Source organism: Bubalus kerabau, chromosome 7 (assembly GCF_029407905.1).
Source record: "Bubalus kerabau isolate K-KA32 ecotype Philippines breed swamp buffalo chromosome 7, PCC_UOA_SB_1v2, whole genome shotgun sequence".
Lineage (NCBI taxonomy): Eukaryota > Metazoa > Chordata > Mammalia > Artiodactyla > Bovidae > Bubalus > Bubalus kerabau.
In genome coordinates this window covers 110,020,808-110,092,896 of record NC_073630.1, presented here as the reverse complement: position 1 = coordinate 110,092,896, position 72,089 = coordinate 110,020,808, and the positions used below count along the sequence as shown (strand labels likewise).

Below are 72,089 nucleotides of genomic sequence, written 5' to 3'. Positions count from 1 at the left end.
TTTTATCTAGGTAAAGTTATTTGTGTTGCTCTCAGTTTTCTACAAACTACCTTCTATTTTCAGAATTATAAAGCAACCTAATCAAAGACAGAAGATTACAACATGATTTTTTTGTTTGTTTGCTTTGTTCAGCCACTAAGTTGTGTCCAATTCTTTGTGACCCCATGGACTACAGGACACCAGGCTTCCCTGTCCTTCACTGTCTCCCTGAGTTTGCTTAAATTCATGTCCATTTTGTTGATGATGCTATCTGACCATCTTATCCACTTATCATTTCCTTTGGCCTTCAATCTTTCCCAGCATCAAGATCTTTTCCAGTGAGTTAGTTCTTCACATCGGGGGGCCAAAATATTGGAGCTTCAGCTTCAGCATCAGTCCTTTCAATGAATATTCATGGTTGATTTCCTTTAGGATTGACTGGTTTGACTTCCTTGCAGGCCAAGGAATGCTCAGGAGTCTTCTCCAGCACAATTCAAAAGCATCAGTTCTTTCATGCTCAACCTTCTTTATGGTACAACTTTCACACCTGTACACAACCTGATAGAATCAGATAATCCCTAGATGACCCATCATTTCATGGTAAGGATATTCATTAATCTCTTTAGTTCATTCTAAAGAATTAAATTGCTGATTTCACTCATCTCCCCAACATACTTCATTCAACCTTCTCTCAGTCATTTCTAGCTGTTGTTTGTCCAAAACATCTCCTCAAACAAGCATCTCTTTCTTGCTTCCCAGGACTTACACATGCTCTTCCCCTGCCCTTGATACTCTTCCTTCTCCTCTGACCTATCTTCCCCTACCTAACTCTACTACTCATCTCTTTCCTTCCTAGTGTCATTTCCCAATTCTCTTCCTCAGGTAAGCCTATTCAATCTCCTGAGTAAGAGAGGGCCCCCCACCCCCGCCATCACACCACATTCCTAACATTGTCTAATGCTAGACGCTTGCTTGTTTTATCTCTGTAAGCTTAACGTAGACAGAGGCAAGGTCTCAATTTATTTCCTGGTTGAGTAAAATAAGAAAAGAAAACAAACCAAAAAAAATAAGAAACAAATGAATTAAGCTTTCACATTCTCATGTGTAATCAGGGAAAAGATCCCTGCTCTGCCCTCTCTAAAGATCAGGGTAGAGTGACTACCCTGATGGTTAAGAATTCAGGCAAAGAACAACTCCAGGCTAACATTTTCCTATGAATGAACGATTTTGATTGGCTTTACAGTGCTTCTAAGGTGGCTCAGTGGTAAAGAATCTACCTGCAATGCAAGAGAGGTGAGTTTGATCCCTGCATCAGGAAGATCCCCTGGAAGAGAAAATGGCAACCCACTCCAGTGCAGGAGACATGGCTTTGATCCCTGATCAGAGAACTGAGATCCCACCTTCCATGGGGCAATTAAAACTGTCAGTTAAGTTCAGTTCAGTTCATTCGCTCAGTCATATCCGACTCTTTGCGACGCCATGATTTGCAGCACGCCAGGCCTCCCTGTCCATCACCAACTCCAGGAGTTCACTCAAACTCACATCCATTGAGTCAGTGATGCCATCCAGCCATCTCATCCTCTGTCATCTCCTTTTCCTCCTGCCTCCAATCCCTCCCAGCATCAGGGTCTTTTCCAATGAGTCAACTCTTCGAATGAGGTGGCCAAAGTACTGGAGTTTCAGCTTTAGCATCATTCCTTCCAAAGAACACCCAGGACTGATCTCCTTCAGAATGGACTGGTTGGATCTCCTTGCAGTCCAAGGAACTCTCAAGAGTCTTCTCCAACACCACAGTTCAAAAGCATCAATTCTTCGGCACTCAGCTTTCTTCACAGTCCAACTCTCACATCCATACATGACTACTGGAAAACCATAGCCTTGACTGTACACCACAACAAAAGATCATTCTGTAACTAAAATAAATGTTTAAAAATATCAGGATAAACATGAACTGAGACCTATAGACAATGACAAATGAGCCTGGCAAATAAAAGGCTCTTGTTTTGTTTCTCACTGTAAAAAAATTTCTTGAGCAAGTTCCATCTATGACAGCCTTCTTTGCTCATGAGATAAGGTTCCAAACAGTCAGTGATAACAATCATAATAGAAATAATATTTAGAAGTTGATTTAAAACAAAATTGATCCATAGGAAAAAAAAAATGGACATTTCAGGGAGCATTAGAAAAAGTAAAAGTTAAAATAAAAAACACAAACATGAGGTCGGGCTATATTTGTGAGCAAGGCTGTCAGTTAATTCGGTAAATATGTATTTCCTATTGAGAATTCTTTTGGAGTATTTAGGGAGGAGCTTGATAATGAGTTGTTTATTATGATCTAAAAGCACATGCAAAATGCAGTCACCTAATTAAGGAAGAATAAATAATAGCCCATCATCAGAGCCTCCCATCTACCTGAACCCCAATCCCACATCCAGCCTTGCCTGAGACACTTGAAAGCTATCAATTTACTGCATGAACCATATGACGCTCATACGGAAGTCAGAGCTACTGACTCTTTAAAGTGTACTAATTATCCCACAATTTTGAAAGTGAGACCATATGGAAGCTGTTTTCCTTGTGTTTCTGATTCAAAGACAAAAGACATGAAACTGAACAAGGATTTTCTATATTCTATGTTGCTTGCAAATGCTACTCAAAGTTCACCAAATTCACAAAATAAAAAATGCCTAATCTCCTCCTGGTCAAAGGCTGTCTGGAATTCAAGTCCTTTTCTCAAGTCTTTTTATTTCAAGTGTCTTTTCTCCATCTGAGCTGTGACTACTCCTACCAAGATGAGCACAGCTAAATTAAAAATGAACTCCTCTGACCGTTCAATTAGTTGTTGAGTCAACACAGTGTGAGCAGCTGGTGAGACGCTTTAATTTGTCTTCCCAAATCCAACAGATGCGCTGGTGCTCTAAGGCCAAGCAGCTAATGACACAGAGCCTGTCTTCAGTGGACATGGCAGTGAGAATCCCAGGCAGGGAAGAGAAAACTTTGAAGGATGAGGAGAGACCATATCAGACAAGAGGGCTCTTCCTTATTTTATCCCTATAGCAGAACTCAGTCTCTGGCTTCAGATGGAACCAGCTTAGGATCTGGGACCGAAGTCAGCTCTATTAAATGAGCCTGTCATTTGTAGAAGCACCTAAATCTAAGACTAATACTGAGTTACTTTGAAAACTGAACCATTCATATGATTCAGCAACCTCACTCTTGGGTATAAATCTGGAAAAAATAAAAACTCTAATTTGTAAAGTTAGTATACCCCACTCCTGGGCACATATCCAGATAAAACTATAATTCAAAAAGTTAGTGTCTGTAGCAGCACTATCTCCAGTGATGAAGACACGGAAACAATCCAAGTTCACATCAACAGATGATTGGCTTAAGAAAACGTGTTTTTACATGTGGCTTCCCTGGAAACTCAGATGGTAAAGAATCCACCTGCAATACAGAGACCCAGGTTTGATCCCTGGGTCGGGAAGATCCCCTGGAGAAGGGAATGTCTACCCACTCCAGTATTCTTGCCTGGAGAATTCCATGGACAGAGGAGCCTGACAGGCTACAGTCCAAGGACTTGCAAAGAGTCAGACATGACTGAAAGACTTTCACGTACTCACTCACTCATACATATCCATGTGTGTGTATATACATACCACATACATATATATAATGGAATATCACTCAATCATAAAAAATGAATGGAATCTTGTCATTTTTAGCAACATGAGTGGACCTAGAGAATATTATACTTGGTGAAGTAAGTTAGAACAAAGAAAAATATCAAATGAACTTATTTACAACACAGAAACATACTCATAGACATAGAAAACAAACTGACAGTTATCAAAGGGGATAGTGGTGGGGGAGGGGGAGGGAGATAAGTTACGAGTTTACGTTTAGTGGATGCAAACTACTATATGTAAAACAGATAAACAACAAACTCCTATTGTATAGTGTAGGAAATTATATTCAATACTTTATAACAAACCATAATTGAAAAGAATATGAAGAATATATATGTAGATATATATATATATATATATGTATAGATAGACAGATATAGATATAGTCAAATATATGCATATATGCATATATGCATCCTGGAGGAGGGCATGGCAACCCCTCCAGTATCCTTGCCTTGAGAACACCATGGACAGAGGGGCCTGGTGGGCTATAGTCCATAGGGTTGCAAAGAGTCAGACACTACTGAAGCAACTTAGCACAGCACAGTATATATGACCACTTTTGCTGTACATCTAAAACTAACACAATATTGTCAATCAACTCTACTTCAGTAAACAACAAGCAAACAAAAAGTGAGCCAGGCTATAGGAGCATAGAGTTGAGATTATTCAGAAATGTGCTGTGCTTAGTCATTCAGTCATGTCTGACTCTTTGCAACACTATGGACTGTAGCCTACCAGGCTCCTCTGTCCATGGGGATTCTCCAGGCAAGAATGCTAGAGTGGGTTGCCATGCCCTCCTCCAGGGGACCTTCCCAACCCAGGGATTGAACCCAGGTCTCCCACATTGCAGGTGGATTCTTTACAATAAGAGCCTCTTGATGAAAGTGAAAGAGGAGAGTGAAAAAGTTAGCTTAAAACTCAACATTCAGAAAATGAATATCGTGGCATCTGGTCCCATCACTTCATGGCAAATAGATGGGAAAACAGTGGAAACAGTGACAGACTTTATTTTGGGGGGCTCCAAAATCACTGAAGATGGTGGCTGCAGCCATGAAATTAAAAGACACTTGCTCTTTGGAAGAAAAGATACTTGCTCTTATGACCAACCTAGACAGCATATTAAAAAGTAGAGACAATTACTTTGCCTACAAAGGTCCATCTAGTTAAAGCTATGGTTTTTCCAGTGGTCATGTATGGATGTGAGAGTTGGACTATAAAGAAAGCTGAGCATCAAAGAATTGATGCTTTTGAACTGTGGTGTTGGAGAAGACTCTTGAGAGTCCCTCTCTCAAGGAGATCCAACCAGTCCATCTTAAGGGAAATCATTTCTGAATATTCATTGGAAGGGCTGACGCTGAAGCTGAAACTTCAGTACTTTGGCCACCTGATGCAGAGAGATGACTCATTGGAAAAGACCGTGATGCTGGAAAAGATTGAGGGCGGAAGAAGAAGGGGATGACAGAGGATGAGATGGTTGGCTGGCATCACCGACTCAATGGACATGAGTTTGAGTAAACTCTGGGAGTTGATGATGGATAGGGAGGCCTGGTGTGCTGCAATCCATAGGGTCAAAAAGAGTTGGACATGACTGAATTACTGAACTGAACTGAGATGTTTAGGTACTAACTATTACATTATTAACAGAATTTTTATTCTTTTGCCTTTATGCGTGAACTTTGTCCTCACTAGCATACACTTGCCTGGAGGCAAAAATGAGAGCTTGTCCCAGACAGAATGCAAAGAGAAGGAACAAGGCAAGGCGATATGTGAGCTTTATCATGCAAAAACAGTATTGGGCACTAAAGTGAGGGCCCTGCAAGCCAGGCAAGGGTCTTGAGAGTAAGTTTCCAAATCTTTATTTCTCCTTTGGTCTATGAACAAGACTGTCTACAGGCTCCATTGTCGTCGTGTTCTCTAGCAATGCAAAGAGAGATATCCTTTCACTTCTAGCAGCAAGGGTGGGAAGCCAGCCATTTCATGAGAAACAGAAAAGATGTGAGTACAGTGTACAGTGGAATTGTGTCCCCACAAAAGATAAGCTGAGGTTCTCACCTCCGGTGATAACATGTGAACTTGCCTTTATGTTGAAATAGTCTCTACAGATTAATCCAGTTAAGATGATGTCATAATCCCATATGACTGGGTCTTTATAAATAAACAGCCATATGAAGACACAAACACAGAAGAATGCCATGTGAACACACACAGACACAGGGAAGACGCCATGACGGTGGAAGCAGAGACTAATGTGATTTATCTACAAGCCCATGATTGCTCACCAGCAGCAAAAGCTAAAAGAGACAAGGAAGGAGTTTCCCAGAAGGAGGACAGCTCTGATGACACCTTGGTTTTGGATTTTGGACCTCCAGAACTATGAGGCAATTCATCTCTGTTGCTTTGTGCAACCCAATTTATGGTAACTTTTTAGCAGAGCCCCAGGAAATTAAAATCCCATGGATGGAGGAGCCTTGCAGGCTGCAGTCCATGAGGTCGCTGAGGTCGGACACGACTGAGCGACTTCACTTTCACTTTTCACTTTTGTGCATTGGGGAAGGAAATGGCAACCCACTCCAGTGTTCTTGCCTGGAGAATCCCAGGGATGGGGGAGCCTGGTGGGCTGTTGTCTATGGGGTCGCACAGAGTCGGACACGACTGAATTGACTTAGCAGCAGCAGCAGGAAATTAACACAAGTACTATGGATGACAAAAAAAAGGATGAAAGGAAGAAAGCAAGAAGTGAATATCTGTGTCCTTATTTCCCACTCTGGGCTTCTGCCTGAAGGATGTAGGGAAATCAGGTAACCAGGGCAGGAGTAGAGGGCCTCTCACCAAACTTCCCTGAGAACTTGGAAGAGGGCTACATCAAAAGTCATGGGGTTCTCCAGGCAAGAATACTGGAGAGGGTGTCCATTTCCTTCTCCATTGGACCACGTTTTGTCAGAGCTCTTCACTATGACCTGTCTTGGATGGCCCTACATGGCAAGGCTCGTAACTTCACTGAGTTGCTTATACAAGCCCTTTTGCCACAACAAGGCTGTGTTCCAATTGATGATTTTGAACTGTGATGCTGGAGAAGACCCTTGAGAGTCCCTTGGACTCCAAGGACATCAAACCAGTCAATCCTAAAAGAAACTAACCCTGAATATTCATTGGATGACTGATGCTGAAGTTGAAGCTCCAGTTTTTGGCCACCTTAGGTGAAGTCCAAAATCAAGGTGTCAGCAGAGCAGTGCTCCTGGAGACTCCATCTGGTGTTTGTGAGCCAACTCATTGGAAAAGACCGTGATGCTGGAAAAGATGGAAGTCAAAAGAAGAATCAGGAGGCAGAAGATGAGATAGACAGTACCACCAGCTCAATGGATGTGAATTTGAGCAAACTCCAGGAGACAGTGAAGGAGAGAGGAGCCTAGAGTGCTGCAGTCCATGGGGTTGCAAAGAGTTGGACACGACTTACCGACTGAACAACAACAATGCCTAACAGGTGCCTTGTAACAGAGACTTCACAGGTGGTGCATCGGGAAAGAATCTGCCTGCTGATGTAGGAGACTCAGGCTGGAAGAGACTCAGGCCTGGCAAGAGAAACCTGGTGGTACAGTGTGTCTGATAGGGGAACCCAAGAGGCTTAACTTTCCCAAGGCTACTGTTGGTGTCTCTGTCTCATTCCTAACATCCAGAAAATGCTGGAAGCAATAGTACTTCATGTTAGAATCCCACATTTGTGGTCTTATTTACCTCCTCTTCCCGGTCTTATAGATTTGTTTTGAATAGGTTGGAATTCAACTTCTGATTTTCCAGTGAGATAACCTTTTATTGGTTAAACAATGATTGCTCTTTATCGTGACAACATTGCAATTGACAGAAGCAGGTATATAAACTGCATTTGTGGTATCAAGCCTGGGTGACTGAACGAATAGTCAAATCGTGAACAAAAATCGGTATGCCAGAAAAAGCAATCATTGTTTAATCACTCTGCAATTGCATACCGATTTTCGTTCACGATATGACTATTCGTTCAGTCACCCAGGCTTGATACCACAAATCCAGTTTATGTGCCTGCCTCTGTCGATTGCAGTGTTGTCATGATAGTTCCTCAATGTGTTAAATACGCTATCAACCCTTCTGAGATCAGCTTCTTGTCTGCTTTATTCATTCAAGAAATAAATAAAATTAATGCTTAGTAAGCAGGAGTCATCTTTCTAGGTATTTGAGGTTTAAAAATGAGTGCAATGGAAATGATATCAGCTTCCATAGAGCTTTTACAGTCTATTAACAAGACTAGAGGGAGAAGGCAATGGCACCCCACTCCAGTACTCTTGCCTGTAAAATCCCATGGATGAAGGAGCCTGGTACGCTGCAGTCCATGGGGTCACAAAGAGTCGGACACGACTGAGTGACTTCACTTTCACTTTCCACTTTCATGTGTTGGAGAAGGAAATGGCAACCCACTTCAGTGTTCTTGCCTGGAGAATCCCAGGGATGGGGGAGCCTGGTAGGCTGCCGTCTATGGGGTCGCACAGAGTTGGACACAACTAAAGCAACTTAGCAGCAGCAACAAGACTAGAAATAAATGAAATGATTATCCAGCTAGATTTCTATCTGAAACTGTCATAAATGCTGTGAAAAGAAACTGCAGGGTTCTGTAAGAGACTGTAATAGGGCAAGTGACCTAGTCTGGGCAGTAGCCAGGAAAACCTTGCCTGAGGAAGTGACATTTGATACCAGATCCTATGAGGGAGCAGGAGTTACCTGGGTATGGGTAGGTGGTAAGAGAGTGGGAGCTCATGGTAGAAAGCTTATGTAACTGACTGCAACTGCTAAGTCACTTCAGTCGTGTCCAACTCTGTGTGACCCCATAGACGGCAGCCCACCAGGCTCCCCCGTCCCTGGGATTCTCCAGGCAAGAACACTGGAGTGGGTTGCCATTTCCTTCTCCAAACCATGAAGTGAAAAGTGAAAGTGAAGTCACTCAGTCGTATCCGACTCTTAGCGACCCCATGGACTGCAGCCTACCAGGCTCCTCCATCCATGGGATTTTCCAGGCAAGAGTACTGGAGTGGGGTACATATGTAACTGAACTTACTTACAAAACCAAAACAGACCCACAGACCCTGAAAACAAACTCATGGTTACTGAAGGGGAAATGTGGGGGAGGGGATGAATTAGGATTTTGAGATTAACATATACCCACTATTTACATAGGTAATCAATAAGGACCAACTGTATAGCACAGGGAACTCTACTCAGTATTCAGTAATAACCTACAAGGGAAAAGAATCTGAAAAAAGAAGGGATATATATGTATGTATAACTGAGTCACTTGCTGTACATCTGAAATTAACACAACATTTTTAATCGATTACAATCCAATATAAAATAAAAATTAAATTAAAAAAAAGAAACTTATATAAAGCCTGAAGGAAGAATGAGCATGGGAGGAACCTGAAAACAGACAACAGGATATCAGGGGAGAAGGCTATAAGACTAACAGAAAATGACTCTGGAAGGTCCACTGGGTGGTTCCATCTGGAAGACCACAGCCTCCAATCATCTGACTTCACTGTCAGGTTCCTTTGCTGACTTCACTTCACAAGAGATGGGAAGGGTCAGCATTGGAGATGATCTCATCTCCATCCAGTGATCCTCAGCTTGGCTGTGTGTGGGCATCACCTGAGGCACTGTCTGATAGCCTGGTGCTGGGTCTCAACCCAGAGTCCCATGCAATGCATTTGGTTACACTCTGGGCATTTCAGTTTTTCAGTTAGTAAACTTTCTTCAGGTGATTCTAGTAATCAGTCAAGACTGAAAACCAGCATGATACCTGGATGGTTAGCTACATGATGGCAAGGCTCTTCTTTTTTTCCCATCTCTTAACATCCCTCACCCCTGCCCCCATATTTAGAATAGTATCTGATGTAATGCTTAATTAAGAAAGGAATGGAGGAGGGAAGGAGCCAAGGAAGGGAGGGAGGGAAATGAATGAACGTTTCAAAATATATGCCCCTCTGTTTCCATTTATACTTCTATCTCTAAGTAAAATAGTTTGCCCTTGCATCTAGTTTGATATAAAGCCTACTGTCTTGTAGCTATGGCTTCCCAGGTGGCACAGTGGTAGAGAATCTGCCTGCCAGTGCAGAAGACACAAGAAATGTGAGTTCGATCCCTGGGTCAGGAAGATCCCCTAGAGAAAGGAAATGGCAGCCCACTCCAATATAACTGCCTGGAAAATTCTATGGACAGAGGAGCCTGGGGGGCTACAGTCCATGGCTGTAAAGAGTCAGACACGATGGAATGAGCACGCATGAACACTGTAGTTACAGGATCTCTCTCTCCTTCTGTTTCTCTCTGTTTCTATCTCTGTCTCTGTCTCTCTATCTACCACCCCCTAGGGGTTGGATGTGCTCATGGTTACCCACCTGAATATAACTCACAGCTTCCTTGGCAGATTGTCTGAATCTTGTGACAATCCATTGACCAATAGAATGTCATCTGAAATTACATATGCAAGTTAAAGTTAAGTCCTCAGAGACAAACCAGGTTGCATTTCACCTTCCCTTTTCCCCTTTGAAGGGTAGAACATAGACACAGAGTTTGTGAGCCAGTTTCAACACTACAAATGAAAGCAGCACACCTTGGGAGGATAAAGCAATAAGATAATACGATGTTTGTCATAGTTTTGGCCATATACATTTGTCAAATGTTTGGCCATATAGAAAAACAGTCACATAAAAACTAGCTTCCCTCCAGACAAGGAAAATAAATGTTATTGTCCATATCATTCAGGAGATAAAGAGATGAATGTATATTTTATTTAATAGCCAGCCAGCAAAAGTAGCATTAGGAAAAAAAGCAATGTTTATATAATAATTCAATGTAGGTTTCCCTGTAATAGTTGAACATCAATTCTTTGGGAAGCTTATGCATTGGAGACCAATTTAGCATGCAAAATATTATATTTTTATTATAGAATCTTATACTACTTCATGATCATACGCCAAATCATATTTGATATCAATTGAGCAAAAGATGAGTGATGCCAGTGGTAAAGAATCTGCCTGCCAATCCAAGACATGCAAGAGAGGCAGGTCCCTAGGTTGGGAAGAAGATCCCATGGGGGATGAAATGGTAATCCATTCCAGTATTCATGCCTGGCAAATCTCATGGACAGAGGAGCCTGGCAGGTTACAGTCCATGTGGCCGCAAAGAGTTGAACGTGACTAAGCAGGCACACAAAAACATACACACACTCAAGAGCAAAAGATGAAAATGGATGTTGCACACTTCATGGGTGTTCACTCTACATCTTAAAAGGAGTAAGCTATGGCAGAGCATTTGTTATAACATTGAGGTCCTTGTTTTCCTCCTGTGCATTTACCCTCCAACAACCTAATGCTTCGTTTCACCAAATGTTCATGAACTTCAGGTAACAGATGGATACAGAAAATGCTTTAGCTGCTCTAAAAAGGAGTTCTGGAGTTATTCTCAGGATATAGTTTTTTTTCTTTAAATCAAGAGTATTTAAACTCTTTAAGAACAAAAAAAGAAAAGAAAAAATCAGGATATGTGAAAAAAGAGTGGGTAAGCATCATACCAGCTGGCACACTCAGGCCTTCCGTTGTTAAATAAGCTTGTGGGAATCCTTTTTGTCTCTAAAATGACAACCATTCCTGCTGGGTAAAATTAAATGTGTTAAGGCACCAAAGCCCACTGGGCCCTTCATGTGTCTGTACCTGCAAACTTTTGCTACATCCAGGTCAGTGAAGTGGGGAAAATGCAGCATAGCTTCACTTACTCAAAAGTAGCTTCCAACAGTTCACTTTACATTTCACCTGAAACACAAAGTCATTGACAGAATAATGCCTTCCACCTCCAAAGGTCTCCATGTTCTAATCCCCAAAACCTGTGTGCATGTTATATAACATGGCAGCAAGGGACTTTACAGATGTGATTAGATGAGGATTTTGAGATGAAGAGAGTTTAGTGCATTGGACAGGTGGGACCAGGATAATCACAGGTGTCCTTATAAGAGAAAGGAAAGAGTGTCAGGGTCAGGGAAAGAGATGTGACTATGGAAGCAGAGGTTGGAGGGATAGAGGCTGCAAGTCAAGGAATGTTGGCAACCACTAAAAACTGCAAAGAGTAACCATACTGCAACCTTGCTGACACCTGATTTTAAGCCAGTGAAAGCTATATCTGACTTCTTACAGCTAGAATTCTAAGACAACATTTTTGTGTTGTCTGAAGCTGCTATATGGTGATTTGTTAAACCAGCGATAGGAAATTGTCTTTTATGGAAAAACATATGAATAAAGCTATTATTTTAAGTATTTCATACAAGTAATTCTTTACTTGTTTGGAGACAAAAAAAATAAATTTTAGAATGTGGTTAAATAACATTATATTTGCTAATAAGTACTTCAAAGAAGTAACTACAAAAAAAAAATCACCTCTTGATGAGGGTTAAAGGGGATATAAAAATGGTGGCTTAAAACTCAACCTTCAAAAAAGTAAGAGCATGTCATTTGGTCCCATCACTTCATGGCAAATTGTTGTTGTTGAGTCGCTCAGCCATGTCCAACTCTGTGACCCCATGAACTGCTGTAACCCCATGAACTGCAGCTTGCCAGGCTTCCCTGACCTTAATCATCTCCAAGAACTTACTCAAATTTAAGTCCATTGAGTCGGTGATGCCATCCAACCATCTCATCCTCTGTCATCCCCTCCTCCTGCCTTCAATCTTTCCCAGATCAAGGTCTTTTCCAATGAGTCAGCTCTTCACATCAGGTGGCCAAAGTATTGGAGATTCAGCTTAAGCATCAGTCCTTCCAGTGAATATTCAGTGTTGATTTCCTTTATGATTGACTGGTTGATATCCTTGCAGTCCAAGGGACTCTCAAGAGTCTTCTCCAACACCATAGTTCGAAAGCATCAGTTCTTCAGTGCAGTGCTGAAGCTGAAGCTCCATACTTTGGCTACCTGATCTGAAGAGCTGATTCATTATAAAAGACTCTGATGCTGGGAAAGAGCAAAGGCAGGAGGAGAAGGGGATGACAGAGGATGAGATGGTTGGATGGCATCACCGACTCATTAATTGGACACGAGTTTAAGCACACTCTGGGAGATAGTGAAGGATAAGGAAGCCTGGAGTGCTGCAGTCCATGGGGTCACAAAGAGTCAGACATGATTTAATGATTGAAGAACAACAGTAAGAACTACATAAAATATGATGAAGTGGTTTATGAAAATAAAGTATTTTCAGTAAGGAATTTATGTGTTACATTTTATAAGATTAAGGTATGTAAGAAAGAAATTTGTCTTAGTTTCTCAATCAGCAATAATATTTTGTGTGCATGCATGCTCAGTCAGTCACTTCAGTCGTGTCTGACTCTTTGCCACCCTACGGACTGTAGCCCACCAGGCTCCTCTGTCCATGGTATTCTCCAGACAAGAATACTTGAGTGGGTTGCCATGACCTCCTCCAGAGGATCTTCCTGGCCCAGGGATAGAACCTGCATCTCTTATGTGTCCTGCATTGGCAGACAGGTTCTTTACCACTAGCGCCACCTGAGAACTCCAATAATATTTTACTTTCATGTAAAATTGAGATATGAATTATATATTTCTTTTATGTAAGTATTGGCAAGCTCAAAGAGGAATACTATGCATTCATAGTTTTTTTTTTTATTTTGCAGTAAATAATTAGTCTACATTTTTCTCCTCCACTCTATTGATCAACAGGGTCAAGAGCTGTTTTATTTTTTTCTTAAAAGGGAATTGTGAATTTCAGAAACTTTAACCATGGCCTCATCAATTTAGTTGTTTTGAAAAAACATTGAGTGTGTGAGAGATGTCAATAGAGTTTTACTTTCAAAAATAAAAAGACAAATTCAACTTGGTACTTGACCTTAAGCATATTGTTTTCTATTAGCAGTGAGAAGACATATGCATAAAAAACATTGTTGACAATTGAATATATATGGTTTGTAATACCAAGAGAATTTATGTGTATTTTAAAATGTTAATAATAAGCATTTGAAGAAGTGTCATATGCTACTTACGTTGATTACATTATTTTTAATCTTTTACTAGATTATTTCATTTTTTCCCATGGTAAACATCCTCCCCTAAAAATAGAAAGAATATAAAATTCTTGCAACATATTTTCTGTTTATTGGGTATCAAGATTGTTTCAAACAGTAAATATGATTCTGGTAACTTGCCATGAAATTCACTGGCATCAGTGTTCCTTTTCCTATCTATCTTTTTTCTTGTAAATGCAATTATTTTTTTCCCCTGAGAAACAGAAAAAATGTCAATGCATAAGTTTGCTGCCCTTCTGAAAATTTTAATCAGAACTCAGTGTTAAGTTGAATAAAATTGAACTAAAATATTCTCTATAACTTATAACAAGTGATTTGAACATACCTTCTTACATAAAGTCTGATTTTTTAATATGTTAAATAGATTCTCTATTACATAGGTTGGCTGGCAACTCATCAAACATTTACTAGAATTGTTATAATGACATTTTCATACAAAAGATCACATAATCAACCCAGGAGCTCTTGCCGTGTTTACCTGAAAGGAAGATGATGACTTTTTTCCAAGTAATTTAACTTTGAAACTTGGGGGATTGATGTTTCCTGGACAAAAGGGCTTATATTTCATACACTGGCATCATATCACAGTGAATAAAAGTGAGACAGGATGATTTTTTTAATTTTTAGCTTGATTAAGAATCACTGAGTATGTCTCAAGGCCCTAGTTATTGAAATGGTAATGGAGGTATTCTTCGTGCCTGAGAGGATATGATTGATGAATTTATGGAATTAGGGATCTAGAAGTAAGCACAATAGATTTAGATTGGAATATTTAAGAGAAACCATTCAGGAAAATAATGGAGGAAGATCAGGTCTGGGCTAGATATTGAATCTCTCTGTGTTTGGATCATCCAAATCTGGACTCCTGTTTTTTTGTAGGTCCAAGACTCATTGATTTCAAGTATCTTACTATGGTGAACATTAAAGAGATTATCTATAGGAGAATATTAGTGATGTAAATATCTGGGCCAGAAAGCAGTAGGAAAAATAAAGAAGGTTCACAGATACAATGACCAGTGCTTGAGCAGGAAACTGACCTTCTAAAGGAGTACAACTCAAGGTGAGGAAACCCATAGAGTCCTCCTGAAGGAGCACTGAACAGAAAGGGAAAATCAAGAAAATAAAAATGCTACTTTAAGCATGGAGCATTTAAAGATCAAGAAAGACTGTATCTTGAGGAACATGGGATAGAGGCATTGGAGCTCTTGGAATTCCAGGAAATACACATTTGAGAAACATCAACACCTTCACTTCAGCAATCCACCGGAGGTGTTTTGAGTCCCAGCTTTAACAAATGTGGGTCTGAGCAATAACCTTTCCCAGGAAGTAGATTTCACAGGCCTAAGAGAAGATAGCCTAGACAGTGTATTAAAAAGCAAAGACATCACTTTGCCAACAAAGGTCTGTCTAGTCAAAGCTATGGTTTTTCCAGTAGTCATGTATGGATGTGAGAGTTGGACCATAAAGAACACTGAGCACCAAATAGTTGATGCATTTGAACTGTGCTTCTGGAGAAGATTCTTGAGAGTCCCTTGGACTACAAGGAGATTAACCAGTCAAGCATAAAGGAAATCAACCCTGAATATTCACTGGAAGGGCCGATGCTGAAGCTCCAATACTTTAGCCACCTGATGGGAAGAGCAAACTCATTGGAAAAGACCCCGATGCTGGCAAAGATAGAAGGCAGGAGAAGAAGGGATGACAGAAGAGGAGGTGGTTGGATGGCATCACTGACTCAATGGACATGAGTTTTAGGAGACTCCAGGAGATGGTGAAGGACTAGGAAGCCTGGCATGCTGCAGTTCATGGGGTCACAAAGGAATCGGACATGACTGAGCAACTGAACAATAAAGAGAAGGTATGGGAAGTCATGACCACAAACTTATTGTCAGAGCTAGGAATGCTTGCTTAAGGGAGAATAGCCTTGTTGTCACTCAAAATAATCGCCAGTCCAGGTTCGATGCATGAAACAGGATGCTGGGGCTGGTGCACTGGGATGACCAGAGGGATGGTATGGGGAAGGAAGTGGGAAGGGGGTTCAGGATGGGGAACACGTGTATACCTGTGGCGGATTCATGTTGATATATGGCAAAACCAATACAATATTGTAAAGTAATTAGCCCCCAATTAAAATAAATAAATTTATATTAAAAATAATAAAACACACTTATACACATTAAAAAGAAAGAAGCTCACACAGAGCAGTTCTGGGTTTCAGAAACAAGAAACTCAAAGGGAAAATGGAAAATAAGATGCTTTGAATAAGTCAGTAAGAAATAAAAGGCATTTCAATCAAGCCTGTTGATAGGAGTTGGCACCATGTAAATTTCTAAACTTTGAAGAATAATTGCCAACACTTATCAAGTGCTTGCTCTGGGTTGATCACTGCTCTGTTTCACAGGGATTAGCTCATTTAATTCTCACAACATTCTGATAAAGTGAGAGGCATTTTTAATATTTTTTCTACAGATGGAGAAATTCAGACCCTGAGAGCAAGTAACTTGCCCGAAGTCACACAGAAAATAAGAGGAAGAGCTGAGATACAGGCCCACAGGGTCTGGCTTCAAAGACAGCACTCTAATTACCATATATAAGACAAGGAAGGAATGAGTCCACAACAGAGGAGGGAGTTTTCCTTCCCTGCTATGAGATGTGCAAGGTGTCATGTTAAAATCTATCAAGAGAAATCTTTCCCTAAGTAAGCTACATATTCTAGAAAACACATAAGTTGACATCTTCAAAGACTGAAAGGAAGGTGTTCTCTTCTGGGGGTGTATTATCAACCCTATATCTTATTCATCCTCTCCCAACCCTCTTCTCATCCCAAGGTGGTCATGGAGCATCATTCCAACCAATGAGATTCAAGCAGAAAAATTCTGGTTGCAACTTCCAAGAAAGCTCTCAATTGCCTAATAGAAAGTGAAACTCACCTAGTGTGGCTTTTCATGCATAGCCCTGTTTTCTTCTTCCTTACTGGAACTCAAGTGTGTTGTCCAGAGGGATAGCAGCTTTCCAGGGACCATAAGGAGAGCCACTAGCTTAGGATAGCTCTACAAGAGTAGAAGATTATGAGCCCTTGACAGCATCAGCCAGCATCTTCCCCAGCCCTAGACTGGACACCTGTGGATCTCTTGTAGGGAGACAAATAAACCACAATCACTTAAAAGGTAAAAAGAAAAAAAGAATCAGATAATTCTTTTGAGCAGTTTATACAGATCATTCTCTTCTTTATCTTTCAAGTCTATCAAAATGTTTAATAACCACCATACCCAAGGGAATAAATCCTTAATTCCAGTCACTTCTCAGTGGTCTCTTGAATTTTAGCTCCCTCCTGCTGTGTACATGTGTGATGGTGTTCATTTTTGTTTTGCTTTTTGGATCCCTGCTATTTGTGGGCATTTGCACTGTTGCCAGTTTTTACTATTATGAACATTTCCCAGCTACAGCACCCACCTTCTCATGGCTGCACTTGAGCTAAATATTACCTCCTTCCTCCTACTCTGGCCCCACTTATTTTAAAGGCTTCTATGACTCCATCTATAATCTATAAAAATATTTTTGATGAAAAGATACTCAATTTAAAATGATCACATTAATCACTCTTATTTGAGAAGGTGCAATGTATTAGATGACTTAAAAAAAAAAAAACTTTCCTACTACAAGCTTACGAAAAAAAGGTCTTATTTTGTTTCTATGTTTTTAAACTTTTTACTTTTTACTTTTTCTTGTATAGGTTTTGATTTGCCTGGAATTGGTTTTTTGTGGTGGAGTTAATTTCATCTTTGTTTGATTTGACCAATGTTGTGTCTATGACATTCAGTGAAAAATCTGTCTTTGCATCATTAATCTACACTACCATGTCTGCCATACTTAAAGCCTCTGAATCTATGTGGGTGTCTAAGTTTTCTGCCACGGTCTGTTTACTTATAATCCACAGTCCTTGTATCGGTAACCCAGAATCTTAAGTCCTTAAACTCCTTAAGTTTTATAATCAGGTGCAACAAGTAGTCATTTCATTCTCCTCTTGGAGAACCACCAATAGGCACAGCCTTTGCAATCCCCATATAATTTTCTAGAATCATCTCATTATGTTAAAACATAATTGTGATTTTGGTTTATATGACATAAGATATGTACACAGTGTAGACTCTTTATCCTTGTGCATAATACATGTTTTTGAAGTTTTCCTAGATCGAAAAGATATCCTATACTGCAGAACTGGGTGCCATCCCCGGGTTGGGAAGATCCCCTGGAGAAGGGAAAGGCTACCCACTCCAGTATTCTGGCCTGGAGAATTCCATGGACTCTATAGTCCATGGTGTCACAAAGAGTCAGCCACAGTTGAGTGATTTCCATTTCCACTTCAAAGACATCCTATGTCAGATCAGACAGCAAAGAATCTGCCTGCGACATGGGAGACCTGGGTTCAATCCTGAGTCGGGAAGATCCCCTGGAGGAGGGCATAGCAACCCATTCCAGTATTCTTGCCTGGAGAATCCCCATGCACAGAGGAGCCTGGTGGGCTACAGTCCATGGGGTCGCAAAGAGTCAGATATGACTAAGCGACTAAAACACACAGATCTTTAGAATATTTGAATACTGTTCTGTAACTTTCTCTTTAAAGGATTGGTATGAATTTTGTTGTGTTTATTGTTAGGTAATTATGCTTTTATACTATTGCAAGCTTTTTAATTTGACTTCAGTTTGTATTAATATATAAAAACAATTGATTTTTTTATAGATTTTGTATCCAGCAGCTGTGCTAAATTCTTCTTAATTCTAATATGGCAGCTATAGTTTCTTTTAATATTTGTAGCAATCTATTGCTGCATAATAAATTATCCCCCAAATCTAGCAGTCAAAAGCAATAATTATAATTTATTATTGTTCATGCTTTCAGTGGGTCAGTAATTCATATGGGGTACAGCAGAGAAAGATGTCTCTCCTCCACCTTGTTCCCAGATGGACACCAGGAGTTGGAAACATCTATTTCTGCTTTATTGACTATGACAAAGCCTTTGACTGTGTGGATCACAATAAACTGTGGAAAATTCTGAAAGAGATGGGAATACCAGACCACCTTACCTGCCTCTTGACAAACCTATATGCAGGTAAGGAAGCAACAGTTAGAACTGGACATGAAACAACAGACTTGTTCCAAATAGGAAAAGGAGTGCATCAAGCCTGTATATTGTCACCCTGCTTATTTAACTTATACGCAGAGTACATCATGAGAAACACTGGGCTTGCGGAAGCATAAGCTGAAATCAAGATTGCCAGGAGAAATATCAATAACCTCAGATATGCAGATGACACCACCCTTATGGCAGAAAGTGAAGAGGAACTCAAAAGCCTCTTGACGAAAGTAAAAGTGGAGAGTGAAAAAGTTGGCTTAAAGCTCAACATTCATAAAACGAAGATCATGGCATCTGGTCCCATCACTTCATGGGAAATAGATGGGGAAACAGGGGCAGACTTTATTTTGGGGGGCTCCAAAATCACTGCAGATGGTGATTGCAGCCATGAAATTAAAAGACGCTTACTCTTTGAAAGGAAAGTTATGACCAACCTAAATAGCATATTCAAAAGCAGAGACATTACTTTGCCAACAAAGGTCCATCTAGTCAAGGCTATGGTTTTTCCAGTGGTCATGTACGGATGTGAGAGTTGGACTGTGAAGAAAGCTGAGTGCCAAAGAATTGATGCTTTTGAACTGTGGTGTTGGAGAAGATGCTTGAGAGTCCCTTGGACTGCAAGGAGATCCAACCAGTCCATTCTAAAGGAGATCAGTCCTGGGTGTTCATTGGAAGGACTGATGCTAAAGCTGAAACTCCAATACTTCGGCCACCTCATGCAAAGAGTTGACTCATTGGAAAAGACCCTGATGCTCGGAAGGATTGGGGGCAGGAAGAGAAGGGGACAACAGAGGATGAGATGGCTGGATGGCATCACCAACTCGATGGACATGAGTTTGAGTGAACTCTAGGAGTTGGTGATGGACAGGGAGGTTTGGGGGCAGGAAGAGAAGGGGACAACAGAGGATGAGATGGCTGGATGGCATCACCAACTCGATGGACATGAGTTTGAGTGAACTCTAGGAGTTGGTGATGGACAGGGAGGCCTGGCGTGCTGCTATTCATGGGGTCGCAAAGAGTCGGACATGACTGAGCAACTGAACTGAACTGAATTGAACTGAAAGTCTTATTCCCTTCCCAGCAATTAATGCTGACTCTTAGTTAAGACCTTAGCTGAGGCTATCAGCTGAAACACCCACATGAGGTCTCTCCTCGTGTCTTGGACTTCCTCCCAATATGGTGTTTGGGCACCAAAATAAGTGTCCTGAGAGACAGAGAACCATAGCACTATTTCTCCTGGACTCTGTTGATCTGGGTAGTCATAAATCACCTCCCAGATTCAAGGAAAGGGAGCATAGATGCCACCTCTCTCTTGGAGGAGTGTCAATCCCTTGCTAAGCAGCTTTATATGCAGCATTGTTGGTGAGGCTGCATTGGCATATACAACTAGCAACAGTATTATATACATAGAGACATTACCTGCAAATTATGACTTTCTTTTACTTCTGCTTTATTGACTACACTAAAGCCTTTTTACTGTGTAGATCAGAACAAACAGTGGAAAATTCTCAAAGAGATTGGAATATCAGAGCACCTTATCTGCCTCTTGAGAAACCTGTATGCAGGTCAGGAAGCAATAGTTCGAACTGGACATGGAAAAATGGACTGGTTCAAAATTAGGAAAGAGGTCTGTCAAGGTTGTTTATTGTCACCCTGCTTTTTTAACTTATATCCAAAGTACATCATGCGAAATGAAGGGCTGGATGACACTCAAGTTGGAATCAAGATTGCTGGGAGAAATATCTATAACCTCAGATATGCAGATGACACCACTGTTATGGCAGAAAGTGAAGAGGAACTAAAGAGCCTCTTGATGAAGGTGAAAGAGGAGAGTGAAAAAGCTGACTTAAAACAATATTCAAAAAACTAAGATCATGGTATCTGGTCCCATCACTTCACGGAAAATAGATGGGGAAACAATGGACACAGTGACAGACTTTATTTTCTTGGGCTCCAAAATCACCATTGGTGGTGACTGCGGCCATGAAATTAAAAGACACTTGCTCCTTGGAAGAAAAGCTATGACAAACCTAGGCAGCATATTAAAAAGCAGAGACATCACTTGGCCAACAAAGGTCCATCTAGTCAAAGCTATGGCTTTTCCAGTAGTCGTGTATGGATGTGAGAGTTGGACTATACAGCAGGCTCAGTACCAAAGAATTGATGCTTTGAAATTGTAGTGAAGGAGGAGACTCTTGAGGATCCCTTGGACTGCAAGAAGATCCAAGCAGTCAATCCCAAAGGAAATCAACCCTGAATATTCATTGGAAAGAGATGCTGAAACTGAAGCTCCAATACTTTGGCCACTCAATGTAAAGAGCCAACTGATTGAAAAAGACTCTGATGCTTGGAAAGATTGAGGCAGGAGGAAAAGGGGACAACAGAGGGTACGATGGTTGGATGGCATCATCAACTCAAAGGACATAAATCTGAGCAAGCTCCAGGAAATAGTGAAGTACAGGGAAGTGTGGCATACTGCAATCTATGGGGTTGCAAAGAGTTATACTTGACTTAATGACTGAACAACAAGGAAAACTAGGCAAAGAACAACAATATTGCTTCTTACTATCCCAGTGAAATCTGAGTGAGCCCACCTAGTATGCTGGCCTCTCCTATGAGGAGTGGGAGGAATTATTCCCATATTTACTTTCCAAGCAGAAGTCATCCATGTGACAACCTATAGGGGTAGGATGGGATGCAAGGTAGGAGGTAGGTTCAAGAGAGAGGGAACATATGCTTACCTATAACTGATTCATGTTGATGTATGTCAGTAACCAACATAATACTGTAAAGCAATTATCCTCCAATTAAAAATAAATAAAAAAAATTTAAAAGCTAGTGCTTAATGCTATCTTTGACCTTCCCAACTGGTTCTATCTCCTGCCTCCTAAGACTTTGGAGAAGTTGTAGCAATGCAAGGAATTTTATTCAGTGAGTTTTTGGCAAAGGACAATGGCAGGGTTTTACTTTTGGATGAGGCAGATTCACAAAGGTCAACTCTCTTTGCTAAGGGAGTCGAGGAAACTTCGGGACACAGGTGCCAAATTCCACACAGAACTGATCCTGGAAATGAATATATTGAATCAAAAAATACCAGAGCTGATGGGAACTTAGGTTATTATCCACCTCTTCCAGAAAAACAGCCATGGCCTCTGGCAAAGTTGGACACTAGTTAAAACGGCAAAAGCAGATTCTAACCAGTACTATAGCATTGCAATAGGGGGAACGGTCCAGTATAGGCAAGAAGAATGCTCAGCAGAGCCTGGCTAAAATTTGTTCAGGAGAGAATCTTTTGCCACATCTAAGGATCAAACTCCTGGCCCAAGGTCACTCTTGGAAATAAGAGAAAGAAAATAAGGGAAGAAACTGGAGCAAGACCTTAATTTCCCGACTTGCACTAGCTGGTAACATTTTCTGGGCATAAAGTATACACATACAAAGATTACTTACCCATCCTCATAACCAGCCCCAAATCTAGACAGCCAGCTATGCATGTAAGCCATTCCAGCTAAAACAAAATAATAATATGCATCCTCTCTTCACTCGCTCAGATGAAAGTGACATATGGAGCAGGCTCCTTCTCAGCACACAATCCATAATTCACAGAGAAGTGCTGCCTACTTCCTCATTAGCTAAATTGTATTCATTGCAGAAATCAGCTTTTGGTAGCACTATCGATCAGCAGGAAGTACGATGGAAAAAAAAATTAACACAACTTGAAAACTCGAGTCTCTGGGGTGTGGCTTACCATCTGGGAATGACTTATTAGAAAAGAAGAAGGAAACACTGTCCATGTAATATTTTCCCATTTTTACATGTGCAGCCAGTCCTCATTAATCTGAGCCCCCAAACAGGGAGTTTGTGGTAGTTCAGAGGTGACATCTGTGATATTAATATTCTACCTAAGACATTGAACTTGGGACCTTAAAGTTTCTGGTGCAAATCAAGTATGTTTTCGTCTACTTCTTTCATGGTTTTCATACATGTTCATGTAGATAATATCTACAATGCAAACAGTGGGCAAAATGAATGTATTTAAGTTCTTTTTAGAAAATTCTCACATTTCTGTTGCTTTGGTAATTTTATCCTCCTTTTCTCATTTTTAATTGACACCACTTTATATGATAAGCACAATTTCCTTTTTATCGTATGCCATTTTACCTCAAAAAGACCCTTTCTGCCTAAGTAGCAGATATATGTTTTTAAATAAATGTTTAACATAAAAATGCAATAAAATAAGGGTTTTAGGCATAGTACTTTCCTCTGAGAAAGTCACAGAAACAAATTATGTAAAGCACTTGTTATTGAAAATTCACGTTATCTTTCCTTTTGTGTGTCTCCAATAATTGAATAATTAGCACTCTGCAAGTAAATTGAAATGAAATTACACTCTCCTAAATCCAAGTTATTTTTAATAAATTCCTGTTTACTTGCAATCTCAAAATAATTTGTATTTCACTCTATTTTTTTTTAAATCCATTCACTCCTTCAGATGAATCATAAATGGGTTGACTAGAGATGTAAACTGTTTCTAAAGAATATGAATTGACCTAGATAATTGAGTGAGAATCTGAAATTAATGGGAGAGAGGATCTATCATGAGGCTGGAACAATAGTAGGAGGTAATAACATGTAATGATTCATTCTTTTCATTCACACTTCTGTGTCTGTTATAAATTTCCATTTTGTTGCAAAGTGATTTCAAGTTAAAGCTAATCATCAACTGGATATCAATGCTTTTATTGTGGCAAACATATGATAAATACCTCCTTATCAATATACTATGTTGGTGGAAACCCAAAGAGAAATTGGAATCAGACTCCTACCATCTGAAGGACTTGTTCTAGTTGGAGGGGGGATATAGAAAATAGATACATGGCAATATATGTTTCCTGCAGTTACTATAACAAGCTTCCACAAACTAGGCAGCTTCAAACAACAGAAATGTATTCTCTCATGGTTCCAGGGGCCAGAAGTTCAAATCAAGCTATCAGCAGGGCTATTGTCTGTCCAGAGGCCTTATGGGAGAATCCCCTTTGCCTCTTCCAACTTCTTTTGGTTCCTGGACATCCTTGGTGATCGCTGACTTGTAACAGCATCTCTCCAGTCTCTGTCTCCATCTGCACATGGTACTCTTCTCTGGGTTCAGTTATGTCTTATAAGAATACCAGCCCCCGGATTTAAAACCCACTTTAATCTAGTATGCTTTCATATTAATTTAATTACATTTTCAAAGACCCTATTTCCAAATAAAGTCACATTCTGAAGTCCTGAGTAAGTGTGGATTTTGGAGGATGGGGGAACGCTAGTTAACCTACTACAGGTAATAAAAATGCCACTGAGGAAAGAGTGGTATGACCTGAGTTGAACTGTGAACCCCCATAAGTTCAGAGCAAGATGGAATAGAAGTCAGGGTACCAGGCATCAAGGAAAACAGGACAATACATGTTTTACTGCTGGGTCCAGGCTGCCTGCTCATCCCCACACCCTGTCTCTTTTCCAGCCGAAAAAACACTGACTTTGTTCACACGGAACTTCTTACCTCTCCTGGGACATATGGTAATCTTTTAAATCTCTGTGAAGTGGTAAATGGATATGTGTGTCTCTGTAATTTCTATTGAGATCCCAAAGCTGGGACAATAGAGGTTAATTGTCCATATGTACTATCAAGGTGGGTGGCAGGGGGAGGCCTCCCAGGAAGCTCAGTGGTAAAGAATCTGCCTGCTAAGCAGGAGACACGGGTTTGCTCCTTGGGTCAGGAAGATCCCCTGAAAAAGGAAACGGCAACAGCTCCAGTATTCTTGCCTGGGAAATCCCATGGACAGAGGAGCCTGGTGGGCTATAGTCCATGGTGTCGCAAAGAGTCAGACATGACTTAGCGACTAAGCAACAGCGACTATTAAGGGGATATAAGCCCATGTCAGCCAGATCTTCTGAGAGATGGACAAACCAAATCCTGAGACCCCAAACTCGTTACCAACCTAATTGTTCACAAGAACAGCCCAGAAAGTCAGCAAGCAGCTTGATTGGAGAATTTTTTTCAAGAAAGTCATCAGTCTAGATGGAGGTTAGAGGCAATTTTCCTCTTCTCTCTGGGTAGGTGAGTGAGGAGGCCCTGAGTCCCATTCTTGATACTGGAATCCACAAAGTGCAATGAGAGCTTTCTAAGGAACTGAGTCATGCCTTAAAGAGTCGCAGGGCACAGGGGTGGTGCTGGACCCTTGCCCCCATGGAAAAGCCTGGCTGGAGCTGCTCCAGCAGCAGAAAAAGGACAGACAGCTGCTGTGGGAACAGCACCTCCCCAACAATGCAGCAAGAGTATGCTTCCTGTGTGTCTGGGGGAGGCCAAGGAGAGCAGCTAGATTAGGTTTGTCTCAAGTAAACCCTCTTCAAGAGGTCTGCCTGCAGGGGACAGCAGACAGCAGCAGAAAATGACTGGAGGAATCTCATCAGAAGCAGGTACAAGGGTGGAGTCAAAAGACATCAGTAGAATCAAGCATCATCCTTCTCAGTAAATTACTAAAAAAGGACAGCCATGGCACTGTAAGAAATTCCTCCAACTCCCCATGAGGGAACACTCAGCATTTAGACATTTGCCACGTCAAAGAGCCTTTAAGGGAGAACCACAACTGTGCCAGGGACATAAAACTGGACCACTTTCTTTTCTTTCTTCCACCCTCATGTGCAACAGAGGAGTCAGAAATAGCAGATACAGAGATGTGGAGAGTAGAAGAATTATCAGTACAGATAAGGTTATGCTGTATCAGACACATGCACACACTTGCGTGAGCGCACGCGCGCACACACACACACACACACACCTCCTTTACTTAAATAAAAACTCCTTTCCCATACATGCTATATGTCCATCTCAGGAGCTTTGCTAGTTGCACTGATTCTTATAACTCCCACCCAACAGGTACACAGTTATTTGGCTAAAAGAAGTCATATGGCCACAGCTAACTTTAAGTACAAGTGTGGTCTCACCTTTTCTGAGGAGAAAGAGCTGGAACGTCGTCTGTCAGAGGCTCTGCTGCTGCTGCTGCTGCTGCTAAGTTACTTCAGTCGTGTCCGACTCTGTGCGACCCCATAGACAACAGCCCACCAGGCTCCCCCGTCCCTGGGATTCTCCAGGCAAGAACACTGGAGTGGGTTGCCATTTCCCTCTCCAAAGCATGAAAGTGAAAATTGAAAGTGAAGTCGCTCAGTCGTGTCCGACCCTCAGCAACCCCATGGAGCCCACCAGGCTCCCCCGTCCATGGGATTTTCCAGACAAGAGGACTGGAGTAGGGTGCCATTGCCTTCTCTGGTCAGGAGCTCTAAAGATTACCAAAACAATCAGGGATAAAGGAGCAGTCTGCATCCTCCCTTTCTCAGTGCTGGTTTCCGAGCCTTTTGACTGGACTCAGAACAAGGCAGGGGAACAGACCAAGAGCCCAGCTGACCTGTGGCCAGACAACTGCCCAGTCAAGCCTAATCTAGGCCAGCTGAACCACAGTTTCCCTGCAGACACAGAGAGTGAGAATACTTGCTCATTCTTAAAAGCCACTGAGTTTGAAATGGTTTGTTACAGAGCATTGTCTCAGAAAGAGCTGACTAATGCATACCTAAAAGTGATTTAAAAGTACTTACCAAATAAATATCACTCCAATTTTGGAAAGGGGGAGATGACAGAATGGGCTTTATAGCAGAGGAAGGGAACATTTTCAAGTGCTTTAAGCTACAATCTATTCAATTCAGCTCATTCAACAGATCAGTTATAACTCTTCTCCTTTTTCATTCTATTTGTCTTTTTCCTACAGGTTATCTCCGTGTTTAAAAAAAAAATCCCTACTATTCTTTGAAGATCCGAGTTTCATGTTACCTCCTCAGTAAAGAATTTCCTGACTTGATCAGAGCTTGCATTAATGCCCTCTCAGGGCACTTTGTTCATGCTTCCAGTTAAGGACTTAAGGAGTTTATCTACTAGACTGGACTAGGTGATGTAAGTGTTGGAAATGACATAGATGTTTTTTCCTCTATCTTCCTTTCCTCCTAGACTAGGTCCTCCTTATCCATTCATTGCATCCTTTACTTAACCTGTATTTATTGACTAGCTGCTGGTGCATAAGCAAGAACAAGAGAAGACAATGTCACACATGTTCTCAATGCTTTTATTAGCATCACTATATATTTGTTAGGCTATATGGCTAAACAGCTCTAGGGAAGAAATTCATTGGTGGAGGTAGATCATGAACTCAGTATTGGTTTTTATGTGTTTTTGTGGACAACCAGATGAAAAAGGCAAAGGGAGATTAAAATCACAGGGTGTTTTTTCAGGGAGAACTACAAATAACATCAGGAATTCATCTCTATGTGGTGGCTATGGATTTGGATGACATCATACGTTGCATATACCTGAGAGAAAAGAGTTCTCAGACATGGCAGAAAATACACAAAATGCAAAATTTGAGTGTAAGTACATCGAGAAACAATCTTCTCCACTGCTCTATTCTTAGTGCCTAATAGTGCATAAGAAGGTGTTCAGTAAGTGTTTGTGAAAGTTCAAATAAATGAATGAGTTTGAGGGCCAGATGGAGAAAGAGAAACAAGAAATCAAACCACTAGAAAGTGCCTGAATCAGGATTTGCATTAAGCCTCTAATTTCAAAGCCTTTACTCTCTCTACTGTCTGCCACTGTTTCATTAAATGTGAAACGATTATTTAAAGAAAGAACAAAGGCGGCGATGAAGTGCAGATCTAGGAAATGTAGTCAAAACCAATCTATGCTTCTTTTGCTGATTTCTTGAGATTGATTTAAGAGCAATGGGGAGTCTTTGCTTCTCATGAATAAGACCCCGAAAAAGAAAAGCATAGTATTATTACCTGACCAAGAATCAGACCTATAGTCAAAATGCTGAGTGCCTGTTGTATTTTTGTTATTCTTCTCAAACACACATACATACACAAACGCACACACACAATTCACATATACAGGAGACAGAAAGAAAGAAGAAATGAAAAGGGAGGAAGGAAGGAGAAAAAAGAAAGAATAGAAAGAGAAAGAGAGATGGAAGGAGAGGAAAACAGCAGACTCAATTTCCCTAAAGCTCTGTCATGTTAACCTAATTGCGCCATTAATGATGCCCACTTATTTTAATGGAGATTTTGATTATATAATTTTTAACAATTAAAATATGTAAGGGAGTAGTATTGTTCAAATGCTAATTGCATACTATGCTTATTAAAATGGCAGAAGAGAAAGTCTAGATCATTGACCTGTTCTCCTGAAGACCCTCATCCAAGACTCTCTGGATGCATGAGTGATCACCCCAAGATCTCTCTTTGTGGGAGATATTCTAAGTGCACAGGAAGTTAAAAGTAGAGGTCCACCTTACAGGGGGGCTCCCCAGGTGGCTCAGAGGTAAAGAATCTGCCTGCCCAGCAGGACAAGCAGGTTTGATCCCTGGGTCAGGAAGATCCCCTGGAGAAGGAAATGGCAGCCCACCCCAGTATTCTTGCCTGGAGAATTCTGTGGGCACAGGAGCCTGATGGGCAACAGTCACTGGGCTTACAAAGAGTAGGACATGACTGAGTGACTAACACAACACCGTGTTAATAACTGTTGAGACCTCATCATATTACAAACTCTAAGCAGACAGGAACTGAGCCAGTTTGCACAGAATTGTATCACTTGCCATTGTATCTGTATCACTTGCCTGTATCACTCACATGCCATTTAAAAAGAGCTCTGTATACATCAGATGAGTAATTGGACTGATGGATGGTAGATGGATGGATTGTTGGATGGATGGGTGTATGGAGGGATGGATAGGTGGATGAATGAGTGGACAGTAGGTGGGTGGGCAGATAGATGGATGGATGGGTGGACAGGTGAATGAATGGGTAGATGCATGGATGGATTCTTAATGAAAGCATTGAATAAGTCTTTGACTCATGCAATTGGAAATCTCCCTGACTGAAGACTGGCAAGTACAGGATGCCCTGAACCTAGGCCTAACATTGACTTAACCCTATCCTCCCTGTTTCCATGCTCACAGTGGCCTGAGATCAGCACCTATTGGCATTGCTGTTCTGATTTCTATTTGCCTGGCTAAGACCTACTGTTCACCTTGATCTTGATGCCTTATACATTCTAGTAATCTTCTTGACTGTCATTTTGTGGGATGAATATAATTTTGATGCTGGATATAATATGGGTCCAAAGTCCAGCTTTCCCAAATCTATGGTGTATGATTTTTCTTGAGTTGTTTGCACTTTTACAATCTTCATAATGACTATGCAATTATATAGCATTCTTTCTGTAGATTATGAGATACTATGTGAGGAAAAAAAAAAAACAGAGAAACTCTATTTCAGAGAACATTAAATGACTTTCCCAAGGTTGAAAATCTCTGGAAGATGGTGAAGGACAGGGAAGCCTGGCATGCTGCAGTCCATGAGGTGGCAAAGTCAGATACAACTGAGCAACTGAACAATAAAAAGTTAAAAAGAAATGAAGTTTTAAAAAATACCTGAGATTTCCAACTAGGTCCAATTTTTTTTTCCCTTCTTGATCATTGTTCATTCATATACTTTTTAAAATCCAGGATATTTTCCATTGTTCTCCAAGGATTACAGCACATTCAGGCCTATATACATTTGTTCCTGGTCTGAACTTAAGCTTTTCTTCATTGCTGATGTTCAATTTAAATCTTTTGCTCCCACTTCCTAAAATAGAAAAGGACCAAATAACGAAGAGACATGGAACAAATGAAGAAAGACATCATATCACAAGAAATCTTGATTACTCTACTTGGAAGGCTGTGTTACTGCAGAACGGTGTGCGGGGAGCTTTGGAGGAAAGTATTCAAAAAATTAGCCAAGGTTAAATAATCACTATGAATGTACCCACGCTGAACAGATTATAACATTCAAAGAGAAGTTTTATACAGGATGGATAAAAATGTTATAAAATTAAAATTAATGAGAATAAGTTTGACATTCATGTGTTAGCTTAAATCAACATGGATACGCAGAAAACGGCACGTCCTGCAGAGGAAAGGAAGCCGGGAGGGCCGATGTGATATTGATGGATGCCTTCTGGGCATATGAAACCAATCTCCTCCCTGCCTAGGGTGCTCTCCATGTGCAAACTCACACCTGTCTAAAGTCAAGTTCAAGTTTCTCACAGCTTCTCTGTCTCCTCCTCCCAGGGCTAGGTCCGTTTTTAATTTTTTCTTTGTAATCTTTTTGTTCTGTACTCAGAACCAGTTCTGGACTAAAACAGAAGACATGTAACTAGGATGGTGTATTTGAAAAGGTGAAGACTGACTGTCAAGTGACATTTGCATTTCTGCTCTGGCTTGGTCCAGCTAAGTGATGCTGCATTTTTCTGTCTTACTTTCCTCATCTCTATGGAGATGATGAGAAGCCTTAATCAAAGACTTGTTGGAAGGATTTAGTGCAGTTTAATGCCTGGGAACAATGTTTAACACATAGTTTGCTCCTCCATGGGCTTCCCTGTTGGCTCAGATGGTAAAGAATCTGCCTGCAATGAAGGAGATCTGGGTTCTATCTGGATCAGAAAGATCCCCTGGAGAAGGGAAAGGCAACTCACCCCAGTATTCTGGCTGAAGAATCCCATAGACAGAGGAGCCTGGTGGGCTACAGTCTATGGGGTTGCAAGAATCAGACACAACTGAGCAACTAAACCACCACCAGCACCATAAATGTCCAGCAATGTCTTAACAAAGCCTGCTGAGAAACCTGCTGCAGCGCACACAGAATTAGAGGAAGCCACTCCAGCATTGTCACTTCCACCCTAGAAACCCCACCTGATTACCTCCAGCCTTTCAAGGAACTCAGGAAATGTCCTCATTGGAGGTGAAGCTCAGAAACCTTACTTCTTGCCTGGAGCAGGTGTCATCCACTTGCACTTCTGTTCTGCTTATCTGGTCCTCACAGGAAAAAAAAAAAAAACACTAATGCCTCCTTCACTTAATTTCTACCATGACTCAGAATAAAGCATCAGATCGAAGCAGAGTGGAGAGCATTCTCCTCTGAGGTTTCTGTCTTTGTTTACTGCCTGTCTCGCCTGCCCACTTGACCGGCAGTTCTACAAGGGTAGAACCAATTCACTTATTACATTGTCTGTGCCTAGAATTGGGACTAGCAAGGGTGTTCAATACATGTTTGGTGAATGAGTAAATGAATCCAAGTTGTAAATGGGGAAGTGATCCCTCCCTGAAGCCCTTCCCAGAAAGAGAGAGAAATAGAGCAGAGCCCTGGAAAGTCTTAACCTCCGTAAAAGACAAGTATATGGCAGGGATTTTAGGAGGGGAAGAGAAAAATAAAAGCAGCTGTGCTCAAGAATTAAAGGTATGAACGGGCCTAGCTGGCAGGGTAGTACAATGTCATCTAGTCTATCAAAACGGTGCCAGTGTGCCTGCCAAGGTCATCCCATGAAGCCATCACCTGCATCTCCCTCTCACTGCCCCATAGGGTCCCTACTCTTCCTCTACTGGAGAGAAAGAGAAAATGAATACATGTGGAGGAAACCCACACCACCCAACCGACCATGCTTCCTCTAGTTCCTCACCGAGTTCAGTCCACATTCCAGGATTCCCAGAAGTTTGAGGAAACCTAAGAGACAGCCTCAAATAACCACAAGGGCTAACTCTGAGCACTTACTGTAAGTAAGGTGGAGTCAGCTCGCCGTATCTATGGCCTCACTTAACACTCATGAAAATCTGTGAGGCAGGTACTGCCACCAGCCCATCTTACAGATGAGAAAACTGCAACTCAGAGGGTTAAAACTTCCCAAGTAGCAGTCCACTGTTTGTTTTCTTATTTCTTATGTTTGTGACATTAAGGAGGAATGCAACTTCTCTCCTAAAACAAACCTGATGGGTCTTGTAAGGTCTCTTTTCTCTGTCCATGAGCCATATATTGGATTCCTCTTTTCCTTTCTTGACTTCTCTTAAAATCCTATTTACTTTACAATTTTTCTACCTATTTCTGAGAACTCCTAGCTTTCTTTCTTACCGTGGACTCCATTATTCTTTGGATCTGGGAAAAACTGAACATTTAAACTAAATATTTAAACTGTGGATTTTCTTCTCACATCAGTACAACATACAGGAAAAGGCCTAGAAGCCTAAATGAGGGTGTTAACCTCACGCAACTTGACCTCTGACCCACCTTCAACATTTTTTTGCATATTCTCAGTTCTTTGTATTAGTTCTTCTTTCAAAGCAAGATGAAAAACAAGACAAAAGAGGACACACACAAGCACTCACACTCCAACACAAATATTTATCTTTTGCATTTCAACCCAGCTTCAGCCAACACTGGCAACTGTCTTTTGTTGTTCATTCACTAAGTTGTGTCCCACTCTTTTGCAACCCCATAGACTGTAGCCTATTAGGCTCCCCTGTCTATGCGATTCTCCAGGCAAAAATACTGGAGTTGCCATTCCCTTCTCCAGGGAATCTTCCCGACCCAGGGATCAAACCCGGGTCTCCTACATTGCAGGCAGATTCTTTACCATCTGAGCCACCAGGGAAACCCAGGATCCTCTATACTCCAATATAAAACAAACATTTTTTAAAAATCTAGATTATCCTAATTAAAAAAAAAAAAAGTGCTGAACAGCTCTTGTGAATGAAAGCCTTTCTTGCAGGGGACAGCATAGAGATTTCCAGGAAGTCACTGCTGGGTGCATTTTTTTTTATTTATTTTAATTAGAGGTTAATTACTTTACAATATTGTAGTGGTTTTGCCATACATTGACATGAACCAACCATGGGTGTACATGTGTTCCCCATCCTGAACCCCCCTCCCACCTCCCTCCCCATCCCATCCCTCAGGGTCATCCCAATGCACCAACTCTAAGCACCCTGTTTCATGCATCGAACCTGGACTGACGATCTGTTTCACATCTGATAATATACATGTTTCAATGCTATTCTCTCAAATCATCCCACCTCGCCTTCTCCCACAGAGTCCAAAAGACTGTTCTTTACATCTTTGTATCTTTTGCTGTCTCGCATAGAGGGTTAAAGAGGATCCTGGGCAATAAAAAAGAATTAGACCAGGAGGCAGAAATCGTGTATAGGACTGAGACTGGATGTAGTCACTTTGTAAATCCTGACCCGACCCCTGACTTCACTGTGACAAGCAAGACTTTTAACCCTTCTGAGCCTTCATTAATCTCTTGAGGCTGTAAAAGTTTCCAACAGGTGGTTTGAAATGACAGACATATGTTTATTCTCTCCTGTGCAGGACCCAGATCAAGGGGCCCCAGGGTGCGTCCTTCTTTGTCACCAGGGGAGAATCTGGCCTCTCCCCCTGCTTCTGGTGATTGCCTTGCTTGTGCCTCACTCCATTCTCTGTCTCTGTCTTCATTTGATGTTGTCCTTGTGTGTTTCTGCTTGCATCCCTCTTCTTATAAGAATAATATTCACTGAATTAGTACCCACCCAACTTCTATGACCTCCTCTTAAGGCAATTACATTTGTAAATTCCCTATTTTCAAATATGGTCACATTCACAGGTTCCCAGGGGTGATGACTTAATATCTTTTTTGAGGGGAAAGATCACATTTCTACCCACCACAGAACTCATGTCCCCATTCCCTACTTAACCTCATAGTATTTGCTATGAGGGTCAATGAAATAAAATCATGACTGTATAGGCCAGGTCACGTGGGTGTTCATATATCTGAACAATAATAATAACCTTCATAGTGTTAAGGTTCTGTATTTACACAATAGAAATGTGGTGATTCTTTCATCACACAAAGATGTTTCAAGCACCTGCAACATGAAAAGCACTGTGTGTGGTGCTGAGGATCACAGATAATAGAAGACCACCCTCATTGGAAAAGACCCTGATACTGGGAAAGATTGAAGGCAGAAGGAGAAGCGGGTCATAGAGGATGAGATGATAGGATGGCATCACCAACTCAATGGACATGAGTTTGATCAAACTCCAGAAGATACTGAAGGACAGGGAAGCCTGGCATACTGCAGTCCATGGGGTCATAAAAAGCAGGACGCGATTTAGTGACTGAATAACAGCAACACCTCCCCGAGAAGGAAGGGAAAGTGCTAGGCCTATCCCCCTGGCTCTGGAGGATTCATCCCTACTAGGCTGGTGGGGAGATTCGAGGATCCCCCCAGCCTGACCCAGATAAGACGTTCTCTTGAAGGCCGGAGGTGGGAGCAACTCAGCCCTGAGATCCTAACTGGAATCCTGATATTGGCTGGAGTCAATGATATTGAAGGGGACAACAGGATGAGATGGTTGGATGGCATCACCGACTGGATAGACATGAGTTTGAGTAAGCTCTGGGAGTTGGTGATGGACAGAGAAACCTGGTGTCCTGCAGTCCATGGGGTCACAAAGAGTCAGACACCACTGAGTGACTGAACTGAACTGATCTCATTATCCTTAAAGCCTACTTCCAACCTCCCTCATCTCTGCTCTCCCCATCTGTCCTCCGCCCTCTCTCCTCATGTCCCCAGAAGTGGGCTGTGAAGGCTTCACTGGTGCTTTAGTCCTCATTTCCTCTCCACTGAAGCTCTGACATCACTGCTCCTCTTTCTCTCCTCCCTGGGGACCATCAGAGAAATGGGCAAACCCTCCTCTCCACCCACAGTCAACCATCTTGATGGAGTTTTAATAGGAAGCACCTCCTGTGTTGTGGTCTGGGAGGCGACTTCTCTCCACTCCTCTCCAAATGTTGATGCTGATAGAGTCACAAACTAAACAAGACATTGGGCTAAAAGCCCTTGAGCCTTTCTGTGCATCAGGCATTTTGCAACTTCATGCAATTAAAAAATAATCTAAGTAATTTGCTCAAAGCAGATGGTAAATCCAGGTTCAGCCTCCTCCCTTTTATCATCTGTAGACTCCAGAACAATGCCCAGGTGGTGCCTGACAGGACAGTTCTGGAAAACACTACTACCCAACTTTCCAAGTCTTAGTCTGAGGGGACTCCCTTAAATATCATTGAGCCACCTTCCACCAGCTCCCCTGGACTTCCTAGGTGGCTCAGTGGTAAAGAACCCATTTGCCCACTTGCCAATGCAGGAGATGCAAGAGATATGGGTTAAGTCCCTGGGTCAGATATTGCCTGGGGTAGAAAATGGCATCACACTCCAGTACTCTTGCCTGGAGAATCCTATGGACAGAGAAGCCTGACAGGCTACAATTCATGGTGTTGCGAAGAGTCAAAGTACATAGAACACAGACAGCATCTTCATTTTTACCTGGGGAAACTCTTGAAGTGAATTTTCTTTTCATTGAAGTTCTAAAGGGTGGGGATTCCCATTGAGGAGATGAATGTCAAGGATGGCCCCTCAACTGACCCAGACTGGAACTCTCCATTAGGGTCTTGTTAAAGCTCCTCTCAGCCTGAGATGGTTTTGCATTTTAAGTACTTGCAGTAGAAAAGTAGATATCTTTCTTTGGGATTCCATATCTGGGTTGACACCTGACTTATACCAATATCAGTAAACCCTGTTTTTTCCAAATCTGAATCATATCCACCACCAGAACCATGCGTCCTCCGATTGCAGAGTGAGTGAGTACTCACTTCTTGTACTACCTGGTTCCAGTAAAACAACTCCAATCAGCCATTTGCTCAAAGTCACTGTGTGTATTAGTTGTGCAAGTTACATCTAACTCTTTGTGACCCCATGTGCTGTAGACCACCTGGCTCCTCTGTCCATGGGATTCTCCAGGCAAGAATTTTCAAATGAGTTGCCATTTCCTTCTCCAGGGGATCTTCTTGACTCAGAGATTGAACCCAGGTCTTTTGCATTGCAGGCAGATTCTTTACTGTCTGAGCCACCAGGGGAGCCCTCAAAGCTTCTGGTCCACCTCCAGCTCATTGACTTTTAAATCAATGCAAATAGATGTCATTATCATTAGTGTTAATAAAGCACAGCTCCAAGCTACAGGGAGACAGAGTGGTATCTTTGAAGCATTAAACGGCTGAGAGCGTTCTCAGTTCAGTTCAGTCGCTCAGTAGTGTCCGAATCTTTGTGACTCCATGAATCCCAGCACGCCAGGCCTCCCTGTCCATCACCAACTCCTGGAGTCCACTAAAACTCATGCCCATAGAGTCGGTGATGCCATCCAGCCATCTCATCCTCTGTCGTCCACTTCTCTTCCTTCCCCCAATCCCTCCCAGCATCAGGGTCTTCCAGTGAGCCAGCTCTTTGCATCAGGTGGCCAAAGTACTGGAGTTCCAGCTTTAGCAACATTCCTTCCAAAGAAATCCCAGGGCTGATCTCCTTCCCAGGGCTGATCTCCTTCAGAATGGACTGGTTGGATCTCCTTGCAGTCTAAGGGACTCTCAAGAGTCTTCTCCAACACCACAATTCAAAAGCATCAATTCTTCAGCATTCAGCTTTCTTCACAGTCCAACTCACATCTATACATGATCACTGGAAAAACCATAGCCTTGACTAGATGGACCTTTGTTGGCAAAGTAATGTCTCTGCTTTTCAATATGCTATCTAGGTTGGTTATAACTTTCCTTCCAAGGAGTAAGCATCTTTTAATTTCATGGCCACAATCACCATCTGCAGTGATTTTGGAGCCCCCAAAAATAAAATCTGACACTGTTTCCACTGTTTCCCAGTCTATTTCCCATGAAGTGATGGGATCAGATACCATGATCTTCGTTTTCTGAATGTTGAGCTTTAAACCAACTTTTTCACTCTCCTCTTTCACTTTCATCAAGAGGCTTTTTAGTTCCTCTTCACTTTCTGCCATAAGGGTGGTGTCAACGCATATCTGAGGTGATTGATATTTCTCCCGGCAATCTTGATTCCAGCTTGTGCTTCTTCCAGCCCAGTGTTTCTCATGATGTACTCTGCATAGAAGTTAAATAAGCAGGGTGACAATATACAGCCTTGACGTACTTCTTTTCCTATTTGGAACCAGTCAGTTGTTCCATGTCCAGTTCTAACTGTTGCTTTCTGACCTGCATATAGGTTTGTCAAGAGGCAGGTCAGGTAGTCTGGTATTCCCATCTCTTTCAGAATTTTCCAGTTTATTGTGATCCACACAGTCAAAGGCTTTGGCATAGTCAAAAAATAAAGCAGAAGTAGATGTTTTTCTGGAACTCTTTTGCTTTTTCAATGATCCAGCGGATGTTGGCAATTTGATCTCTGGTTCCTCTGCCTTTTCTAAAACCAGCTTGAACATCTGGAAGTTCACGGTTCACATATTGCTGAAGCCTGGCTTGGAGAATTTTGAGCATTACTTTACTAGCGTGTGAGATGAGTGCAATTGTGCAGTAGTTTGAGCATTCTTTGGCATTGCCTTTCTTTGGGATTCTTTGAGAGGGTTCTAGTTCTGGCAAATTTAAGCAGACAGTGATGCCGGGCAAATTTCTCACCTTGCTGACTCCAGTGTTCTCATCTGTAAAATGGAAGTTCATAGCTACCTTATGAAATAAGTAAAACACTGTGTATAGACCTTGGACCACAGAACCTAACAGAGATGGTCTACAACAATATTACAATAATATGTAGTCCGACCTAGGTCAGAAGGGTCTGATTTGAGCTTTTGGTCAGTTGGCTCCCTCATGTATTTAACCTCATTATACTGAGTTCATGGAGGTTTCTATATCAAATGATGTCATCAAAAAAGAATTTTATCCAGCCAGTCATCAAAAAGGAATTTGAACCTGCTGATTGGGGAGCTACTTGATGCCCCCCAGTCAGCAGGACCCAGAAGACCAAAGAGAGCACACAGATGGACTTGGCATCAGCCTGCAGGCACAGCTTCCTTCTACAAGCCATAATGCAAGCTACAAAAATACAATCAAATTCCAAATGTATGGGCAACATTTTCCCCCTGTGTAATTGTCATTGAAACAAGTTACCTGATAAGGGGCTACTTGAAAAGCCTTCTCTAGTAGAGATGAACATCTCGTTGTTGTTAACCGCACCTCCACAGTCTGGAAACACTGGCCAGCTGCTGACTGTGTAAGGAGCAAAGACAGGAAGAATGAAATTCCTGTCTCACAATCACTCTGTGTTCACTCTGAGCCATAGAATCTTCTAGATGGTCCCTTGGGTCACCCAGGTAAAGAGACACTGGTGATTTTAAGAAATAAGCTCTGGAGGATTGTCATGCCCTCCTCCAGGGGATCTTCCCGACCGAGGGATTGAACCTGCATCTCTTTTGTCTCCTACATTGGCAGACAGGTTCTTTACCACTACTGCCACCTGGAAAGCCAATTAAAAATAAATAAACTTTAAAGAAAAGAGCATAATTTCCATACCCTTCTGCAGTACAAATCCATTTCTCCAAAATACCCTTCCTCCTGTTAAGTGTCTTCACTTAGGAATAGTTTGTTGTTCATATTACTGCAGTGATTGCTTTTTTGTTTGGAATTTGAGGAAAGGGTTGAGTTTCACTTTTGAAATGAACAAAAGTTAGGCACACACACTGCCCGGGCCAGGGGCAGCCTTTTGGAGCTAGAAGTGACTTGAGATGCAGGGCCCCCTGGGAATTTACAAACACCTTGGAGGAGGATTTCAGAGTCCTGCCAGCCCTTCCTGGCCCTCAAGGATCAGAGGACCAGAACCAACAGCCAGGGTGTCATGACAGGGTGAAGCATGCCCCAGGGAGCATAAGAGAGGCATAGTCAGGGATGTTTTCCTCCTTTGCCAACAGAGAAACTTCAGTCTATCAAAGGATGCTCAGTTGTGAGACACGCATACCCACCAGCCATCTCTGAACAAAACTGTGGAGGATGCAGTGTCCACCCCCTCCTTGACTAACCTCAGAAGCTCCTTCCATGAGTCACCCCAGGAATCACTACCACCCCAGGCCCCTTTCCAGTCCTTCAGTTCTACTCCATGTACCTTTGACACACAGGCAACTTTATAGTCCTTCTCAGGGGCTCTAAACACAGAATCACAAACAAAAGAGCACAGCTTTAGCTGTCGATGGGAAGAAGAAAGCCAAACAAGGAAACAGCTCACAAGTGCCCCAAGTAATGGCAGGGCTTGTGAAAATAACGACTGTGCGTGTCTGCACACTCGGGCCCGGGGGACCTCACCCCAGCCCACCCCCACTCACACACGCAGACACTGACACACAAACTACAAAGATAAGAGAGGAGGAAGAATAAAAGGAACAGCACAGAATCAAGTTTGAACAGACCTCCAGCCCTGGAAGGGACTGGAGAGAGAAGCAGGTGAAGGATGCCCTTTTGGAGAATGAAAACGAAGGATGACCCACCACGAGTCACAGGTGCAGCTCAGTTTCTCTGAATGCTGTCACCTCCTGTTTTAGGGGAGGTGATGGCTATGCAAGAAATTATAAGTTAAACATCAGCAAGCTTGTAGTTCTGAAAAATAAAAATCCAACCTTCATCTTGGTAGCCAGAGGGAGGAAAAAAATTACCTTGATTTAAATCCAAATTGTGCCTCTTACTCACTTTGAGATTTTGGATACCTTTTCACTGCCTCTGTGTTGTCCCACATAAAATAGAATTAGCATCACCATCTCCCAGAATTAGGTGACCATTATTCCAGAGAGTTCAGGTAAGTTCCTGAAACAGAGTAATTAGTAATAAAACTAACAACAGTAAAAATGAATATAGAAGTAACAATGTCCACTGTTTAGAGATTAATTGGCTTTAACTTGTTTAAAAGGCAGTTAGGCAGAGGGACTCTGGGGCTGGATTTCAGAGAAACAATAGAAGCAGTGCTTTATAAACCAGATGGTGTGAGTTCTGATGCCCAGAGCTGCCATTTCCTGTTGATATTGGGAAAATTAAAACTTTCTGTGCCTCAGTTTTTAGATTATTAAGTCGTATAGATAGAGTTCTACTGGAGCTGTGTGTTAAACAGGTTCACATGAAACACTCAGAAGAGTGCCTGGAATATTACAACTGTTATATGAGTATTAACTGTTGCACACTTAGAATGATTCATTCTTAATCGAACCTGGACACCAAAGGGCTTTATAGAGATAAGCATGATGTTCAGATGTTCTTCAGAGTTTCTGTCTATAAATGAGATTGTTGAACATATTACCATTTTATTTCTCTGAGGTATGGTTTTCCATGCACTAATTCAGAGGAAAAACAGTGTAAAAATGTAGTTCCTTGTAAGACAGTTTTCTGAGTTTGGAAATTGTAGATAAAACTCCATGCTATGGTCTTATTGTCTGTGTCCTCCCCAGACTCACATGTTGAAGATCTAATGCCCAATGGGATAGTATTTGGAGGTGATAACCTTGGTAGGTGTTTAGGTCATGAGCGTGGAGCCATCATGAATGGAGCTAGGTACCTTATAAACCACCCAGTCTATGATACTTCATTACAGCAACCTGAAAGGACTAAGACACTCAAAGTATTAAGGTATCTAATCACTTAAATATATCCTCACATTTACTCAATAAATTTTATTAACTTCAGAAAACTAAGATCATGGCATCTGGTCCCATCACTTCATGACAAATACATGGGGGAACAATGGAAACAGTCATAGACTATATTTTTGGGGCTCCAAATCACTGCAGATGGTGACTTTAGCCATGAAATTAAAAGATGCTTGCTCCTTGGAAGAAAAGCTATGACCAACCTAGACAGCATTTTAAAAAGCAGAGACATTACTTTGCCAACAAAGGTCTGTCTAGTCAAAGCTATGGTTTTTCCAGTAGTCATGTACGGATGTGAGAGGTGGAATGTGAAGAAAGCTGAGGGCTGAAGAATTGATGCTTTTGAACTGTGGTGTTGGAGAAGACTCTTGAGAGTCCCTTGGACTGCAGGGATATCCAACCAGTCCATCCTAAAGGAAATCAGTCCTGGGTGTTCATTGGAAGGAATGATGCTGAAGCTGAAACTCCAATACTTTGGCCACCTGATGTGAAGAGTTGACTCATTGGAAAAGACTCTGATGCTGGGAGGGATTGGGGGCAGGAGGAGAAGTGGACGACAGAGGATGAGATGGTTGGATGGCATCAGCAACTCAATGGACATGAGTTTGAGTAAACTCTGGGAGTTGGTGATGGACAGGGAGGCCTGGCATGCTGCAGTCCATAGGGTCACAAAGAGACACAACTGAGTGACTGAACTGAACTGATTAACTTCACTCCATACACCAAGTACCAAGCTGGGTGTTGGAGGTTGGAAGCATAGATAATTCTTGACTATGCCATTCAGTCACTTATGTCTTCAAACTTTTTTTTTTTATACAAAAGTTCATTTATTTTTTTTATACAAAAGTTTTTTTTTTTATACAAAAGTTCATTTAATTTCAAAATATCAGATGGTTTTTGCCAGAACCTAAGTAAATTTAAATTTCAAACATTAAAAATTTCAGCCTTCAGCTGAGCACAATTTTCATTTAAAAAAAAAAAATAGTGAATTCCAATTCAGCATCACCTCTTCTTTTTTAAGAGATTTAATTAAGTTTGTAAGTGTCAATGTTTTGCTTCTCATTTAAATCACAGGTGACTTATAACTCATCTTAGACCCGTTACAGTGCGACTCCAGTGGACACTTTTCCCTTTACGTCCCTAAGTTAAGTTTTGAACTTGGGGAGAAGAATCTGACTAAACACCAGCACATTTCTAGAACCATGGCACACATACAGTACCTGGTTTTATGATGAAATAATCTGTTTTAGAAATCTGCCAAGAGAATAATTTGGATTTTTTTTAAAGGGTAGGTAATACATTGCTCAAATAAATCTGATTCATGGAAAGTTCAAAAGTTCCTTTAGAGAGTGTTTGCAGAACATCTTTTTTTTTTTTTTTTGTAATTGCCTCTCATGAATGAGCAACCGAATGGCACATATTTGGAACACAGTTCAGTTCAGTTCAGTCACTCAGTCATGTCCAACTCTTTGCAACTCCATGAACTGGAGCACATCAGGCTTCCCTGTCCATCCCCAACTCTGGAGTTTACCCAAACTCATGTCCATTGAGTCAGTGATGCCATTCAACCATCTCATCCTCTGTTGTCCTCTTCTCCTCCTGCCCTCAATCTAGAGTTTTGCCAAGAGAACACACTGGTCATAGCAAACACCCTCTTCCAACAACACAAGAGAAGACTCTACATGTGGACATCACCAGATGGCCAACAGCGAAATCAGATTGATTATATTCTTTGCAGCCAAAAATGAAGAAACTTTATACACTCAGCAAAAACAAGACTGGGGGCTGACTGTGGCTCAGATCATGAACTCCTTATTGCCAAATTCAGACTTAAATTGAAGAAAGTGGGGAAAACCACTAGACCATTCAGGTATGGCCTAAATCAAATCCCTTATGATTATGCAGTGGAAGTGAGAAATAGATTTAAGGGACTAGATCTGATAGACAGAGTGCCTGATGAACTATGGACGGAGATTCGTGCCATTGTAGAGGAGACAGGGAGCCAGACCACCCCCAAGAAAAAGAAAAAAAATAAAATTCAGAACACAGGACACTATCAAATAAGGGCACAGGAATCATATACAACTAAGTTTAAATTTCAGTGTTGTTGTTGTTTTTTTTTTAAAAGGAATTGAATCCAGGATATCAGGTAAGAAATCAAATTCTCTGTTTGAACAGTTCGCTGAAGTTCTGAGGTGATACAGCCTTGCTGGATGAAACTACCTGGATGGGATCATGATGACATCCCCTCTATCTATAACCTTGGGCAAGTCACTTGACTTCTCTGAGCTACTAATTCTTTGTATTTCTGCACCCAAAAAAAATAGTATCTCTCAGGAGTGTGAAGTGGGCCCTTCAAATGTCAGTTCCTATCCTCCCCAAAGAGAACAAATCAAACCAAAAAACCCCTCCTTATTGCGCACCTGGCATTTAGGCCAAAAACAATCCTTTCCCCCAGCTCTGCCCTCTCCCCGGTGGTGAAATTGAGTACACAAGCACATGTGCTTTGGCAAGGCAGAGTGTTTTTTCAGCTGAAATGGTGCTGGTTCAATTAGCTTAGCAGTTTGCAAAGAAGATTCATTCAAAACACTGAAAAGCAAACATTGGCAAAATGGAAAGTTATTTCCTAGCTTGCTTTGAAGATATTTTAAACACCAAAGCCCAACAGAAAAAGAGCTAGAAGACAGTTCCATGGTCCAACTGAAGTAGAAGTAGCCTCAGATTAAATGAATTCATACAGAAACAAGGGTTCACACTCGGATTGTGAGGTTGCAGGTTCCTGTGTGGGCTTCCCTGGTGGCTAAGACAGTAAAGAATCCACCTGTAATGTATGAAACTCCCAGGGAAGATCCCCATCAAGAGGTAGGGTGCTGGGTCCAGGCATTCCCTCATTGTTTTTTATTCTTCTATTTAATATTTATCTTTTCCTTCCTTTCTTTATATTAAATGGCTTGTTTTAGTTATTCCCCCCTTTGTGACATGAAAGCCAGCTGGAGGCAGAATTGTTGTTTTGTTGTTCAGTCACTAAATTGTGTCTGACTCTTTGCGACCCCATGGACTGGAGCACACCAGGCTCCTCTGTCCCCCACTATCTTCTGGAGTTTGCTCAGATTCCTGTTCATTGAGTTAGTGATGCTATTTAACCATCTCATCCTCTGCCACCCCTTTCTACTTTTGCCTTCAATCCTGCACTCCAAATCAAAGAGAGTGATTGGCAGATGGGCAGGTGATCAGAAAGAAAGCAGAAATTCCAAGCCTTCGAGTATAATTCCAAATGCAACCAAACTTAACCACTTGGGATAGCTGGGCTGGAGTCACAGACTCGGTTTTTACTGTAACTTCATGAAGGAATACCTATCCCCTGTGTGCCTCGGTTTTTCACCTTCGAAATGAGAAGCATGTCTTCTTGCTCAGAAACTATATTCAGAATTGAAGTCAGGGTAACATGTTAAAAGTGGAACACTAGAGAGACTTCCCTGGCAATCCAGGGGTTAGACCTCACCTTCCAGTGGAGGGAGTGCAGGTTCGATCCCTGGTGGGGGAGCTAAGACCCCACATGCCTCATGATCAAAAAACCAAAACATAAAGAACAGAAGCAATATTGTAACAGATTCAATAAAGACTTTAGAAATAGTCCACATCAAAATAATCTTTTAAAATAAGTTGAACACTTGACTATAACTGGCTTTCCTTTCTCTCCCAAAATCATGTGATGGACACAGACAGCAAAAGGAGTCAATGACAAAAGGTAAAATCAAAGGGACACCTCCTGAGCATCTCATCTGTGTAGACCCTTCCATGCACCCAATCTAACTATATGCCTGGCTCACTCTTGGGTCCCTGCAATGGCCACACTTGTGCTTGTATGACCTGAGAATGAGTGTCTCACTAAATGTTGCCTGTAACCTCCCTGCAAGCCTCCCCTCAACCAATTCCCATTCTGCATGCTCGTTAACAGTGGAAACAGGAAGTCCTGTTGAGATAGGGAACATTTGCATTTCGATGGATGAGAATATTCCTGACATTCTTATAATCCATTTGTAATTATAGCACTGATCACGTGTTATTCATTGATTTTTAGACTGTAAACTCACATAGAAGAGGAACTGGGCCTCTTAGAAGCATTAGCTCTAATACTATGGCTCACTGGTGCTCAGGAAATGCCCTTTATATAAAACAGCTCAGGAGAGTTGGGAAGATAATATATCCTGTTACATGGCTACTGAGGGCGTGGTCTGGGATTTACACTCACTTGCCCAGTTAGGCAGACAAGACCATTCTAGAATTCAATCAGCCTAGCACGGGAAGAGTCAGATTCTGATCCTATTGCTAAGTCCTAGGTTTTGCAACCAGAAAAGAAAGTGAAAGTGAAAGTCGCTCAGTTGTGTCTGACTCTTTGAGACCCCATGGACTATACAGGCCAAGGAATTCTCCAGACCAGAATAGTGGAGTGGGTAGCCTTTCCCTTCTCCAGAGGATCTTCCTAACCCAGGAATGGAACCTAGGTCTCCCATATTGCAGGCAGATTCTTTTCCAGCTGAGCCACCAAGGAAGCCCATCAAACAGGAAATTAATGTATCCGGAAAATGGGAAACTAATTCCTGTCTTGCTATTCACAAGGTTCTTTACTATTAGTGGTGAATGTATCCAAGGGCTTCCCAGGTAGCTCAGTGGGTAAAAAACCCGCCTGCCAATTCGGGAGACATAAGAGACTCGGGTCTGATCCATGGATTGGGAAGATCCCCTGGAGGAGGGCATGGCAACCCACTCCAGTGGGTTGAATCCCATGGACAGACAGGAGCCTGGCGGGCTACAGTCCGTAGAGTCACCAAAAGTTGGACAACACTGAAGCAACTGAGCACACACACAGCCAAAGTCAGTGGTTCTTATCAGAGATACACTGAGGGCAAGAGGAGGAACTTAGGAAAGATACAAAAAGACTGATGAAACTAAACCAGTTTATTTTGTGCAATATCCAGACACCTGAATCCTGCCTCCTGCTATCTTTCACACAAGTCTTTCAGATGGCACTGGATGAAGGGAGACAGAGAGTCAGAGCTGTCTTGCCCAGAAACCCAGTCCAGGAGCCAAAGTCACTTTCTTCTCTGCATACAATCTCCTTGCTTGAGCCTTGTTTTCCAGAGCTGTGTGTTACATCAGCACACAGCGAGATGCAATTAAAATGTGTGTCATGAAGCGTAAGTATCTCTACACTCTAATTACAGGTTAATAGAATGGACCCAGAAAGATCACCTAATTAATCTTGGAAGGAGATGCATATGTTTAACGATCTTTCAATAAAGGTGCTATGCTCCCTCCAAGAAGATTGTATTGTAAGGAGCTTAAATTCAGGAAAGGAAATTCATTTCTTAATGAGTACATACCATCAACATCAAACACATCAAATATTAGAGTCCATCATTTTTATGGTCAATTCCTGTTTGTGAGTGCTACTGATATTGTGAAAGTCTTTAATCTCCCCAATTTCAAATGCACATGTTTTACATTTGAAACATTCATTCAGCACATAATTACTGAGTGTATTCAAATTGCAATTATGGCCAGGAACCAATAATTAGATGTATCAACATCGCCTGAATCCTGGTGGTGACTCTCCTGATCCGTTCCAAACGTCTCCTAAATAATGTCTTTTGCTCAGATTTCTCCCAGTTGTAATCTAACCACAGGCAAGGGCATTTTGGCCAGATGATAAATGTTGTTGTTCAGTAGCTAAGTTACATCCGAACCTTTGTGACGTCATGGACTGCAGCATGCCAGAATTCCCTGTCCTTCACGATCTCCTAGAGTTTGCCCAAACTCACATCCTCTGATTTGGTGATGCCATCCAACCATCTAATCCTCTGTCATCCACTTCTCCTCTTGCCCTCAATCTTTCACAACATCAGGGTCTTTTCCAATGAGTCAGCTCTTCGCATCAGGTGGCCAAAGTATTGGAGCTTCAGCTTCAACATCAATCCTTCCAATGAACGCCCAGGACTGGTCTTCTTTAGGATGGACTGGTTGGATCTCCTTGCAGTCCAAGGGACTCTCAAGAGTCTTCTCCAACACCACAATTTGAAAGCATCAATTCTTCAGTACTCAGCTTTTTTATGGCTCAACTCTCACATCTGTACCTGACTACTGGAGAAAGCATGGCTTTGACTATATGGACCTTTGTCTGCAAAGTGATGTCTCTACTTTTTAATATGCTGTCTGGGTTTGTCATAGCTTTTCTTCCAAGGAGCAAGCATCTTTTAATTTCATGGCTGCAGTCACCATCTAAAGTGATTTTTGAGCCCAAGAAAATAAAATCTGTTACTATTTTCACTTTTTCCCCATCCTTTTGCTATGAAGTGATGGGACCTGATGCCATAATCTTAGGTTTTTTGAATGTTAAGTTTTAAGCCAGCTTTTTCACTCTCCTCTTTCACCTTCATCAAGAAGTTCTTTAGTTTCTCTTTGATTTTTTTTCCTGACTTAACAATGCAGATGGTTCTCCCTGCATAAAGAGTGAGCTCAAATTCCTCATATGGTCTTCAAGATGTGTGGAAGGTCTTTCTTAATCCAACTCCCCTTTACTTGACCACATCCTCTCCCATCTTCTCTCTATTACTCTCAACTCACAGGCAGAGTGTTTCTCAAACCATGGGTTCATGTGCCACTTGCATCAGAATCACTGAGCTGTGTGATAAAGAAGTGAATCTTGGCCTCTGAGCCAGACAGGCTAAATCTGAACCCCTGAATGCTTTTTAATGAATCCCAGGTAACTCTGCTGCACTAAAGGATGAAAATCACGCTCTAGGGGTACAGAGTATTCAGCTCGATTCTGAACACTCCATTCTGTTTCCATCTCTATAAATCTGCTCACACTGACTTCTCTATCAAGATGCCCCTTTCCCTCTTTTTTCCCTTCTCTTCCCTTCCCTTCCTTCCTGCCCCTTCCCCTCCTGACCCCTCCCTTTCCTCCCCTTCTCCTCCCCTCCCCTCCCTTCTCCTCCCCTCCCATCCGCTCCTCTGCTCTGCTCTTCTCTGGGACTTTCTGTCAGGTTCCAAGTCCACTCAAACATCACATCTTTGGAGAAGATTTTCTACTTCCTTCCTTTCGGTGCTCACATGACTCTCTTTCCTTTTGAGCTCCTCACCCTTTGCCTTCCACTTCCATTTATAGCATCCAGTGTGTTTTATTGAAGAGGTTCATTTTCTTCACCCTCTCTTCAACTTCTTGCAGAGAAAATACTTGTGTCAAGATTTTCGGCTTGGAGCATGTGTACTCATACTTTTGCCATTCATAGGGTATCGATATTCCTCAAAATAAGGGCTATAATGATGTAAATCTGAGGCAGAACTAAAGAGAGAGTGTATTGAAATGCAGCTCTGCCACCATTTTGTGGGGAGAGGACTATGTAAGCCTCAGTTTCCTTATATGAATTGGATTCATTTAACCTACTTGTGGTAGATTTGTTTTACTGATAGCTATAATTTTTCATCCTTCAAGTAGCCATACATTTCGCCTGCAACTATGAAGTTCCTTGCTAAAGAAGTACAATCTGTTCCCCTACCCTGTGAATTTGGACAGGGTCTAGTGACCAGATTTGACCAACAAAATGTGAAAACATACAATCCAAATGGAGGCTTGAAAAAGCACTAGCACATATCTGCATGTGCTCTTCTTCTTCTCTGGCCACCATGAGGGCACTCTGGAGGACAAGTATGTGGAGCAGATGTACCTTAACCAAAGCCGATGACCAGCTGACCCACAGATGTCAGCGAACTGGCAAGATCAGCAGAACTGTATTGTCTTCTCTCATTTGACCCCAGATATGTGGGCAATAATAACCTAACCTTTTATTGTGGGTTTTGTAGCTTTTTGCTTTGCAGCATTGTTGATGTCATCAATAAGTGAAACATAAAACCTCTCAGTTGTAAAGATTAAATAAGTTGCATGGGAACATGTTTAGCTCAACAGTTGGTATCCTTCAAGCTCTCTTTAAATGTTATTGTTGCAACTATGGATGTTGCTCCAGGTTGTTTTTCATAGAGGCATCTTCAGGAATTTGGCTCAGAGTCAGTCCCTTTCTCATTGGTTCTACTCCTTCCTCTTGGCCCACAACATGAAACTGACCCTCAATTTTTAGTAAATTATGATCAAAGGAGCAGGAGGCTACCTGTAAACTCCCAACTTGGAACTCTAGCAGAGCTTTCAAGTCAACAGGTTCTGCAGATCATCTACTGTTCTTCATGAAGACTCATCATTAATTCAAAGAATGTTATTGAGCCAGTGTTATCTTTTAATATGCATATGTGCTCAGTTGCTTCAGTTGTGTCTGACTCTCTGTGATCCTGTGGACTGTGGCCTGCCAGGCTCTTCTGTCCATGGGATTCTCCAGGCAAGAATGCTGGGGTGGGTTGCCATGCCCTCTTCCAGGAGATCTTTCTGACCCAGGGATTGAGCTCATGTCTCCTGCAACTCCTACATGGCAGGCAGATTCTGTACCCACTGAGCCACCTGGGAAGCCCATGTTGTAACATATTGTGTGTATAAAGGCAGACAAGACAGAGTCCCTGCTTTCTTGGAACAAAGAGAACTTTGATATACCAGTGACTCCCCTTAGTGGTTCACTTCTTAATTTATTCATTAATTCACTTAACATTAGTGAACACCAATTAGTACTAGAATTGCAATAGGGCACACTTATCATTTTTTGAAATTTAATGAATTCCTAAACTTTCTATAAAACATCCAGATTTTGAAATGTTGAACCAAACTTGAAAAAAATCTTTAAGCTTTGTGTGGGTCCAACAAACAAAAATTATCAAGTGTCACTGAAATAATGCTTTGTAATACTCATTGAAATTATCTGTGTGCATTTTATCTCCACTTTTAAATTGTTAATTCACTTGAGAGGGGATCAGTGAGTCCATCGTGGTGTCTCCCAGGTGTTAAGCACTGTGCTTGCGACTAAGAGATGCCTGTGGATCTTCATGAAATGGCTGGTAAAACACAGTCTCTGTAGCCAAGGAATTACAAAGTGATCACAGAGACAAGACAGGTAAGATATGTTCACAAATAACTACTACATGTTAATATCTATTGTGAAGGAAATGGGAATAATTACTGCCATTTATTGAGCCCCTGCTTTGTGCTAGGGCTTCCTCTAAGTCTGGAGATATGTTCCTAATTTAATTGTCCCAGAACCTCTGCATAAAGTTGAAATCCAAATGCACTTGTGTTCTGAGGCCACTTGTCCTGAAATTTCAAGTATAAAATGGCTTATACCTCACTCCCCATAAAGTAGTTAACCCACTGTTTACCATCAGAGATCCAAAAACTTCACTTCCCGTTCAATTCACGCTCCCATTTTCTCCCTCTGTTAGCTTCTAGCTCACAGTTGTGTCTCATTTCCCACAGTTGATTTATTCTTATAATAAGCTGTTATCAACTATCAAGACAGCCTCTTCCTTCTTTAGTTCTCCAAAGTGATCCTAAAATAAATGCTTTTCAGAGATTGCTAAAGATTTGAGATTAACGAGTAAGGATTTAACTGAACACAACTTAGAATGAGTTTCCTAATATATATATATATATATATAATATTTAAATATAAACATTTTAAAATATATTATATATTTGTACATACTTTACTGAAAGTCTCTTTGCCTGAGAAATATTGGAGAAATCTCATAGCCTTCTTTTCATTCCTGGTAACTTTCTATCAAACTGCACAGGGCCCCCTCTCTTAGAACCATCTCAAATATCTTGAGCTCTTCCCCATATACAACATTTCCACAACTACTTCCAGCTTCCTTAACTGCCTTCAGGAACTGCTAATTCATATCAAGTCCTTAGCAGAAAAAATCACTTGTGATGATTAATTTTATGTGTCATCTTGTCTGGACTATGGCACCTATTTCTTTGGTCAAACAGCATGCTATAAGAGAGTTTTTAAGAGGGGACCAACGGTCAATCCTAGAGAAGAGCAACCCTGAATGTTCATTAGAAGGACTGATGCTAAAGCTGAAGCTTCAGTATTTTGGCCACTTGATATGAAGAGCCAACTCATTGGAAAAGACCCTGATGCTGGGAAAGAGTGAAGGCAAGAGGAGAAGAGAGTGACAGAGGATGAGATGGGTGGATGGCATCAACATAACGTACACAAGTTTGAACAGACTCTGGGAGGCAGCAAAGGACAGGGAGGCCTGATATGCTGCAGTCCATGAAGCTGAAAAGACTTAGGGACTGAATAACAACAACAGCATTTAATTCAATAGATAATCCTCCATTTGTGTGGGCCTCTACAAATCAGTTGAAAGCCTTAAAGAGAAAAGCTTGATGGCCCCAAATGAGGAAGGATGGCTCCAGACTTGTCTTTGGACTCAAGACTGCAACATCAACTCTTGGTACAGTTTCCAGGCTGCCTCACTGACGATTTCAGACTTGCAAACCCAATAACTGCATGAGCCATTTTTCTATGTCCTATTACTTTTTGTTCTTCTAGAACCTTGACTATTTTGTCTTTGCTCTTGGCATTTCTCTGAGGATGAGAAGGTCATCACATTTTGCACCCAATTAGATTTATCAAGACATATTGACAAATATAGCCAACTCACCCTAAAGATGCTTTTTGAATCCCTAAGAGATCAGAACAAAGTGTAGGCAGATGGCTGTTGAAGAGCATTTTCCCTCTTAAGTAGAGTTTAGCTTTGTTTTTGTTCGCTGAGTGATAAAGTAGAAAAAATGAAACTCTGAGGGTTGAGCTCATTCCCCCTGAGCTATTCTATGGCCAGCCTGGACTTATCAACTTCAAAGTGCATGTCCCTCCACCACACATCACTGCTCCAGTGATGTCAAAGGAACTAAGAAAGAGAAAATATTTTGCATCTAGGAAAAGCTTTACTGAGAAATGCAGGCTCTCAGACCCTGAAGGATGAGTTTTCCATTCCAGGGATGATGGGCAGGATGCTGGCAAGAAGAAAGGCAGGGAGGAGGAGAAGTAAAGGTTGATTCAGAGAAACAGAAGATAAAAGTATCTGTCTGGAATACAGAGTTCACTCTGAGAATACCGTTAGAATAATTTAGACAGCCAGAGTGGGCATGACCAGGGAAGAACATGAATGCCAGCCCAAAAACTATGGTTAAAAAAAAAAAAACTAACACAGGTAGTATCATATTTAAACCTTCAGTTCCCTGTGTATAGCCCTGTGTATAGTGTCACAGGTCGTCTAACTCTGAAACTGCCTAGACAAAGGACATGAAGAGCCCTAATTGCATAGAAATCAAGACGATGACAAAGACATAATTCATAATTTGCAACCCCTCTCGCATATTAAGTAACCTGCAAAGCATATCAACTTGAAGGTCGTTTTTAGAATGTGAAAGGCACTTTGCAAAGTTAAACTGTTTTTCTATCAAGCTTCCAAAAACTCTGTGCAGATGTGTTATGAAGCATCTATGAAGATGCTACTGATGAGGACATGTCTATAGCAGGTGAGATTACAAGGGACTCTGCTCACCTGAGGTCGCTCCCTCCTGCAAGATGGTACCCAAAACCCCAGTGCATCTGTGCTTAGTTGCTCAACCTTGTTCAACTCTGCAACCCCATGGACTGCAGGCTGCAATTCCTCTGTCTATGGATTTTCCAGGCAAAAATACCGGAGTGGGTTGCCATTTCCTCCTCCAGGGATCTTGCTTACCCAGGGATCAAATCCAGGTGTCCATCACTGGCAGGCGAATTCTTTACCACTGAGCCACCTGGGAATCCCCAAAATCCCAGATTTGAAGTTACCTTCCTAAGCTTGAGTCTTTGGTCCTTGAGAGATGTTCTCCTATGCTTAGAGTTCTTTATGCCTTCTCATCTCCCTTGAAAGATGAGACAAATGAATCAAACAGTAATCAGGGAGTCTTCCAGGTGGTGGAAAAGGCATTGTTTGTCTCCATCCTGATGTTTTCCCTCAAATTATCTCTCCTTAAGCTTGGCCATCATGTTGCCACGCATGTACTCTGCTTCCTCCCCTTTACCCCACTAAATTTTTCACAGGTTGATTCTTCTGCCTCTCCTTCCAGTCTTCTTTCCCATTTGTTTCCTACTCATCATCGGTTAAAAGGCTGCTTTTACAGGAAAGCCCTTCATGGTGGTTGGACCTGGGTTAGCCGGCTGCATTGCACTCTCATGAACCTGTATAGGTAATCTCTCATCTCTAGCATCCCTCAGGGCCTTCATGCACACCTGTCTCCCTCTGATTTTTTATTCTTCCTTCAGCACCAGAATGTTACCTGACACCTGCTGCCTCTCAACCCCACTGACGCCCCAAACTGATTATTCTGACTACTTTGCCTTTGATTCTATTACTTTGAGTCACTTATATACTGTGGGAGCCAGATGTCTTAGTTTGTCCAGGCAGTTGTAACCAAATACCATAGACCAGGTGGCTTACAGACAACAGAAATCTATTTCTCACAGTTCTGGAGGCTGGGAAATCCAAGATCAATGCCCTAGAAGATTTGATGTCTGGTAAGAGCCTCCTCCAGGATTGCAGACTCCATCCCTGTGCCTTCACTTAGCAGGAGGAGCAAGAAGCTTTGTGATGTCTCTTGTATAAGGACATGAATCCCATTCATGAGATTTCCATCCTCGTGACCTCATGACTTCCCAAAGGCCCCACCTCCAGATACCCCCATGTTGGGGAAACGAGTTGCAGCATATGAATTTGGAGGGACAAATATTCAATCTAAAACAACAAAATAATGACATCCCCAAAGATGTGCTCACACAAATCCCCAGAACCTTTGAATCTGTTATCTCATGTAGTGAAAAGGGCTATACAGATGTGATTACTTTAAAGATCTTGAGACAGATAATTCTGGATGTTCTCAGGGGCTTCCCTGGTGGCTCAGACTGTAAAAAGTCTGCCTGCAATGCAGGAGACCTGGGTTTGAACCCTGGGTTGGGAAGATCCCTGGAGAAGTTCATGGCTACCCACTCCAGTATTCTTGCCTGGAGAATTCTATGGACAGAGGATGTTCTCAGAGGATGCAATGTCATTACCCATCATGTGAAAGAAGGAAAAGAAGGAAGAAAATGACACACAGTCAGAAAAAGTCATGTGACACTGGAAGTGGAAGTTGGAATAATGTCCTTTGAAGATGAAAGAAGAGACACGAGCCAGAGAAGGAGGGCAGCCTCTGGATACTGGACGAGGCAAGGAAGCAGGTTCCCCACTACAGCCTCCAAAGAAACATCCTTTCATTTTAACTCAATGAGACCGCGTTGCATTTCTACCCTCCAGAGCAGTAAGATAATAATCTTGTGTTGTTTCAAGCCACACAGTGTGAGATAATTAGCTGCAACAGCAGGGAGAAATTAAGACACAGCCTTGTGTCATTGTAATATAGGTTTCTTTCCCCATCCTAAGGCTAATCTTCTCTCAGGGAGCTTTCCTTCATCACTTTTGTCGTCTCCGTTCATGTCACAATGTAAACACAAGAAATACCTTATTGTTTGGCATTTTAATATTTGAATTATAAATAATTTAATAATATTGGAATCATGTATGTACTTATGGCTACACGGGGTCTTCGTTGCTGTGCACGTGCTTTCTCTAGTTGTGGCAAGCAAGGGCCACTCTCTAATTTCCGTGCGTGGGCTTCTCATCATAATAGCTTCTCTTCTGGGCAGCACAGACTCTAGGGCACTTGAGCTTCAGCAGTTGCAACACGTGGGCCCAGAAGTTGCATCACACGGGTTCTAGAGCATGCACAAGCTTCAGTAGTCGTGGTGCGTGGGTTTAGTTGGCCTGCAGCACGTGGAATCCTCCCAGACCAGGAATCAAACCTTTATTCTTATGTATTGGCAGAAGATGCTTAACCACTGGACTATCAAGGAGTCCATGAAATACATTTTTGTTTTATTTTAACTAAATTAAGACTTAAATGAATGAATCAGTTTACCGAATTTACTCTAATAGGCTTTTTTGTTGTTTTGCTCAACTCTTTAAACATATTGAATATTTTATTAAAATATAACTTGCAAAGAGAGAAGTATGCACAGCATCCAGTAGACAGCTCGATGGATTTTTACAAAGTGAATGTCTCTGACTAATCAATATCCAGTTCAAGAAACAATATCAAAAGTGCCTCCAGAGATCCTTGCCTGCCTCCTTCAGCTCAATACCCACACCCCATTGCCGTTCCACAAAGTGCTTATTTTGCCAGTAAGTGAGGAATTCACATGTTCAAAAAATATCTACAGTAAAAAAAAAAAAAGTTGTTTTGACCTTGTTCTATGCTGATTCTTCCCAGAGGCATCCATTATTAACAATTAATTGTGAATTCTTTCTGAGGTATCTTTTGTGTATGTCAGTATATGCCTTTTGGCTTTTCAATCCCTTTTTGAAGAAAGGTTCTCTTTGGGTTAACTCTGCAACCCCAAGGACTGTAGTCTACCAGGCTCCTCTGTCTAGGGAATTCTCCAGGCAAGAATAGTGCAGTGGGTTGCGATTCCCTTCTCCAGAGAATCTTCCTGACCCAGGGATGGAACATGGGTCTCCCACATTGTAGGCAGATTATTTACCACTGAGCCACCTGAGAAACCAGTATTGAGTCTTATCTTTAATTTTTGCTCCAAGTAAATGTGCTAAAGTTAAGCATTTTGAGAGCTAATACATGCAATGCAGCTCTCCGGAAAGATGACCTCACCTAGCAGGGAGGATGCCCATATTGCTTTGCTCACTGGCTGAATGTCCATCTCTGGTCCATTGCTCCTGCCTGATTCACCTGCTCTAAGATAGAACAAAAGGAATTTTAACGTGACAGAAAAGAACTCAACTCTTGAAGAGAGCACATAAACCATAGCTACATGGAGATGGAATAGGCAGCCCCTTGCCAAAATCCGCCTTCTGTTTAAAGATAAGAAAATGCAGTCCTATGATTTACCGGTTGCGTGTGTGCATCAGGTGTCAGGTTCCAACTGCATATAGGAGTTGGCTGCTTGCTGGAAAGGGCCAGGTGAGAACATGTAAGTGAGAACGTCTCTGGGACTACAGTTGTGTAAATGTCACAGCGCCGTTTTTACTGACTGTAGACAAATCCAAAGAATGTAATTCAGTTGTCTTCATGGCCTGGGAAAAGTGAGTTTATTCCATGCTTTATGATGATTTGGTACCTTGAAAATCGCCTTTCTGCAGAAATCACTTCCGTACCCCAGAAGTCATTTCTGCATCCCCAGAAGGGTGTGGAGGGCAATGGACAAAGCATGGGGTTTTGAGTTAGGACTTGTTGGTCCACATCATGCTTTGCACTTACAAGCCCTGTGACCTTGAGAAGGTCATTTAGTCTCAGAATCTCATAGTGTGTACAGAGAAAGGAAAATGATGACTTACTTATTCAGTACTTGAAATGATATATGTAAAAGTTGTATTTTATAGAGAGCTAGAAGCTGAGCACTGTTTGTCAGTACTACTCCTGTAACTCTGGAATTTCATTGTTTCTTCCTAGAAGTTGTGCTTTTGTCTGAAACATCATGGTATCCATCATACAATATGTGGGCATCTTGATGACAAAAAGGCTAACCAATCTATGTGATGACAATTTCCTTAAACATTTTTCAAATTCAAACTCTAGTTATTTAAAAAATACACCATTCCTCCTCAAGTGAAAACTGATCATCATCACTCTAAGCCTTTGTGATTTCCAGGGATAATCCAGGTGGTATAGTAAAATAAAATAGTAAATTGGGTATCAAAAAATCCTGACTTCTTATTTCCATCCTGGAATATCCTTGCTACTAAGAGAGTGATCTATGGGCCAGGAGTAGTTGCATCCCTTGGAATCTTGTTAGAAATACAGACTCTGCAGACCTACTAGATCAGAATCTGCATTGTAACAAGACCCCTCCAGGTTATTCTTATTCTTATTAAAGTTTGAAAAGTGCTGCTATATATGACCTTGGGCAGTTAGTTAACCTCTTTGAGCCTGATGTAGTTCATCTGTAAAAGAAGGAATTATGACTAGAAGCCTCCTTCAATCCCTTTAAGTTCTGAAATGCCATGACAAATCTGAGCAGAGCTTGATCTTTAAAAGTAACACTGTGCCTCCCACAGAAAATGCATTGAACTTTTGGCCCTTCTAATGCACGAACGTTCTGTTTCCTGCAAACTTGACTTCCATCTGTAATGGGCAATTAAAGTCATGGTTGAAAGGAGATTTCTGATAGCCTAGATGTAAAAGGCATTCTTATTAATAGGTCAGCTCTGCACCTTAAGGCTAAAGCAACTTAGAGGCATCTCAGGGTGATGTATAAATGTGCTAGACCAACACTTATTGGAGTTTGAGAAGTGATTTGGGTGAGGCCAGAAAGGACTATTATCAATTTGACCATTTAGTGACTTGACCCTCAAGAAAGGACTGATGACTCCTGGTTAGCCAGTTAATTTATGGCGATACTTCATTTACATCCAGCCACCAGCAAGATAGTGATGGTGAATAGGAAGGAAAAGATCCGGGATGAATGAAAAGTAGAAGCTTTATGACTGAACACCAAATTATCACCCATTATCTCTGTATGGATCATTTGACATCCCAGGACCCCTTCTAAATTGAAAATTCCCAAATGATTAATAGCCCTGAAATACCTGAATGGTGATCTGCATGTAGAATTTGGTGTAAAAAATGCAAGTCAAAGCTTATAATCAAAAGATGTGTTCACTCTTGGTAAAGATCAGAAGAATGGAGTGGCAAAGCTAATGAAAGCTACATATAAATTATGTTATATTATGTCACACTATGTCACATTATGTTATGTTGTATTATGTTATATTATATTTGTCTGAAATATAATAGCAATATTAATGCCAATATGCTGAAATAATTGTATATAACCTTTGAAATCAACCTATATGAAATAATTGCTTCTAACCTTTAATGAGTATTTTCTCAATGCCAGAAGCCTTTTTATGTACCTCATTCATCCTTAAAGCAAAATAATGAAAAGGCGTTATTATTATGCCCATTGAACAGAAGAGGAAACCGAAGCTTAGATTAGAAGATGTTCTGAATGCGGTATAGATAAAATAGGAACTAAGATAACCTGACCTCAAAATCTTTATTTCTATACTGTCTTACATTTCTTAATCCTCTAATCTTTGCCACCTGCCACATAAATCTTATTAATGAACATGGATCTTAGGAATTATCATCCCTATTTTATAAATGAAAAGGGGTCAATTACTTACCTAGATTCCCACAAATCTGCATCTGGGAAGAAGAGGCACTATATCTACCTGGTTAGAAAGCCTCGCCTTTGTCTATAGTGGCCGCCACCTCTCAGTACAAGGTTTGGGCTGGAGCTCTTCCCCACTCATTACAACTGTTAACTAGTAAGCACAGTGACGCATATCATCTCTATCAGGCCTTCTCCCCAGGTGATTGGGCAGGGCTCTACTTGGTTCATGATAAAGATGAGGTTATCATTTTAACCTAAGAAGAAATGAATGCTCCCATGTAAAACCATGTGAAACAATATTATTTGATTAATGATCTATCAGAAGAGGAGTGCTCCAAATGCAGTCAGTAATTCATTCACTCTGCAGAAACATCCCAAGTGGTGGTCACATCCACTCTATCCATGAAAGACCTTGGTTGAGAGAGGTGGTTTACTCTGCAGAAATATCCTAGGTGGTGGTCATGTCCATTCTATCCATGAAGGACCTTGGTTGAGAGAGGTGGTTCACGCCACAGAAACATCCCAGGTGGTGGTCACGTCCATTCTATCCATGAGGGACCTTGGTTGAGAGAGGTGCAGAGATGTGGCACACACTGTGGGTGCCCACTCTTACCTCTTACCCATCAATATTTACCATCCATGAGCCTCTCCTCACTTCCAGGTGCCAGCATCCAGGCTCTCTCCCTGAAGGCTTGGTTTTCTTTAACAGACAAGCTCCCTCTGCCTCCATGCCAGACAGGCCAGCAATACTAGGGAGTTACTGCCATTGACAGTGAGGGCCAGTGGCTTCATGCCTCAGCTCTCCTACCCCTCTGGCAAGGTAACTCTGAGAAGTAGTCCACACTATTTCTCAGAATTTTTCAGTGTAATAAGCTATTGTCCACAGTGTAATAATCAAAAATCACTTGGTAATACCCTCATTAGCTTCCTTTTTTCTTTCTTTCACCTTTCTACTCCCGCAGATTTTTCCTGGGATCACCTTCTAAATAAACCCTTTGCACTTGGAACCTTCATTTTGGTTTCTCCCAAAAGCTAATTCTGAGACAAAATAGATAATCTGCTTAGATTTACACTTATTTTGTGGGCTGAGAGCTGGCTTTATGCCAATCATTAGACCAAGTGTCCAGGAAGTGATTCTAAGTGAGACAAACTTTCACTGAATCTCTAGTCTAGAGTTCAGAACATTAAGAAACTAATTACAAGTCATCACCTGCAGTGTTCACAGTGTCATGCTCATGCTCAGCTGTGTCCAGCTCTTTGTGACTCTTTGGACTGTAGTCCACCAAATTCCTCTGTCCATGGAATTCTCCAGGCAAGAATACTGGAGTGAGTTGCCATGCCCTCCTCCAGGGAATCTTCCTGAACCAGGGACTGAACCTGCATCTCCTGTGTCTCCTGCATTGCTGGTGAATTCTTTACCCACTGAGCCATCTAGCACAGTGGCATGAAAAAAGCCAGTCTAGAAGAGATTCATGTTTCATTCATTTTTATCTTTAAAGAGGGAGTCACGATGGGGGAGAATGTTGTAAGCAGGAGTAGTAAATGCTGTAAGCACATGAGAGTGAAAATGTGAAAGTGTTAGTCGCTCAGTCGTGTCTGATTCTTTGCCATCCCATGGACTGTAGCCCACCAGACTCCTCTGTCCATGGACTTCTCCAGGCAAGAATACTGGAGTGGGTTGTCATTCCCTTCTCCAGGGGATCTTCCTGACTCAGGGATCAAACCCAGTTCTCCCACATCATAGGCATTTTCTTCATAGCTTGAGCCATGAGGGAAGCACATGAGAAGGTAAAACCAAAGGACCATGTGGTGCATTGGAGCAGTGAGAAGATTAATGTGTCTGCAGAGAGGGGAGAGTAGCAATGAGATGAGTGATAAGGATGATGAGGTGGGCAGAGGCCAGATCCAAGAGGGACTTTTAATTGCAAGAAAGACTTGTGACTTTATCCCCAGGGCAATGAAAATGTGTTGAAGGATCTTAAGCAAGGCGATGGAAAGACCACTCAGGCTAAAACATGGCCACCTTACAAGGAAAGATTGCAGCCAAAAGACCAGTTCAGAGATCTTAGACTTCTGGTCGAGGGCTTTCACAGTACACCCTGCTTCCTTTTGCTGACTGTGTCACTTAGGAATTTAGCTTAGAGCACACAACAGAAAATTTGTAAAATAGTGACTCAAGTTGCGGACTGATTTTTTCTTTCACAACAAGAAATTCAAGAGTAAGTGTTTTGGGCTTTGCTTTATTGGCTCAAGGATGTTAGGGATAAAGTCTCTGTAGGTATCTTGCTATTTTCCCCAAGGTCACAGGGTACTCCAATTTCAACCATTATCTCTTCATTCCAGATAAGCAAATAAGAAACGGAAGGTGGAAAAATAGATACTGACCAGCCAAGTCCACTTTTTAAGAATCATTCATAAGAGTCCATCCAGTGATTTCTGCTTACATAAAAGCTGTCCTAAATTATCTCATGGGATCATCCCCAGTCACAAGGGAAAATGGAAAATGTAGTTTTTAGTTGGAAACATTGCCACAGAACAAACACACAAAGTTTCATTAATACGGAAGGAAGGGAAAATGGATATTGGAAAGCAATTAGCAGTCTCCACCAAATCTATGTACACAATAAAACAGTCAGATTAGATGAAGCAACAAAACCACAAACGACAGCAAGAGAAAAGCTCATAACAATGATAATAATTCTAATACTGCCTCTGTTTGCAGAGCATTTGTACTTTTCAAAGTACATTTTGTGAATTCAATTCCCCTGTTTAATATACTTAATAAAATAGTGGAGCATAAAGATATTGATGTTTCACTAAGCAGAAATAAACCAAGAAAAGCTGAAAGCGTGATAAATTGGAATGGCAGAGAAACAGCTTCTCACCAAGCCTTAAATTGCTTTTTTTTAACCAAAGATTCTTTTTTCTGGGCTTTGACTTACATTTGTTAATTGGTTACCTCTTCCTGAAGCAGGTACATATGGGGGTCACTTAAAGACAAAAGGTGTTGTAAAATGGTGGGGAAAAAGAGCTGTGCTTAGTCATTCATTCATGTCCCACTCTGTGTGAGCCCATGGACTGTAGCTCATCAGGCTCCTCTGTCTATGGGATTCTCCAAGCAAGAATACTGGAGTGGGTTGCCATGCTCCCCTCCAAGGGATCTTCCCAACCCAGGGAGTGAATCCAGGTCTCCCACAGTGCAGGTGGATTCTTTACCAGCTGAGCCACCAGGGAAGCCCAAGAATACTGGAGTAGGTAGCCTAGCCCTTTTCCAGGGGAACTTCCCAACCTAGGAATTGAACCAAGGTTTCCCGCATTACAGGCAGATTCTTTACCAGCTGAGCTACCTGGGAAGCCCATCATGTTCAAATCCAGCTTGTGCATTCATGGACTCAGGAGAAATGAGCAAGTTACTTACCTTTTGAGCCACAAAAGATTTATAAAATCTTTTACAGTGAACCTGCCTTACAGAATTCAAAATGTTTTAAGACAATTTCTGGCTGAAGGTGGATTAATATAGTGCTTCTGCATTCTTCACTTATTATCACAGTGCCATTGCTAGATACTAGGAAGAACATTAGGGTCATCAATGTGCACAGCAGTTTGTGGCAAATTTTGACTTAGCTTGGAGGGAAAAGGGCTATGTAACCCATAGCCAAAAAGTAGCCGGCTTTGGGTGTAAAGTGAGGAAGTTTGCACTATACTCCATAGACCACAGGCGATTGAGAGCACTGCAGTAATTAGAAAGCAACATTCCTTGATCCCTGCAGATTTCTTAGCGGGAGAGGCCCTGGATCGAGTGCACAGAGAGAGAGAGAAGAATGTGGAAGTCATTAAAGAGAAGGCCTCTGATTATTATTCCCCCTTAGAATGGGATGTTTGGAGCATAACCAATGTCTACTTACCTAAAATAGTCTCTCTGCCTTGAGAGGAGCTTTGGGAAATGTGGTTGCCACAGCGACTCACAGCTCTTGAGGAGAAAATCCCCAGGGCCGTGGCATTGACCGTGGGGCAGCCCCTCTAAGTGTCTCTGCTTCCTGCTGTGAGTCCAAGGCACTCTGAGTCTGAACAGCTGTGGTCCTGCCATCGTCTATCGCAGGCCTGCAGATCCTGAAGCAAAATTAACTGGATCCACCCCTTGCTGAGCTTGGTTAAGCTGCTCAGAGTTGCCAGGAGGGGCCAGGAGAGGCCAGAAACACATAACTCTGAGCTGCTGATGGCTGGTCTGGGCAGAAAATCCAATCCAGCAATCATTTACCAAATGAAAACTTCACAGCAGCTCTACGTGTGCTTCTGAACATGAAGAATGCTACAGCAGGGGTCCTTTCTCAAGGATTTCAAAGTGAGTTGGGGGGTGTCACAGATAGGAGGAAAGAGAGGGGACCCCAACTGCCTGAGAATCTTGAGGAGTGTCTCTGCAGAGGTGTTTGCTTGTTGTGTGCTTGTTTGAGTGAGTGAGAAATAGCAGAATGAAACCTCAGGCCAGGGGGTGGTGAGGCTGCCCAAAGGCACACAGGAGAGGTGCAGCCTGGCATGGCTTGGTGGCTGGAAACCCATTTTTGGAGAGACATGCTGGGTTCCATCATGGATTCAGGTCTAAAGGATGCAAGTTTATTCTCTGGTCAATAGGGAGTCAGCGAAGGATTTTGACCAAGGGTGCAGAGTACATCATGAGAAACACTGGGCTGGAAGAAGCACAAGCTGGAATCAAGATTGCCGGGAGAAATATCAATAACCTCAGATCTGCAGATGACACCACCCTTATGACAGAAAGTGATGAGGAATTAAAGAGCCTCTTGATGAAAGTGAAAAAGGAGAGTGAAAAGGTTGGCTTAAGGCTCAACATTCAGAAAATGAAGATCATGGCATCTGGTCCCATCGCTTCATGGGAAATAGATGGGGAAACAGTGGAAACAGTGTCAGACTTTATTTTTAGGGGCTCCAAAATCACTGCAGATGGTGATTGCAGCCATGAAATTAAAAGACGCTTACTCCTTGGAAGGAAAATTATGACCAACCTAGATAGCATATTCAAAAGCAGAGACATTACTTTGCCAACAAAGGTCCATCTGTTCAAGGCTATGGTTTTTCCAGTGGTCATGTATGGATGTGAGAGTTGGACTGTGAAGAAAGCTGAGCGCTGAAGAATTGATGCTTTTGAACTGTGGTGTTGGAGAAGACTCTTGAGAGTCCCTTGGACTGCAAGGAGATCCAACCAGTCCATTCTAAAGGAGATCAGCCCTGGGTGTTCTTTGGAAGGATTGATGCTAAAGCTGAAACTCCAGTACTTTGGCCACCTCATGAGAAGAGTTGACTCATTGGAAAAGACTCTGATGCTGGGAGGGATTGGGGGCAGGAGGAGAAGGGGATGACAGAGGATGAGATGGCTGGATGGCATCACTGACTCGATGGACATGAGTTTGAGTGAACTACAGGAGACAGTGATGGACAGGGAGGCCTGGCGTGCTGTGATTCATGGGGTCTCAAAGAGTCGGACACGACTGAGCGACTGAACTGAACTGAGGATGTATTAAGATGTTTATTGAAGCTAATAGTTCAGCGAGGTATAGAAGGACCCAGAGTAGAGTTGCATGGGAGTGAAAAAAAGATGAGCTTAAGGAAGTAATGTGAGACTCTAAGGGAACTAGGGGGCTTCCCTGGTAGCTCAGTTGGTAAAGAATCCTCCTGCAATGCAGGAGACCTTGGTTCAATTCCTGGGTTGGGGAGATCCACTGGAGAAGGGCTAGGCTAGCCACTCCAGTATTGTGGCCTAGAGAATTCCATGGACTGTATAGTCCGTGGGGTCGCAAAGAGTCAGACATGCCTGAGAGACTTTCACTTTCACTTCATTTTCATGGGAACTGGGAGGGACCAATGAACATTCTCTCCTGATCATCAAAAGAGAGATGGAGCCCCAGTTTATAAGGTGCAACATAGATGCTACACCAAGAAATGTTCATGACAATTCTATTTCCAGTTTACAGATGGAAGGACTAAAACTAAGAAATGTCTTACCCTAGGGGTGGTATCAGATTGTCTTGGTCACAAATTACAATTTGTCAATCCAGGCAGCTTGTGGATTCAAAATTTGTAAATGAGGCAGGACTTCCTGTCAGAAAGCATAAATTGCCCCTGGGATTCCTGCCAGGTTGATGAATATTTTGAATGCTTTTTAAAAGATCTTTTGCACACATAAAGAGGAATTTCAGGGGTACTTCTGGGGTCAAATATTTAATCTATCTTCATTTGAGGGAGCTTGGAAAAGAAATTTTGAAATAAAGTCCCAAGAATTCAAATATCTTTTTCAGTCTCCTTCCTAAGTCACTATAGGAGTCCCTTCTTCCTTCATCTACTCCAGCCTGAAGCACAGGTGTTTAGAAAGTATTAGTGATATTTGCTAGAAAATATAATCATTTTCTAACATTTGTATTCATTTCTTTAAGCTGGTGGCTTATTTCTGGATACTAATTTAAATCCACTCCTAATTTTAATTAGAGGTAGGATTTAATAGTGTTGAGATTTTTATGTTGTTTTTTTTTTCCTTCTTCTTCTAGGAAAGAATGTGAACTTCAGCAATCCAGGATTTAAAGTATCTGTATTTATTTTGGGACTTAACAACAATGAGTGGGGATTAATATTTGGATGGGGAATATGGGAGTGCATTCACTGTGCCTTTTGAAACTAATTAAAAATGTTTTAAGATTTTTTAATGGGTTATTTAGTTAAATCACTCCAAAGTAATGAACTAGCATAAGCCAAGCTTCAATATGTCTTACACTTTGCGTGTTTTATAGTGCCTGGTTCTAGCCTACCTCGCTATTCATTAACTCATTTCTGCCCATTGTATCTCTTGTTCAGCAGCCTAAAGTCATCCTACTTTTCCTCCCATTGCATTTTATTTATTTATCTAATTTTTAAAAAATTTTCTTTCTGCCATGTGGCATGCACAATCTTAGTTCCCCAGCCAGGGGTTGAATCCATGTCCCCTTCGTTGGGAGCCTGGAGTCTTAACCACTGGACCACCCAGGAAATCCCTTCCATTGCATTTGTTTTTAATTTTATTATTATTATTATTTTTTACTTTACAATATTGTATTGGTTTTGCCATACATCAACATGCATCCGCCACGGGTGTACACGTGTTCCCCATCCTGAACCCTCCTCCCACCTCCCTCCCCACACCATCCCTCTGGGTCATCCCAGTGCACCAGCCCCAAGCTTCCTGTATCCTGCATCGAACCTGAACTGGCAATTCGTTTCTTATATGATATTATACATGTTTTAATGCCATTCTCCCAAATCATCCCCCGCTTCCCTCTCCCACAGAGTCCAAAAGACTGTTCTATACATCTGTGTCTCTTTTGCTGTCTCCTATACATGGTTATTGTTACCATCTTTCTAAATTCCATATATATGCGTTAGTATACTGTATTGGTGTTTTTCTTTCTGGCTTACTTCACTCTGTATAATAGGCTCCAGTTTCATCCACCTCATTAGAACTGATTCAAATGTATTCTTTTTAATGGCTGAGTAATACTCCATTATGTATATGTACCACAGCTTTCTTATCCATTCATCTGCTGATGGACATCTAGGTTGCTTCCATGTCCTGGCTATTATAAATGGTGCTGTGATGAACATTGGGGTATATGTGTCTCTTTCAATTCTGGTTTCCTCAATGTGTGTGCCCAGCAGTGGGATTGCTGGGTCGTATGGCAGTTCTATTTCCAGTTTTTTAAGGAATCTCCACACTGTTCTCCATAGTGGCTATACTAGTTTGCATTCCCACCAACAGTGTAAGAGGGTTCCCTTTTCTCCCCATCCTCTCCAGCATTTATTGCTTGTAGACTTTTGGATCGCAGCCATTCTGACTGGCGTGAAATGGTACCTCATTGTGGTTTTGATTTGTATTTCTCTGATAATGAGTGATGTTGAGCATCTTTTCATGTGTTTGTTAACAATCTGTATGTCTTCTTTGGAGAAATGTCTATTTAGTTCTTTGGCCTATTTTTTGATTGGGTCATTTATTTTTCGGGAATTGAGCTGCAGGAGTGGCTTGTATATTTTTGAGATTAGTTGTTTGTCAGTTGCTTCATTTGCTATTATTTTCTCCCATTCTGAAGGCTGTCTTTTCACCTTGCTTATAGTTTCTTTTGTTGTGCAGAAGCTTTTAATTTTAATTAGATCCCATTTGTTTTATTTTTGCTTTTATTTCCAATATTCTGGGAGGTGAGTCATAGAGGATCATGCTGTGATGTATGTTGGAGAGTGTTTTGCCTATGTTCTCCTCTAAGAGTTTTATAGTTTCTGGTCTTATGTTTAGATCTTTAATCCATTTTGAGTTTATTTTTGTGTATGGTGTTAGAAAGTGTCCTAGTTTCATTCTTTTACAAGTGGTTGACCAGTTTTCCCAGCACCACTTGTTAAAGAGATTGTCTTTTCTCCATTGTATATTCCATTGCATTTTAAACTGCAGCACTCTCAGTCCTCATAGTACCTTCCCTCACACACCTTGCCTGTTCATGTCTGTGTACTCTTGCCTCTCCTATTCCCTCTGCATTGAGCATCCTTTTCCTGGAAAATTCCCACGCATTATTCAAAACCTTGCTAAGCCATCCTCTTAGCAAAATCTTCAAGGCATCTTCAGACAAAATTCATATATCCCTCCTCTTATCATTTCTATCCCTTTATGTATAATAAGGCATTGCATTTGTATATAAATACCTATCTCTTTTTCCAGACTATAAGCCATTTAAGGTATTATTTGCTTCTGTATCCTCCCACTGCCAGGCTTAGCATAGTGTTCAAAACTACTGCTGACTCAAAAACCTGAACTCAACTCCTTACCCCACCTCTTTCAAGGGGAAATGATGTAACTACACAATGAAAGTTGACTCTTTTTTTTTAACCTGCCAAGTAGATTACACTTTCAATTTGTCAGCTGTATGGGTTGAGTTCAATCATATGTTGGTGGCTTACTTAGTGCAGTTATCGAAAGGAACAGCAGAAAACTCTATCGATTTTATAGTTTGGAATTTACAATTTTCTATTTTAAGGAACACCATTGCCCTCAAGAATTGCAATAAAATAACAATGATATGGTCTGATTAAACTGTGTGAGCAATAGAGGAGAATTTTTTCTGTGCTAGGAGCTTTCCTACTTTTTGCCGTGAAGGAGCAGAAAGTGAGGACTTTGATAAGTGGCAAAGCCCCACTGCTTGCTTTTCTTTTGGTTTCTCATTGTTTTGGGGAACCAACCTGTGATGCACAGCAAGGATGAAGTATATTTTAGCAACATGCAATGAGGTTGAGAAATGATAGTTTTCTATATGGGTCTATTTTTAAAACTCAGGGATGTAACAAATGTACCTTAAGCTTACTCCAACAGCAGAATTCTCCAGAGAACTCTCATAATCATTTTTGCTTTTTGAAATTGAGGGTTTCATAAAATATACTGTCAAGAATGATTCTCTATAGACTCAGAAACATCTGTCTTCCTTTTTTATTCATTTTATTCATTTTCTTTTACAACATCATGGGTGAAGCACACCTATAATACACACACACAGCTCCAGAGTTTAAAACCCTGTGCAGGGTTCACACCTCAGTTCCATCACACATGAGCTGGGTGGACTTTGGCTTTAGATTTTCATAGTAAGAGTCATCTCATCATCCAGGGACCACATTAAGCACTTTGCCCAGTGCCTGCTGGGAAGAATGTGATTTAAAAAGGGTGGGGTCCCCTCCTCTTTCCTCTTCCCCTATTCCTTCCTGCCTTGAAAAGAAGTAAAAGTAACTTCCACACTTAAGCTTTCCAGTCTAAAGAATGCCAAGTTCTGATTTAAATTTCAATCCCCCATGAACTGAGAAACCACATAGTCGATTTTATTTGAATTATATAAAAGACTAAATGAAGCTCATGAAAACAGAGAAAGAAAAATTTTAGGAATTTACCTAAAATTTTACACACAGAACAAGAGCAGGGGTCAGTGAAGCCTCAGTTACAGATACCATCCTCTATAAAACAAACCTTCATTCAACAAACATTATTGCTTTGTTTACTGAGTCTTGATCAATACTGGATCCTATAGATTCCAAAATGAATTAAGATGTGCAACTTCTGCACAAGCCAAGAGCTAAAAATTTAGTGTAAGGAAAAAGATATCTACTTTTTGTAATCATCTGCCTTCCTACTGCTATGATGAAGCAGACATCCAGGTGTGGCAGGAAGAAAAACAGAAGCCTGAGTTCCACGTATCTCCCCTTTCTTAGGGAAAGTTCGGGGACAATTAGAGAACGTGCTGCCAAAGAGCAAGGGAGATGAGCTTCGTGAGAAAGAATGTATTATGACCTGCAAGTGACAGGAGTCAACACATTCTAGGCTAGGGAGACTCTCAAGATGACCAGATCTGTGTTCTGGAAATGCGACATTCAGAAAGTTGACTGTGAATTTTTATAAACTCTTCAAAGTATAGAGAGTTATATTGTAATTTCCATAACTTTATTACACATTAAGTTCTCACAATCTACAAATATTATAAGTGTAGTGAAAGGTCTCATTCTTCCAAGCCACTGCACTCTGGCATCAATTAGTAAGACTGTTTGGGGGTAAGGAGCTTTTCTGGAAACCAGAACAGATAGTGGTTGGAAACAAAAATCTGTGGGTAACTGAAACAAATAAGAAAACCCCATTGATCATAGCTTGGTAGTGGAAAGATTTCAAGCCAATCATTTCCCTGATTATCTGTAGTTTAAATACAATTTTAAGAAAATAATTTCTTTGTTATGGTTTATTGTTTTGCATGCCTTCATTCATCTGCTAATTCATCCACTGGAAAGAAGTATCATTTATTGAATGAATATTAAATATCAGGCATGAGACTTTCCTGCTGATCAGTGGCTAAGATTCTGCACTTCCACTGCAGGGGGGCTCAGATTCAATTCCTGGTCAGGGAACTGAGATCCCACTTACAGCACAGTTTGGTTAAAAATATAGGTGGGAGAGGGGTTCAGAATGGGGAACACGTGTACGCCCATGGCAGATTCATGTTGATGTGTGGCAGAACTAATACAATATTGTAAAGTAATTAGCCTCCAATTAAAATAGATAAATTTAAATTTAAAAAAAAAGAAAAAAAATAGGACCAAAAAAAAAAAAAAAGTATCACCCATAGTGCTAAAGCATTTTCACATGCAATATTTCATTCAATTTTCTCCAAATTCCTTCAAGGTTGATGTTGCCCTTTTTGTGTTACAGATAGGGAGACTATGACTCGGAGCTGGCATTCTTTGCCAAAGGTCACATGGCTGGTCAGTCTTGATTTTCAATCACCATTCCTGCCAGGCCTACCATGTTCTTCACATGATTTGTTCAAGTGATACCCTTCAGTGTAGTGCAGTGTGACAGCCCTATTAAAAGTCTTGAACCAGTGAAGCTGCTCAGTCATGTCCAACTCTTTGTGACCCTGTGGACTGTAGCCTACCAGGCTCCTCCATCCATGGAATTTTCCAACAAGAGTACTGGAGTGGGTTGCCATTTCCTTCTCCAGGGGATCTTCCCGAACCAGGGAATGAACCCAGGTCTCCCATGTTACAGGCAGACACTTTACCATCTGAGCCACCAGAGAAGCCCAAGTGAAAGTGAAGTCACTCAGTAGAATCCAACTCTTTGCTATCTCAGGGACTGTAGCCCACCAGGCTCCTCCATCCATGGAATTCTCCAAGACAGTATACTGGAGTGGGTAGCCTTTCCTTTCTCCAGGGGATCTTCCCAACCCAGGGATTGAACCCAGGTCTCCTCCACTGCAGGTGGATTCTTTACTAGCTGAGCCACAAGGGAAGCCCAAGCTTTATAGGACCTCAAAACCTAGTATGAACTTCCATCCAAGATCTCGCTATACTAAGGGTTATCTTCCCACCAATTTTCAGTTGTATTCATTAATGGCAATAAAATATTGGAAAAATAACTCCAAATACTAGAAATTCAGGAAATTCACAGTAGTAACTCATTAATTATAGATATTTGTTTTGTTCTTATAAAATTAATCTGTCTAGAAACAGATTGTTTCTAGATAAAGTTATTACAAAGATTAAATTATTTTCATTTTTATTCTATAGTTTCAGTTCATTTACTTTACCCAGATTCCTGAGCTCTCCAAAACAGCTGAGAGTAGAAGGGAAAAGAGGCTTCTCACGTGGCTCAGTGGTAAAGAATCTGCCTGCCAATGCAGGAGACGCAGGACATGTGAAATCGATCCCTGGGTGGAGAAGATCCCCTGGAGGAAGAAATGACAACCCACTCCAGTATTCTTGCCTGGAAAATCTCATGGACAGAGGAGCCTGGCTGGCAGGCAGTTCATGGGGTTGCAAAGAGTTGGACATGACTGAGTGACTGAGCATGCATGCACACAGAAGGGAAAAGCAAATAAAGACCCCAGAAGCTCCAGAACACCCTCTGAAGCAAAGGCAAATTATCCATGGAGCCGACTTAGGTCTTTACTCTTTACATTTAGTAAAGGTGCCCCTTTACTCATTTTCTGCAAACTTAGAACCTATTTACTCCTCATTTAGGAAGATTCTAACATCCCTGACTATGGATGGACCAGCCCACACCACAGATGGGGCACCTGATGAGAAGCTCTGAGAGATCTGATGCAAGAATGATGGTGGAGGTGGAAGGCAATGAAAAGGAAGAAAGAAACCAAAAAGTCTAACAGTTGGCTAGCTTTCACGGGAGGGCAGACATCCATCCAGACTTCAAATGGCGCCTAAGGGGTTCACTCTAGGGGCAGAGTCAACAAACCAGCCCCCAGGCCAAACCAGCCCCACCCTCACCCTGCTTTTGTAAATGAAGTTATATCAGATTACAAACAAATTCATTTATCAAGGCAGCTTTCATGTGGTGATGGTAAAGTTGAGTAGTTGTAAAATAGACCTTATAGCCCATAAAACCTAAACTATTTATTTTATGACTCATTATAGAAAAAGGCAGGCCTGCTCTAGAGTCTTACGAGGACTTGCCCCAGTATCAGGTTAAGCTCAGTTCTGTGGGTCACCACTGGGCTGTAACTCTCTGGATCAGCTGGAGAGTTTTCTTGTAACTATGGTACTCGAATATCATCCACTGAACAAAGATTCCCCAAAATACAAAGCCCTTAAAAACAGGTTCATGCTTACAATAATAATCTTCCCTTATAAGAAAATTCATTGATGTGATAGAAATGGGTGCTTCTGTCTGGAATATTCTCTCAGGAACATTTGTGCTGCCATTTCCATTTCATCCAGGGCTCTATTCAAAGGCCATTGTTCCAAGGAACACTGCCTCCAACCCCTGAACTCTTAATGGTTGGGAGGCTTAGAAAAAGAAAAAATTTCCCTCATGAAAACATGAACTATTTCTTTATGATATGCCAAGAAGTCTCATGTAATTGTGGAAGAACATATTTATTCTATTCTATGGTGAGAGTCTGAGAAAAAGAAGCCAGTGCATGGAGTGACTGCCAGAGGTCTGGGTTCAAATTTTAGGTCTTCTTCCTAGTAGTTGTGATCTTGAGTGGCCTCAGTCTGAGGCAGCTTGAAACAGGATTTCAGTTTCCAGCCAGAGATTGAAGTCATGCCCCAGCAGTGAGAGCCTTGAATCCTGCCAACTAGACAGGCCCTGACTTTGTAGAAATGAATTCCCACGAAGAGATGGAAAGAGTGAAACAAGTGTTTATCAGGAGAGAAAAGGGTATGTGAACAGACTCACATGGGGGACTCAGAGAGAGAGTTTAGCTGCCCTCCTGGTGGTTTGACTTGCTTATACAGAGCACTCCTTCTGGGTCTCTTTTGACCAATCATCTTGCTTTGCCTGGTTCAGCGTCTAGATTTGGTTTATCTCAGCATCCTCCCATATGCACACACGCAGCTCCTAGCCAAGATGGATTCTAGGAAAGAGAACTATAGGTAGGTTGACATCACTTATTACAGGTGATGCCCCCTCCCTTTCTGACCCCTGAGGAGCCTTTCTACACATGTGCAGTCAGGAAGGTCTCTTTGACCTTGAGAATGAGGAATATGTGGTATCTCATCTGGGCAGGGCTCAACTCCTCCTCACTCCTGCTACTATCTTCATTTTGGAGTGTCTGTCCATAGGAGACAGACTCTATCTGCTCAGCCCAGAGTCCATCTATCTCCTGCCTCCATTGATCCTTTTCTATATAAAATATTTGAATATCAATATATATTTGTTGCTATTGTTTAGTCACTACTCTTTTGCAACCCCATGGACTGTAGCCTGCCAGGCTTCTCTGTCCATGGGATTTCATGTATGTATATCAATTTACATATGTGCATAATATTCAAGTGCATTATACAATTAATATATTTATATGCATATGTGTTATGTAATATATATATATATATATCCAAATGCTTTATTCATATATAAAGTAGACCTGAAATTTGAATCTAAAAGTGTTTATTTTTCATATGTTCATATATGCATATGTGTGTGTGTGTGTGTGTGTGTGTGTCTGTAACACACCTTAGCGACCACAAAGGTGTGTTATGAAGGAAGAAGGGCTCATTATG

At 41.5% G+C, this 72,089-nt stretch overlaps 1 long non-coding RNA gene across 1 annotated transcript; it reads right to left on the bottom strand.

Moving 5' to 3' along the window:
- Window positions 1–29,514: 29,514 nt before the first annotated feature.
- LOC129657315 (uncharacterized) lies at window positions 29,515–61,524 on the bottom strand. Its single transcript, XR_008716669.1, has 4 exons — window positions 61,424–61,524; window positions 37,790–37,888; window positions 30,728–30,842; window positions 29,515–29,613 (listed from the first exon to the last, which is right to left on the bottom strand). It is a non-coding gene; the product is annotated as an uncharacterized LOC129657315 (long non-coding RNA).
- Window positions 61,525–72,089: the final 10,565 nt, after the last annotated feature.